Source organism: Lathyrus oleraceus, chromosome 6 (assembly GCF_024323335.1).
Source record: "Lathyrus oleraceus cultivar Zhongwan6 chromosome 6, CAAS_Psat_ZW6_1.0, whole genome shotgun sequence".
Classification (NCBI taxonomy): domain Eukaryota; kingdom Viridiplantae; phylum Streptophyta; class Magnoliopsida; order Fabales; family Fabaceae; genus Lathyrus; species Lathyrus oleraceus.
Window position 1 is genome coordinate 96,990,316 of NC_066584.1, and position 72,089 is coordinate 97,062,404.

At 39.2% G+C, this 72,089-nt stretch overlaps 1 protein-coding gene across 1 annotated transcript; it reads left to right on the forward strand.

The window, feature by feature from the left end:
• The first annotated feature begins 19,699 nt into the window (after positions 1–19,699).
• LOC127094193 (serine/threonine-protein phosphatase 7 long form homolog) lies at positions 19,700–22,813 on the forward strand. The gene is made up of 4 exons (XM_051033053.1): positions 19,700–19,802; positions 19,899–19,989; positions 20,072–20,600; positions 22,779–22,813. The coding sequence occupies exons 1-4, from the start codon at positions 19,747–19,749 to the stop codon at positions 22,811–22,813; spliced, it is 711 nt and encodes a 236-aa protein (XP_050889010.1). The 5' UTR covers positions 19,700–19,746.
• Positions 22,814–72,089: the final 49,276 nt, after the last annotated feature.

Here is a 72,089-nt window from a genome sequence, read left to right on the forward strand (position 1 = left end):
GATTGAAACAAGTATTTCAGCTCCAGCGCGCTCCAGATTCAAGAATCCTCAAACTGCCATGGATGTTCTTGGATGCAACAGTTCCAATTCCTCAATGTTTTTGCCAAGATCTTGCTTAACAGTTCTTCACAAGTGCCTGTAGATGATAGATCATACAAAAACAAGCAAGATAGATGATGAATTTCAATGAAAATGATGGAAAAAGTGTGAAAAAGTTTGAAGAAAATTGAGAGAATTTGATGAGTTTTCTGTTAGATCTGAGATTGTGAATTGTGATTATGCAATTTCTGTTATGATTAATGCTTTATACCATGTGCTAATCAACTTGCTAATCAAGATTAGGCAAGTCCAAGTGAATTAGCAAAGTGCAATTTTCATGTGTTTTGGCCAAAATGTCCTTTTCTAATTCAGCCAATGTAACAGTGCCAATGCAGTTCAAGCAAGTCATATTTGATGTTTGTGATGTGTTGGAAAAGGTTTGAAATGCAAATGCCTTGTATTTTTGAAAATCACTATTTTTCCCACCAATTTTTAAATGGTTCACTTGAAAAATGACCTTTTTATGTGCAGGTTTTTAATGAAATGTGATGATGCATCATGAAAGTTCATGTCAAATGTGGTTTGCTCAAAAAAGAATCACCCAATTTGGCCTTTCCATTCAAAAGTTATGCCACTTTGAAATTCAACTTTTTTGGACAATGATCAATCCATAACTTGCCAACCACACATGAGAAATTCATGTTCTTGGACTTTTTGGAAAGGTGAGAGCAAGATCTACAACTTTCATGTTGAACAAAATTTCATTTGAAACATTTTTGGACACGTAATTTTGAGGAGAACAACTTTCCATTTTTGGCAATTTTCAATTACAAGTCACTTTCTATTTTTGGAAAGTTTCCATCTGACTTTATTTTCTTCATTCTTGATGTTTGAAATGCCAAATGAAACTTGTCTAGACATGAATGAAGTGTCTCTAACTCTCTCCCACCTCCAAGTCCATCAATTCAGGCACAGTTGACCACAGTTGACTTTTCTGACTGATAGATGAATTTCAGCTTGATTGATCAAATTGAGCCTCAAACTCCTGATGAAATGGCTCAATGATGAAACCCTAGCTTCCATAAGCTCAATATAACCATATGATGATCCCCATATCCATTGAAAACCTCATCTCCTTGCTAAGTCCTGATTGGCCCAATACAATTGATTAGGGTTGACCAGAGGTCAAAACCCTAATCTCAAGGTATCTGATCAATCTCTTGGTGATGACAAGACCATGATGATGGTGATGTACCATTTCAACCAAGATGATGCTCAATCTCCTTGAGAATAAAAAAAACCCTAATTTGAATCACACACCCTCAGATGGATAGTGATCAATTCAATGAAACCCTAGCTTGCATCTCAACCTCTTTATCTTCTGATCAAGACCTAGGAGGATGACTTGCTCAATGTAGCCACATGATAAGCAATTATGCAATGCCTAATGACCTACAAAATGATATGCAATGCTCAAGCTAGTCCCAAGAGAGGAGGGCAAATTTTGAGGTGTTACAGCTGCCCCTATTCAATCCACTGTGAACCTGTCGATATGAATAGCCTCGGCTTTCAGATGATCAGGATGAAGAGTGATTGAATACCAAGAACAGACGAACAATTTGCACTCTGATGAGAAAATAATTAACAATGCCTGTCAGAATCGGCAAAGAAACAATCTTGAAGAAAAATCCGTCTGGTACGGAGAAAGTCGGCCGGAATACCGAAACAGAAATGTCGACCTATATACCAAAATAAATGGTAACGCAGGGATAACCATGGCCTGAACACCACATATCCGCTGGGCATTATTATCTCTCTTTTTTTTTAATGCTTTTCTTGAACCCCAAAAATTTTCTCTTTTTCGTTTTCTTGAACCCCGAAATTCTCTTTCGCGCAAATGATCCCAGATCACTGCATTTGAACCCCGACATCTTGTTTGCCAAAATAATGAACCCCGTTCTCCATTTGAACCCCAGTCGCCTGACGATAACTTGTGATCGCCATTGTGAACCCCGTTCTCCAGAAAATACCGCAACATTTCCCTTTCTCCATTTGAACCCCGCTCTCCAGAAAATGCCTCAACATTTCCCTTTCTCCATTTGAACCCCGTTCTCCGCTTTCTTGTGGTAATTCCGCTGGCAACATCGGAAATAACACCAAACACCACTCTGAGGGCGACATATCAGAGGGTACACCTTCACAAAAGGAAGGTAACATGTGCATCTCTTCCTCAGAAGACACCCATAACGACCTCTGTTGGCCTCAGCCAAAGTCTAAGGTGACACATGAACAGAAGATAATCCTGCGGACCTCATCCCGGATATAATATCTTCAACTCCAATCTCCATTTGGACCCCGTTCTCCAGAAAATGCCTCAACACTTCCTTTTCTCCAATTGAACCCCGATCTCCAGAAAATGCCTCAACATTTCCCTTTCTCCAATTGAACCCCGATCTCCAGAAAATGCCTCAACATTTCCCTTTCTCCATTTGAACCCCGATTGTCGCGCTGATCGCGTAACGTCCTTTGATTTTATTCCCATCTCCGTCCGACGGAAAAATTTCCTCCAGTATCGCACTACTGGGGAACATTGCTGATCTGACGTCATGATGCTAAACTCCTCAGAGTAACATCTTCACCATCCGACAAAACCAAATCTTCAAGTGATAACCACGGCTTGAATCGCGCTGATCGCGTAACATTTCCATTCTGTCCGACGAAAAAGTCTCCTCCAGTATCGCACCACCGGGGAACATTGCTGATCTGACATCATGATGCTAAACTCCTCAGAGTAACACCTTCAACCAGACACTGACTGATGACTGGGAAGAAACTCGACGTTTACTGGACATCGAACAATGATGTTTACTTGACACCAAAGAAAACTCGACCAAACATTGACTGATGACTGGGAGGGAACTCGACGTTTACTGGACATTGAACAATGATGTTTACTTGACACCAAAGAAAACTCGACCAGACATTAACTGATGACTGGGAGGAAACTCGACGTTTACTGGACATCGAACAATGATGTTTACTTGACACCAAAGAAAACTCGACCAGACATTGACTGATGACTGGGAGGAAACTCGACGTTTACTGGACATCGAACAATGATGTTTACTTGACACCAAAGAAAGCTCGACCAGACATTAACTGATGATTGGGAGGAAACTCGATGTTTACTGGACATCGAACAATGATGTTTACTTGACACCAAAGAAAACTCGACCAGACACTTACCGATGACTGGGAGGAAACTCGACGTTTACTGGACATCGAACAATGATGTTTACTTGACACCAAAGAAAACTCGACCAGACATTAACCAATGACCGGGAGGAAACTCGACGTTTACTGGACATCGAACAATGATGTTTACTTGACACCAAAGAAAGGATATTACAGGGATCGACATGACACTTACTGGTGTCGCAGGGATGACATCCACATTTGTCAAAACCAGGCAGACGCTTGCCGGGGACTAACTGGGAAATACTGTTGCCCCAAAATCACAATGCTGAACTCCTTAGAGTAACACATTCCAACTTCCGGCAAAACCAAATCTCAAGCGGTAACCACGGCTTGAATCGCGCTGATCGCGTAAGATTTCCCATCTCTGTCCGACGGAAAAGTCTCCTCCAGTATCGCACTACTGGGGAACATTGCTGACCTGACGTCATGATGCCAAACTCCTCAGAGTAACACCTCCAAATTTCTATCTCGCACGACAGAAATCTCCTCCAGTATCGCACTACTGGGGAATATCGTTGACCTGACGTCACGATGCCAAACTCCTCAGAGTAACACCTCCAAATTTTTATCTCGCACGACAGAAATCTCCTCCATTATCGCACTACTGGGGAATACCGTTGACCTGACGTCACGATGCCAAACTCCTCAGAGTAACACCTCCAAATTTCTATCTCGCACGACAGAAATCTCCTCCATTATCGCACTACTGGGGAATACCGTTGACCTGACGTCACGATGCCAAACTCCTCAGAGTATCAACTTCACTGACCGGCAAAACCCATTCTTGGATGGTAACCACGACTTGGGGTTAACTTATGCTTGCAATGCTGATGTTGATCTTCATTTCCATCTCTGTCCGACGGAAAAGTTTCCTCCAGTATCGCACTACTGGGGAACACTGCTGACCTGACGTCATGATGCTAAACTCCTCAGAGTAACATCTTCACGTTTGGACAAAACCACCTCTCAAACGATAACCACAGCTTGAGACTGGCTTATGCTTGCAATATGATGCATGATTGATTTTTCTGCGTAATGCTCCATAATTATAGAAATGTTACGCGATTTATTATGCAATATGCTATGCTTATTCTACATGATGAATGTATAAAAAGTATCCCCCTCAAGGGACTCTTCTTGGGGAGCTCGAGGCACTCTGCTGAGGAACTCGCCAACACTCCAATTTCCACCCTGCTGGGGAACAGCACTGCCGCTGGGAAAAGGCAACCCTTGCTGGGGATAATATCTCCTTTGCACCCGGTCCGCTTGGGGAATTGCTGGGGAAGGAACCACCAACGCATTCTGTGGGAATACAACAGTCTTTGACTTGTTGGGGATATAACACTCCAGACTCTGCTTGGTACACCACCGCTCACAGATACCTCTGCTGGGGAAATTGCCACCTTCAGTCCTGGCGACTGGGGAAGCATCAATCTAAAACCTGCTGGGGATAACCATCCTGACCCTGTTAGGGAATCCACAGACCTTAAATCTGCTGGGGAATTAGTCGTTCCGACTCTGCTTGAGGAGGTGAGGAAAGTCCGGTACCGAACACTCGTCGACTCGTCGAACCATGGTATTCATATCCAACTCCCATGTCAGCTTTCCAATTTTGAGAACTCCCAAACTCGTCTGGACTTTTCTGATTCATCACCTTGTATTCCCGACTGCTCCGCGCTCGACGGAGAGCGAACTCCTGGGATTTATACAGACTTTTCAATTTTCAGACTTTGAAGAGTCTTCTTGGTTAATTCTCAAGGATCGTCGTACGTCCTTCGCCGTCCCTTTTCACCATTTTTCCATCCATTCGTCCCTGACTGGACTCCGTGGGGATTGCTTCGTCAAAAGCTTCCACATCACAACCTGCAAGTGAGGGAAAATACCTAACAGTACCTGCAGAAGAGATCGTTAGATAAAACCGTGCCCCAGGCGTGTCAAGATTTCAACACTTGGGTCACTCAACCTTCCGAATAAGATTTCAAGCTTCAATCTTATAAACATGCATTGGAAGGGACCTGTATGTCTTAAAATGCAAGATTCTTTATCAAAATAATTGGATGTTTTTGCAATCAAAGCGGTAATGGAAAACAAAAACAAAACTATTTGACTGAATATGCATTTTATTGATTGAAAAAAGTGTGGCTCAAATTGAGCAATACAAAGGAAGCAATTCCTGAAAAGAGGTAATCGCGCACAAAAGGAAAAATCTATCCTAATGGCAATGTGAAACCCGTGATCTCATCGAGTTCCAACTCAGTTACACCCCATATGTCCTCAGACTCTCCGTGCTTTCTGCCTTCTGAACAAGACGATTCTGATTGATCCCTACCGGGTATTATCCATGATGCTTTAACCAAAGCGCAAACGATCATGCCAGACGCAGTTGTTCGTTTCAATCCCTCTTTTGCCTAGACCACCTTTTCAGGTTTTCAGTCCACCGGGATACCCTTTCTTGCCCAAGTCGCCTTTTCAGGTTTTCGACTTGCCGGGTGTACATTTTTCATTTTTATCCCTAATTTTTGCCCGAACCTTTTCTTTCTGTTTTTTGGTTCGCCGGGATGCCCTTTCTTGCCTGGACTATTTTATTCTTTTCGTCCAACGGGTCTCTTTATACGAAGTATTTTTTAACTGCGTCCGCATTCACAGGGGATGGAAAATCCTCGCCATCCATGGTCATCAACAACAAGGCTCCTCTAGAGAAAACCTTCTTGACCACGAATGGACCTTCATAATTGGGTGTCCATTTGCCCCTACGATCGTTTGAGGAGGAAGGATCCTTTTCAGCACCATATCACCTACGTGATACACCCGAGGTCGTACCTTTCTGTCAAAAGCACGCTTCATCCGCTGCTGGTATAACTGCCCATGACAGATGGCTGCTAACCTCTTCTCTTCTATTAGGCTCAACTCTTCGTACCGGGTCCTTACCCATTTCGCCTCTTGCAACTTCACGTCCATCAGGACTCTCAAAGAGGGAATTTGAACCTCAACCGGTAATACTGCTGCCATCCCATATACCGCTGGAAAGACGTTGCCCTAGTAGGCGCACCGAGGTTCGATACCCAGTATACAAGCTTCGTACTTGCCACATTGTCGGCGCATTTGGTAAACTCCGCTTCCATTCCTGTCAATGGCCCCATCAGACATCAGAATTCGTTCGGATTTGGGGTCAGGCCCCTCCTCCGGGATCGGTTACTCCCAATCTTTCGATTTGAGCACCTCGAGATGTCCTCATCAGGGAACTCAAACTTCCTTGGTTGATAATCCTCAATGGGTTGCTGGGCGAGGTAATCCGACAATACACTCCCCTTTATTGCTTTCAGCGAGGTATACTGAATATCGTATTCAATCAAAATCATTGGCCCTTTCGCAACCCGTCCGGTCATTGCTGGCTCTTCAAAAATCTACCTGATCAGATCCATCTCGAAATCCACAAAGTGGTATGAATCAGCATATACTGTCTCAGTCGGCGAGCAGCCTATGCCAAAGTACAACAAGTTTTCTCGAGCAGTGAATGTATTGTTTCACAGTCGGTAAACTTTTTGCTAAGGTAAATTGCATGCTCTTTTCGACCAGACTCGTCATGCTGCCCCAATACACACCCCGTAGACCCCTCGAGGACCGTCAAGTACAGATTAACAGTCTCTTTCTATAGGGAGGCAACAGAATCGGAGGTTCCTGCAACTTATTCTTTTACCATTCAATGCCCCTTGGCAATCATTATTTCACCTGACCGTTTGATTTTTTCTTTTCTTTCCTTTTTTTCAACTTGAATGGGTTCCCACGTGGCTGTTAGATGAGATGTGAACCATGAAATGTGGTTCAATCTACCTAAGAGACCACGAACCTCTTTTTCTTTTCTCGGTTCAGGCATTTTTTTTAGCAGGATCAACCTTGATTCCTCTCTTACAATGAACCCCAACATCTTACCGGACCGCACTCTGATAGTGCACTTATCTGAATTCAACCTCAGTTTGAATTATCTCAACCAATCTACTCAGCTTGGCCAGATCTACCAGATGCCCCTCTTCTGTTTGGGACTTTGCTATCATGTCATCAACATAGCATTTGATTCCATGATGAATCATATCATGACACAAAGTCATTCTAATACGTGGCATCGGCGTTCCGCTTCTCTAGAGGACAGTCTCTTTCCATGGTAGCTTGTGCACAACGACATCGGTATCCGACCCTGGCATATCCTGACACAACCAGGCGAGGGTATCCACATGCTCTTTCAACAAGGCTACCATTCTGCTCTCGACTTGCCTCTGAAGCGGCTCCCAATTTTCACTTCCTTTCTGACCTCGGCGGTATACGGGTTAACAAGCTCAATCGCTCCTCATGCGGCCGAATCACCTTCTCCTCTTATTTCAACAACCTGGCTAATCCCAGCAGATCACAATCTTCTTCGCCTTCTTCTTCGGCATGATAGATCGGATTGTCGAAGTCATACAGAGGTGTAACCGATTTGTTATCAACGAGATCCGGAGGATTATTGTTCGAAGTCGGAACGAGACAAATCAAAAAAAAGGGGAAAAGTGAAAACAAACATTGCCATTTTTATTATTTTTTTAAACTGCAAAAATAAATGAAAAACAGGGAACACCGCTTTTAATTTGAAAAACATCCGTTTATTTATGATGCAAAATGTTGCAAAATGAAACATGAGGTGGCCCTTACAATGAACCATTACGTGTCGGGCAACACGCAAGGCTTTCATGTAGATAAAATCAAAAACAGAAAAATTACTCTTCCAGTAGAATGACAGTGATGATCTTTTTTTAGGCCTTCTAGTTCCGGACTTCCATCCCTGGTACGCATGGTTTTATCCAACCCTCAAACTCGCAGTCACTGTCAGTTTCTTCACCTACCGCACAGGCGTGACCTGGATCTAGCATTCCAGCACTGACAAATGTGAACGGTGGACGGCGTCCTCTGTTTCGTCTAGACGATTCTTGATCTGGCTGATAGCCAACCCCGAACATATCCGCCTTCACCACAATGCCTATGGTCTTCCCCCAGCCTGGGATCCCTCCATTTCTCACCACTTCCACAACCTGTTTATAAGAAGAAATGGACGGCTTTTTCTCTTTCTCAACCCCAATGGCATTTTCCACCCTGACGGTTTCAGCTGCCAGGCTGGGTGCTTTACACCTCACATCGTCCATTTCTACTTCAATTATTCTCTGGATTGCTTCCCCAATCACTACACACTCCTTTGTGGCGACAGCCGCACAACAGTTATCGACACCAGGGAAAGCCCCACTCTTCATCGGACGCTTCTGAACCACAGACATTGGAATTTTCAACTGATCCTCGTTTATCAGCCCAATCGTCCTCCTATCCTCAGCAATTGCACTCATCCCCATCTGACCAATCGCGGGCATGTGATTAGCATTAACATTTAGAGATTGTGCAAAATTAATGGCCTTGGAATCCACTAGGTCCTGGACAATATGCTTAAAAGCTTTACAATTCTCCACATTGTGTCCAGGGGCACCAGAGTGAAATCCACATTTGGCATTCTCATCATACCCGGCAGGCCTCTGATTAGGTTTCAACAGAGTCAACATCCTTGGCCGCACCAATCCAAGATCCTTCAACCTCTTCAACAGAAGAGCATACGCCATGGGTGGCCTATCAAATTGACGATCAACCCCCTTTCTTCTCACTTGGTTCCCAGCTCTCTGTGCTCTCTGTTGAGGTGGCTGATGTCGCTGTGGTGCAGGTGAATTACCAACAGGAATGGTTACAGTGGCAGCATAAGGGTGGTAACGATCCTTACCGTGTTCTCTTTTTGCTTGCACACCACCTGGTTCAATCTCCTTCTTGAGCTGACCATTGTCAGGGGGCTTCCTTACCACGGCGCCGGAGGGGTTGTTTACTTCGGATGACGAAACCTTTCCCTGAACTTTCTCCTTGATCATCCAGCCTTCAATCCTTTCCAATCTCCCCGCCATGGCTTTCTGTCCCAAGGCAAGCCCTTGCACAACACTGAACAACTCCCTCATCATCTCTTTTAGTTTGAGAATGTCGGCGTTGGGTGGATCCATCAATTCGGATTTGCTGAGTCTGAGAGGGTATCTGAACGGAAAAGTTGTGCGCACCAGTTAGATACTGATACCTACAAAACAGCAAACAGGTTAACATGCATGAATGCAACGTCTATCCATATGAGGAAGATTCCGTCCTTTGATTCTGGTTTCATCGAGACGGATAATATTTCATCAATAACATTCTGACATCAGGATGTCTCTCAACCAGATTCTTAATCAGTAATACTCCCCATATGGCTAGGCATAGGTTAGGTGCAGATGAATGCAAAATGGGAATGATGCTGATGAGTGAATGCAATGCATTGTGCCATCCTCCGAGTCATCTGATCATCTGTTGTACTGAGCCCGATCTTTGAACTAATCACAACCATCTGAGGTACTGATTAACCATAAATCCCACTCAAGGGTTCCGAAATAAACGAAACTGAAAGGTACATCACCATCATCATCAAACAATCTCTGAACAGATAACCACAACAATCTCTGAATCGGCCCGGGGAATCCTGAAATAAACGGATCCCCACTGATAAATAACACGGACATCACTTCGGCGTCTCGGCAAGAAATGCCCATAAATCCGGCTTATAAATAGGACTCTGATCAACGGAACCAAAAGTCACCATCAAAGTCACCATCTGTACCTGTAATAAAGATCATTCCCTCCCCACTCACGGGTGTCATCTAGGCCAGGGTAAGGTCGAGAGAAACGCAACATAAATAACCTTTCACAGAATATCATCATGTACACACCCGAAGTATGTAACGATAATATCCCATCAGGGTCTGAACTGCTCGTGATGTCAATGTTCCGCTAAGTGGCACATACCACCCGCTTCCCATGAATCACTCTATTCCTAGGTTTCCTAGATTTCACTCATAGCCTGGGTATTGGGCCTTTTACCTCGAGTAACTCCCACCCCATCAGAGAGACAACACAACACAGCCAGATGAACAGATGAATATGAATGAATGCAAACATAAATGCAAACAATAAATAAATGAATGCAATAAATGAAACAACAAAAGCAACCAAACCCTATCCTAGAGAGCGCTAGGACTGACTCGCTTAGGGAAGATGGACCAGCAAGAGGTCAACATCCCCAGCAGAGTCCCCAGCTGTCGCATCCGCGAAAAACAACCGGCGGGCTGAAACAAAAACAACATAGAGCCGCCGCCGTGTGTTATTTATCCCAAAGAGGGAAAGGAAATGCTCGAAGTAAACCTGGAAAAAGCATGGTCTCGCGACCAAAGAGAATGGGATCGGGAGTCGGTTATGCGAAGGGAAGGTATTAGCACCCCTACGCATCCGTCGTACTCGACGGGATCCACACTCAAAAGATAGGTTAAGGTTGCTAAAACAAAACATCACACACACACACTGAAGGCAACACAGGTGGAGGAAGAAGGGAGAGGGCTCGCTAGGATATCGCATCCTATGCCTACGTATCTCGTCTGGAATGAGAATCAGAGCTGCCGTAGTTCGGCTCACGCACGCCAAACAAAACACACACAAACACAGGCAAACCTGGAACCTGAACGCCAATCGCTGGACTTACATAGGCTTCTGAACCAAACAAACACAATCAGGATACGGACAGCCAATCGCTGGTCTTACATCCATATCCCGACACACAAGAAGAAACAAACAACAACAAGTTACTAAGGAGTCAGGCACTCGAGCCTAGCAACTGTCAAACAAACACACACAAAAAAGAAAAAAAAGTGCCCGGAGAGACCTCGCACGGTCTCCTGCCTACGTACCTCATCTGGTATGAGGATCAGGGCGACGTAGTTCCCCTGAACGGGAAAGAAATTCTCACCTAACCAGATACAAAGGGAGACACACTACTAGGGAGCTGGACTTGAGCCTAGATGTTATCATGCATCATTGCCCTATGTTATGGTTTCTATCCTAACTTGCACAGGCAGCAAGCTAATCCTAAACAGGCAAAACAATCAAAGCAAACAATCACAAATAGCACACACTATATCCAAACAGAGGTGGCTCAAACAAGGGTTAGACTGCCAAACCAAGTCAATTGTATCAGGGTGATGTTAGCTCTTAACCCTGACATTGAGAGTCAGGGTGAAGCCAGATGAAAGGTGAGTGAGGGGTGTGCCTCACAACTCTTATCCCTGGCCTGGGAGAGCTTCAGACAATGAAGTGTGGGTCCAGAAAGTAGGGACCCTTCTACACTTATGACACTGACTCAACTGTACAACTATACATGGATCTTGGGTTAGGATCCACAAGGCATCAACATGTAATGTGAGCCAAGGGACGACTCAACAGATTAGCAGGAGGTGGATTACACACCTCTTGTGTCTGCCAATTGCCTTAACAAAGGTCTTTTCCTGCTTGGGGACAAAAATAAACAAGCACAAACATTGCCTCTTAAGGAGGACTTCAGACAGTTGCCTGGCCAAGTAACGGGCCAGGTCTTCCAGACTACATGGAGAAAAGAAATTCTACCTCAATTGGTTTATACAACCAAGCAGCAGCACAGAGCAAGTTCAAAGATGAAATATTAGCAACTAATGTACCTGAAATCAATCAAATATAATCAGTACACCAATCACAAAGTCAAAACAGACAAGATGAGAACCAACAGTCAACACAATCAGACAATGCACTATGCAAAGCACAATCAACTCAAGTGAGCCAAGCATCCTACAAAATAAACCAAGTTAGTCCATAACAAGCATATAAACCAAACTCAATCAACTTGAATTAATCTCCTTAAAGCATTTGCTTCTTCAACCTGAAAATCACATTCAAACATGAGAAACAAGACCACTAGGACAAGCCTAGGGTCCAAAGAAGATGAAAAATTCAAAACAGCAAGTGAAAATTAACCAAAACCAAGATTAATCACTCCAGAATAAAGTCCAATTGGTCTCACATCAAAACTATGCACCAAATCTATTTTATGAACAAAACATGTCAAACTATGCACTTTGGAATCACATTGGAACAAACAGAATGATCACAATCAAACCAATACCAAAATAGCCCAATAAATTCCCAGAAAATTCAAGCTTAAACAGAACACATTCAATGAGCAACATATCAAATTTCATGCTATTTGGACCAGAGGAAGTATGGAAATTAAATTCACTAAGTCAAGTCATGCTTATACAAGTCCAAACAAGGCCACAAATCATGTATCAACTTTAGGCAAGTGTAAAACAGAAATGGCATAGGATAAATGAACCACACCAAAGCCAAAATGAAATTAAACATGTTAAGAATCAATCCACAAAGTTTCAGCTTCATGTGAAAAGGCATGGGAATTTCACAAGTCATGTAAGTTGAACACTCCACAAAAGTTCAAAAAATGACTAAACAGCAAAGGAAATCCCAATCAAATAGGAAATGAATCAAAAAAATCTACAAAAAATCATGCTCAAACTAGACATACAGAAGTAGTCACATGCAAAAAATTAGAGCAATTGGCATAGCATAAGCATGGAAATTAAAATCAAGAACATGAACAAAGCATAGTGTGACATACATTGTCACACTCATGAAGATCACATCATATCTCCTAATCCAGAAATGCAAAATTAGCAAACCATATACCAAAATCACCAGGAATGAGTGTAGTTTAAGCACAAAACATTTCATGAATTTCTAATGATGCATCATCATTTTATGAGCAAAAGAGTGAGCATGGTGCACAAAGGACACATTCAAACAATCCCTAGCCAAATAATTTTTCCACACGTGCACAATATGATTAAAAATCACCAGAAAATAGAGCACATCACAAGGAGAATGGCACAAAAAATTGCATCAAATTTGGATCATTTTTGAAAGAGTTATGGATTTTTAAAGATGAATGATCAAAATGAAATAAAAATGAAAAGGAAAAATGATGAAATGATTTAAAATGCTGATAATGGCAATTTGGTAAATATGCGGCCACTTAAGTGAAACGCTGCGTTTCACTTAAGGGCGTGGCATCGCGCTAGTGGACAGAAGCCGCGGGAAACACCATTCAAAAACTGAAACCAGGCAAAATGGATCAAACGCTATCTGAAGCGTGTTCTTCATCATGTTCATCAACTCATCATTCCAGAAAATCACCATGAACAAATTCTCACTAAAATGGACAAATCATATATCACTGAACTCGTCTAAACACGTACATCAAGAATATCCACATGATTTAACCTAATTCCTAACATGCTGAACAAATCGATCCAAAGAAACTTTGACATCAAATCTTAAATTCCAGATTTCTCACTCAATTCTTAATGAAATTCAAAACCACAAGTTGTAACGTGCTCTATGATCTAAGACCTACACAAACCATATCATAATTTTGAGAATTAGCTCGGTCGAATTCTAACCTTTTGGATGATGCAGGTCTTGATGCGTGCGTTTCAAGGTCCAAAAGCTGAAAACAGATGATGCTTGATGCTTAGGAAGGTGATTGAAACAAGTATTTCAGCTCCAGCGCGCTCCAGATTCAAGAATCCTCAAACTGCCATGGATGTTCTTGGATGCAACAGTTCCAATTCCTCAATGTTTTTGCCAAGATCTTGCTTAACAGTTCTTCACAAGTGCCTGTAGATGATAGATCATACAAAAACAAGCAAGATAGATGATGAATTTCAATGAAAATGATGGAAAAAGTGTGAAAAAGTTTGAAGGAAATTGAGAGAATTTGATGAGTTTTCTGTTAGATCTGAGATTGTGAATTGTGATTATGCAATTTCTGTTATGATTAATGCTTTATACCATGTGCTAATCAACTTGCTAATCAAGATTAGGCAAGTCCAAGTGAATTAGCAAAGTGCAATTTTCATGTGTTTTGGCCAAAATGTCCTTTTCTAATTCAACCAATGTAACAGTGCTAATGCAGTTCAAGCAAGTCATATTTGATGTTTGTGATGTGTTGGAAAAGGTTTGAAATGCAAATGCCTTGTATTTTTGAAAATCACTATTTTTCCCACCAATTTTTAAATGGTTCACTTGAAAAATGACCTTTTTATGTGCAGGTTTTTAATGAAATGTGATGATGCATCATGAAAGTTCATGTCAAATGTGGTTTGCTCAAAAAAGAATCACCCAATTTGGCCTTTCCATTCAAAAGTTATGCCACTTTGAAATTCAACTTTTTTGGACAATGATCAATCCATAACTTGCCAACCACACATGAGAAATTCATGTTCTTGGACTTTTTGGAAAGGTGAGAGCAAGATCTACAACTTTCATGTTGAACAAAATTTCATTTGAAACATTTTTGGACACGTAATTTTGAGGAGAACAACTTTCCATTTTTGGCAATTTTCAATTACAAGTCACTTTCTATTTTTGGAAAATTTCCATCTGACTTTATTTTCTTCATTCTTGATGTTTAAAATGCCAAATGAAACTTGTCTAGACATGAATGAAATGTCTCTAACTCTCTCCCACCTCCAAGTCCATCAATTCAGGCACAGTTGACCATAGTTGACTTTTCTAACTGATAGATGAATTTCAGCTTGATTGATCAAATTGAGCCTCAAACTCCTGATGAAATGGCTCAATGATGAAACCCTAGCTTCCATAAGCTCAATATAACCATATGATGATCCCCATATCCATTGAAAACCTCATCTCCTTGCTAAGTCCTGATTGGCCCAATACAATTGATTAGGGTTGACCAGAGGTTAAAACCCTAATCTCAAGGTATCTGATCAATCTCTTGGTGATGACAAGACCATGATGATGATGATGTACCATTTCAACCAAGATGATGCTCAATCTCCTTGAGAATCAAAAAACCCTAATTTGAATCACACACCCTCAGATGGCTAGTGATCAATTCAATGAAACCCTAGCTTGCATCTCAACCTCTTTATCTTCTGATCAAGACCTAGAAGGATGACTTGCTCAATGTAGCCACATGATATGCAATTATGCAATGCCTAATGACCTACAAAATGATATGCAATGCTCAAGCTAGTCCCAAGAGAGGAGGGCAAATTTTGAGGTGTTACAGGTTAGAGGGAGAAATTGGAGAGGGTGAACGGATTAGAAGAATACAATGGCTTGTGTCCACGTTCAACCAAAATGGAGAAGTGCGTGAATGGGTGGATATTAAGACCGACCAAGACGCTCGTAGGATGATGCAGTACATGTTCAAAATTGTTTTGATGGTTGTAATCGCATAGTTTTTGTATTCTAGTTGTTTTAATTGTTTGTGTTATTTTTTATGAACAACTGTCTTTTCGTCACAGCCGTCTACTATGAAGTAAAATTAATTTTCCATATATTGCAACCGAGGTACTTTGAAATAAATTTAAGTTTCCATATATAGCAAAAGAGGTACATCTGAATTTATCTGGTTGTGCTCATTCCAACACTAGGACAGTTATTACGATTGTGACCTGGTTGACGGCATGAACTACATATTCTAACCATTTTGTTCGCCGTATCCATTTCGGTTCGAATTCGGGTGCTGTTAGGGCGACCCTTTTTCTTCCTTCGCATAACTTCGTTGTGCCAGACGATGTCCCCTTGATATTCTGGCCAATAATCCTCTTTTGCCACTACTGAAAAACTAATTTTATAAATATTTGAAAGGCTGACGACTTTGTAAAGTTCAGATAGCAAGTAGGATGGATCTCTTCGAACCTTTGAGCACGCCGCTATGACATGGGAGCAGGGGGTACGGAAGGCTTGGAACCTTCCGCAGTCGCACCAACCTCTATCTAATTCAACTCTGTACTGTCCCATTGGCATGCCCTCATTGTGATCCATGGACTCGGCAACACTAAACCAACCTTTTGTTCGATCAAATACCGTAACCACGTGTGTGTTTGCTTTGGCAGCTTCATGTCTGATGAATTTCGTTGAAGCATCACTGAACAACTGTCCAGATTGCAGCACGAAACTCCATTTTGAGCGTCTGGTTTCAAACAACGCCCCTAGCCTGAAATATGTAGCTTGCCCCAAAGCGGTTATTGGTAGGTTACGAATTCCTTTGAAGACAGAGTTCATTGATTCCACAAGATTTGTTGTCATGTGGCCCCAACGTTGTCCGCCGTCGTATGCCCTAGTCCACTTCTCCAACGGAATACTATCGATCCACTGAACCGCATCTTCGTTCGACAATCTTATTTCCTCGCGGTAGTGTTTGAAAGAAGGTTCTGTCAATGCGTAACCTGCATTGACAACCTTCTTACGCAACGTCTTATCTTTGATTTCTCGTATGAAATTCTGAGCAATATGTCTAATACAAAACACATGCGTCGAATGAAGATTTTGTCAGCCATTGTCAATGTTATTATATGCACTGATGATTGAGGGGTGTCTATCAGAGATCAAACACAAGTTAGGTTGAGGTGCTACGTGCAATCGGAGATTTCTTAGGAAAAAACTCCATCCCTCAGCAGTCTCCCCTTCAACTAAGGCAAAGGCGATCGGAAAAATATTTCTGTTCCCATCTTGTGCTACTGCCATCAGTAACGTTCCTTTGTATTTTCCATACAACCATGTACCATCAATTTGTATAATTGGTTTACAGAAAGAAAAACCTGTGATACACGGTTGATACGCCCAAAATAGACGGTGAAATATTCTATTTCCAACAGCACACGTACCATTTGGTGTATATGCGGGCAATGTTTCCATCTTGAAAATTGTACTGGGAGCATAGTGTTTTAGAGCGAACATGTATTTTGGAAGTTGTTTGTAAGATTCCTCCCAATTGCCAAACACTTTTTCAATAGCTTTTATTCTAGCTATCCATGCATTCCTATATGATGGTGTGTAGTTGTACTCTGCCCTAATATGCGAGATTATTATACTCACCTTTAAAGACGGATTATCGCCAATGACAGACAATATTTCATCGCATATTAGTTGGGAGCTTAATTTACGATGATCCTGCATTGGGTTGGTCAGGATGCATGTGTGATCTGGACCCATTGATCCAATCTCCCAAGACTCCTTCCTCTTCCTGTACGAAGCTGACAACTTAAAAAGGCAGTGCTCATTCGGACAATAAACTTTATACCTCAATGCGTCAGTTCTGTCAACTCTGAAATCTGCTGATAGTTCCATGTGGAATTTTTTGATAGCTTTTACACATTCCTCTTTTGTGCGAAATGTGTCTCCTTGTTTCAGAGATCCTTGCATTTGCACGTAAGGATTGTACCATACATCTCCCGAAGGTTCATCTAAACCCAAATTTAACCTTGTCATGTGTTGGGGTGGGCAATATACATGACCTGCTGGTATTGGCTCCTCTTCCTCTTCAGCGTTCACCATCGAATCAACGATGATCTCAGGTTCCTCTTCTTCGTCGTCTGGAACATTCACCTCAGCTTGTTCGTCATCAGTCTCACAAAACACTTGTGACTGATCAATGTATTGGGACTCCTGTTGTTGATGTGGTAATATATACAACTCTATATCGTTGTAACCGGATTGTTCGTGACTGCCAAACATATGTTGAACATCATCATCATCTCGAATCTTCTTCTGATAAAATTTTACCTGGTTTTCTGCAAAACAAACTGGATTTTTATAGATGATCTGACCGACATTATTGCACTGCAACTTCTTTTCTATTCTTTGTTTTAGGTGTGAAAAATTTGATCGCCGATTTATTGTAAAACGAGTCACCTGTGTGTCTCGAAAACAAAAACCGAACAGCTGATGATCAAATATTTCACCATCAACATGTGCACTGATCATATATTGTTGTGTGGAAGACATTGTGTTGAATGGAATTGAAACTGAATGATTTGTAAATCTTGTTCAACCACACAACATAAATAGTTGGCCAATGCATTAATAAATTCATAATAGTCTGTACAGACTTGACTATACTTGCACGCAGAGAAAAGTGTGAAAAGAATACACAGAGGGAAAAGTGAAAAGAATACACAGAGAGGGAAGAGTGAAAAGAATACTCAATGCCCAGGGAATCAAAGAATCTCCGATTTCTCTGTGCCCTAATGTGCCCTAAGATTAAACATAAAGTAAACATAGGCGCCCATTCCCTTGGCACCATAAAGTAACATAGGCGCCAAAGGGTTGGGCGCCTCTTCACAAAATTTAACATAGGCGCCACTAGGGATGGCGCCCCTTCCTAATGCCTTATACTAAGGCGCCAAGAGGAAGGGCGCCTCTTCCTTGCATGTGAAAAGTCACATGTAGGCGCCAAAGGTAATGGCTCCTCTTCCTCTTGCATGTGATTTCTTCACATGCGCCTACTAGATTCCTTCCATGCTACTTTTGTCATTCACTTTTTTGTCATTCATTTGTCTTTGTCTTTTATCATTCACTTGTCTCTTCTTTTGTCTCTTCTTGCCTTTGCATGCAACCAATCACATTCTTTATGGTTTCTAAACCTACTCACTTATTCATCTATAAATACTCTCCCATATCAACATTATCAAACCATCTTCATCACACTCTTTCCTTCTACCACATTTCTTTCATCTAACAAACTTAAGCTTTGCAAAATCGAATCATGTCTTTGTTAACTATGGGCGATGAACACAAAGGCACAATCGAGAATATCTCGGCATTTGTATGTTATCTCTCTCTTTTAGTTACTATTTCTGGATTACTTGTAAAAAAAAACTCTTTGTGTTATATCTTTGAAATCTCTTTCTTTTTAGTTTCTATTTCTGGATTACATCTAATACATATTTCTTGAGAATGTATTTCTTATTCTAATTGTATTTTCGTTTTTTTTGTTATTAGGATCCTAAGCGGTTTAGATGTCGTGTACATGAATATGTACCCCACGATCCTTTAATAGAACCATATATTAGAGGATGTGGATTTGGAAATCTCCTAAACATTGTTTCGTACTCGGTGGACTACAAGTTCATTCTGGCTTTGTTGGAGAGGTGGAGACCCGAGACCCACACATTTCACCTTCCGATTGGTGAGTGTACCGTCACACTTGAGGACGTGTACATGCTGTTGGGTCTTCGTATAGATGGAAAGGCAGTGAATGGGAAAGTTAACCAAGACAACAATATATGCAATGAATTACTGGGTGCCCCTTTGTTAGACGACGAAACTGAGGGAGACACATCCAGTCAAGCAAGGGGGCAAGGTATAAATTTAAAATACCTTAAACAATATTATGCCAGTATAGTACTGTCCGAAGATTCAACCGAGTATGAGAAAATAATAAAAGCTCGGTGTTATATTATGATTTTATTTGGTAACTTTTTGTTTCCAGAAAGTACAGGTGATTTTGTGAATATAATGTATTTACCTTTATTACGCAACATCAATAAGGTAAACACTTATAGTTGGGGTTCAGCTATGTTGGCCCATCTATATAGTGCATTGTGTAGAACTGTAAAAAAGGATACCTGTACTTTTTTTTCATGTGCTTATTTGCTTCAAGCTTGGGGGTGGTCTAGGATGTCGTCGCTCGCCCCAGAAAATGAGCGTCCAATCGTGTTCCCCTTTGCAACCAAGTAAGTCTAGCACTTTACCATTCACCATTTGGTTAATTATATCTATTATTTAAATTAACAGTCAATAATATTTTTCACTTCTTTTTATTATCTTAGGTGGTCAGTAAGGGGAATGAACTACAATAGGTGTCCGAAACACGCTATTGTAGTCTATCGAAATCTATTGGATCACATTGGACATGATGATGTAATACTCCTACCAAACTATAGTTAATCTAAAAATACTTCTCAAATTTTTTTCCATCTAACGATTTGGTATTTTTTTCCAGTTTGTTTGGAGGCCATATCTGGGTCTGGATCATGATGTGAACCATGACGATGCTGCAGTTTGGACAGCGAAGACACCGATTATCCGATTCACTACAGTTGAAATGCACCAAAGTGACCGGGTCAAACTGCAGTTCGGAATGCTACAACATATTCCAGAATCTCCCACGTGTTTGGGGAATTGGCATCAAAAAAGGGTCGATGCACAGTGGGATTATTCTGACTGGAGAGACTTTGCAAAAGACATGTGTCGTCAATGGAGGAATCGACGACAACACATCCTGAACGAACCAGTCATCCAAGGTGCAAGACCGACTCAACAATATATGGCATGGTTTAGGTCTGTAACAACTCAACAATTCGTATCTGAGCCGCGGTATTTGATGGATCCGCGCCAACTTCCTTCGTCATCGTATGTCCCATATAAATTCACCACCCAACACCAATGTGAACCCACCCTAACCCAACAACCAACCACACAACATCAACCGACCACATACACAAAACAACCACACACCCAAATCGCAACCCGTTCATGCCAACCACCCAACAACGAACCATCCAACGTCGCAATCCATTCATACCACCCACCCAAACACAAAACCAAGAACCAAACCCCGCAACCACAACCGTCTATAGCACAGATGATTCATATGGGTCACGTCATCGTAGCCCCCCACCATTTAACACCCAACCACTGTTTAACTATAGTACGCCCGAAGAACCATTGCTTCGTTTTCAAAACGACTCAATGACCCAATTTGGGCAACTATACCGTCCCCAATTCACCCAACCCCAACGCCCTAACTACGATGACATGGGCACCGAACTCCATTACGGAAGCGTCGTTGGCCACAACCCCTCTGGATATTGGGAGTAAATGATGACACATCTGTCAAATACCGCCGGAACCTCTGTCGGACCATCCAACCAGCCATCGCTCGATCAGTTCAGCATCCAAAGACCACAAACACCTCAAGAAAATCGTGGGAGACCTCGGAGACAACCTAACGCACCGGGATGTGGAACCGGGGAACGTTATAATCGGGCGGGTCATTAGGGTTTTGGTCTTTCTAATGTAATCAATTATTATATATTTAATGAAGTCATTTTATTTTTTATTTATTTATTATGTATTGAATAATAAATTTTAAATATTAAAAACAAAAAATATTATAAAAATTATAATTAAAAAAATGAAAAAATAAATAAATAAATAACAGGGGCCTAAGGCGCCATGCCTATTGGCGCCTCCCTTAGGAGGGAGACTAAGGCGCCATGCCTATTGGCGCCTCCCTTAGGAGGGATACTAGGGCGCCACTCCCCTTGGCGCCTCCTTTAGGAGGCCCAAGCAGACGCCAATTACATTGGCTCCTCCTTTAGGAGCCCAATGCATTGGCGCCAATACGTCTAGCGCCTGCCCTAAAATTTTAAGGGATGCGCCAACTCCCCCGGCGCATCCTCTCCCAAACATGGTTATTTTGGAAATTTTTCTGAAAACTTGGTTATTTTCGTATTTAATTTGAAAAAGATGGTTATTTTAAAAAAAATCTCAAACTTACCTATAAAATTTTTGATAGACAATTTAACTAGAATAAAAAATTTCGGTAGTATATTTAAAATTTTTGATATATCAGAATTTTATAAAATTCTATTATGGATGCAATTTTATCGGTATTTTTAAAATTTATTATATTTTATCGAAAATACTAATCAAAGTGAAATTTCTGGTAATTTAATTTTATAAGATTTCAAACGGTTAGGATTTTGCCGACAGTTTTGAACGGGTGTGATTACACTGACTGTTTTTTGTGGTCTATAATAAACTCAAAGTTGTATAAATAGATGTCACTTATTATTGAGAAAAATATCTCAAAATGCGATTTTTTTTAAAATAACCAGTTTTTTCAAATTAAATCCCAAAATAACCAATTTTTCAAACAAAAATACCAAAATATCCATTTTTTCCTACTTATGCGTCAGTTGAACTGACGCATTCAACTAACCTTCAAAGGAGGCGCCCAGAGCATTGGCTCGCATGCTTGCAAAGCCAATGCATTGGCACATGCATACACTACATAGTGTATGCGCCAATGCATGTGGCACATACTCATTTCATATATTTTTTTAGCGCATACACTATATAGTGTATGCATGCGCCAATGCATGTGGCATCAAGGCATGCATGCGCCAATGCATGTGGCGCTCACATGCATTGACTTTGCAAGCATGCGACAAGGCTCTGGGCGCCTCCTTTGAAGGTTAGTTGGACGAGCCAGTTCGACTAACGCATAAGTAGGGAAAAGTGGTTATTTTGGTTGTTTTTTTTTTTGAAAAATTGGTTATTTTGGGATTTAATTTGAAAAATCTGTTTATTTAAAAAAATCTCGAAATGCCTCTTCCACAATTTTTTATTAAGTCATAAGTGTACTTCAACGGAGTTACACCTCTTGTAGAGTTACGGCTATCAGATGGCACCATATTTCTCGCGCCTTGACATCCAAGTTGAATTAATTGTTATCTGATACCGAAAACAGAAATGTGAGAAAATCGAGTTTCGTGAAGATTGGATAATACAAGGGTGTGATAGGTACCACTCTAGGTAACCATCCTCACACTGCGAGTCATGATGAACCCTCATTGCGATATCTCTAATGGTACGACTAGAGTTGATGATGTTGCTCTAAAACCACATGTTAATGCCCGCAGATGGAATATCCGGAACTGGTCATGGGATGCCCTAGACATAACCATACTATCGCAGACACCTCTCAAGCAAGTGTCTAGCGACTAAGGTGTCCCGCCACATATAACCATAATATAAAGAATACTCATCAAACTCACGGTGGAATTTGTGACATGTGTATGGTGTCCAAATGACATAATCTACAATCAGCGCATCAAGCCTCCTCTTGTACTCCGTAACACCACCAGGATGTGCCTACCTGGCCTTCCATTTCCTCGCATGTGGGGCGCCCACAGGGGAATGTTGCACCATCCTATCATAGATGGTGGGGAAATGATTGTATATCTATCATTGATAAAATAATAAAAACACAACAAATAATAATTAAGAAATGTTATTCGTAACAATTAAGTAAGAACTAAAATATAAATAATAATTTCAAGTATACCTAGAATATACTCAAATAACCAACAAGTTGTATGGTCTAAAAGGTAGTCGCAAATCCAAGTATTGTATATAGGATGGTCAACGCAACTCATCCCTAAGCCCAACTGGTATTGTCAAGGCTACTGAACTTCCACATGTATCGGACGTCAATATAAACATGAGACTTATTCGCAAAGAGAATATATACTACTAGATGTAGTATGTACACCCTAGCGGTGATCTCATACATTTGTGCCCCAACAAGCCCGTCGTACCTATCCCGAAGAAAAGATATATGAAGGTGAGTTCCCCTTTTAAACTCAAACTCCTCTAGCACGACCTCTTCAGTAAATCCTAAATCTTGTACAACCACCATACATGCAAGTTACTGGTTAATAATAGGAGTCGTGAAGAGTTTACCAGAGTTGGGGAGATGGAATAATGAGGAGACATCATACAGGGTGATAGTCATCTCAATAAGTGGAAGATGAAAGGAAAATGTCTCCTTGTTCCATCTCTCGACAAAAGCGGTAAGAAGTGGAGCATCAAGCATGGTGAGGGGGTAGTCAGTAAATCAAAGGAGACCAAAATCATGTAATATTTGCCTGACTTTCTCAGGCATCAGAGTCTTAGGGAAGTTTTTTATGTTTGACCCGTGGGATGTCACCTTCCATAGGAGAGGGTCCTGTAATAGCCAAATTTAAAAAAATTAAGTTAGATTTTGTTATTTGGGATTTTCGACAAGGGCAAAAATCTCAGCACAGTTAGAAGACTTGGAGCAAGTTAAGATCATCTAGAAGTTCGTCGAGATGTTATGATATAAAGGTCGAAGCTTCAAGAAGAGAGATGCAAATAGGACTTGGGATTTTTTTTAAGAAAAAGGAACATGTTTCTAAACATTTCAACAACTTGAAGATTTGGGTTATCGACTGTGTCGAATAGCAGTTATTTGGATGCGAAGAAGCGTTTCATTCAAATAAATAACTACTTCTCAGTCTTATCCAAGAAACACGTGGAAAATATTTAAAAGAAAGACGCATGCAAGGATCTAAGTGGCGAAGGCTGAAGAAAAGAGCTTTATGGGTAGTTATTTTACACTTGTATAAATAGGGATTCTATTGTTAGAATTAAATGTGTTCACTCAATTTCAATACAAAATATCAAAAATACTTAAAGTACCAGCCTTAGAGAGAAACGAGACTGAGAAATGTATGAATCTTGAAACACCATTTTCATTTAAATGCAAAGTATTTCATTTCAGTTTATGATTTTTGTCAATTTACCTTTATTTTCTTTTTAATTGTATTGTTACTGGACTTTTCACTTTACAAACTTTTTCCTTTCTTCTGCATTATCGCGATCACTACTTTTCTTAACTATTTCGACCACGTCGAAATCTTTCATAAGATTTACACAAACTAAAACAAAAGGTTTTAGCACTAGGTCCTAGGATTCCCTAGTTTATCCTGTAAATAACCTTTAATAAGAGACTAGCACTTGTTTACCAAATTTCCCAGTAAACAAATCGACACAGCCAGTGGGATATGTGTTAAACTCTTGTCTTTTACAAATACCCATAAGTTTTCTCTTATAAACTTGTTTTGCATTCATGAATTGTTTTGGTTAGTTTGTATGTGTTTAAGAAGTGGAAAGTCTTTACTAAAAATGACACGTCATCCTATAGATAACACTAGTGCATAGAACAATCCCAATAATGTAGTTGAACAACTAGTCGGAACGACGGTTTTAGAGGCAGTTATTTCAACACCCGTTAGGATAATTTCCCCGGTAGTATCGTAAATGCCAATTGCACTGGTACCATCACACAGGGGGTAACACCCCCACCACAACCAGGAAATACCATATTTAAACTTACGATCGCAAGGCCTTTGCTTGGGTTCTCAATGCCAATGAACAATAGGGTGTACACTTATTGCATGCCAACATAGATGATGGTTGAACTTCATAGTAATATGTTAAACTTTAGTGATAATGCAATGGACACTGGGCTATCGTATAATCCACAAAACGCCTGGACTTCGACCATTAACAATATGGTTCGAGGGATAGGCTACATCTCTTGGATAACACCATCGTGGAATACCACTTCCGTGATGGCTATGAGGTAACAAATGGATGAGAGTAACTTAGAGTTGGTTAACACTCTCACCCAAAAAATGGGGACCATTTTCAATCCCTTGATTACAAACACAAACCAAACCTATGAATTGTTGGAGAACCAAATGGGGAGAATAGCTGATTTTTTTGGCACGCCTCAAGTGTTAGACGATATACAATAATCTATAAGGGGATGAATAAATACCAAGTTAAAAACTTGAACAAAAATTGTTTTGAAAATTTTTATGGCGCAGCGGAAGTGACCTGAATCAAATTGTCAAACCGAACCGTTATCGAAAAAGCTAGGATATGCACAATTACAATCAAAGTATGATAATGAACATAAATTTGATCAAACTACTTTCAACCATAACCAATTTAATTCTATGCTAAAAGTAGAGTATATTCCCAATGATAAAATACACAAAAATACTATTGAGACAAATTATTGAACACCTTGTATGCAATCGATTTGGTTTAGAAACTTGTATGGTTTTGTTGATCTTAAAATCCAACCACAATCTAATGGTTTATGATCAACTTAACAAAACCTTTTTCAAATTATTTTCAAAAGGATTAACCAAAGGTGTTGATTGCATAACCGATGAATTCAATAATTTGCAAATGAAACATAAAAGAGATTTTTAAAAGCGCCTACGACTTCTCTATGTTGATTTTTAAAAGTGTATACGGCTTCTCTATTCAATAATTTGCAAATTAAATGTGAAAAGATTCTTTTGTTTGAAGCTAACTTTTTAAAAACGTCCCCGACTTCTCTATGTAGATTTTCAAAAGCTTTTTATAATTGAGAATAAGATAATTCATTAATAGATTCAAGCTTAGAATGACTTACATTTTTCTTCTTATTTTTGTTGGTCATGAAGCAAAGCTTGGCCGATTCGACACTTGAAATTGAGCTTTCGTCGCTTGAAGAATCACTTTCACTCTCTCGAGAAACATAGTTTATTCTAGACTTGCTAGATTTCTTGTGATGGCCTTTCGTTTTGTCTTTCTTCATCAAAGGATGATTTGGTCTATAATGACCGGCTTTTCCATAATTGTAGCATGGACTTCTAAATTTACCCTTATTATTCTCATGTTCCTTTGAGGAGTTAGATATCCTTCTAAATTTGATTAGGTTCTTGTCAGAGTGCTTGACTCCATTTTTCCATATGTATCTATTGTACCTTTTGACGAACATCCCCATATCTTCATCATCGGAATTCTTGTCATCTCTTATTTTGCTCATTAGTCGGAGACTTTGAACTTGAAGCCTTTAGAGCAATAGACTTCTTTTCTACATCATTATTTTTACCTCTCTCCTTCTTTATCTTCTTCTCATGATCTTTTTCATGTTTTTCCAAGCAAGTGAGTTTTTTCTCATGTTCTTCTAGCTTGTCAAATAATGTTGTGAGATCAAGTGTTTTAAGATCATTTGCTTCTTCGATTGCGCTAACCTTGGATTGACATTTCCTATTAAGACACCTCAAAACTTTACTAGTAGCAACATCATCGGAAATAAGCTTACCTAGACATTCAACCGATTTATAAGATGTGTGAACCTCTTTTACATGTCGATAATGGTTTCACCATGCTTTATGCGAAATAGTTCAAACTCTTGATTTAAGGTATTGATCCTAGCTTGTTTGACTTCATTAGTTCCCTCATGGGAAACTTATAATGTTCCCACATAGCCTTGGCGGTTTCACAATGGGAAACACGATAATATTTATCAACACCAAGTGTAGATATGAGAATATTTTGTGCCTTCCAATCATGTGACCATAATTTCTTATCATTATCATTCCATTGTGCTTCCGGTTTTGGTACGATAACACCTTCACCATTGGTCATTGTAATTTGATTAGGACCATTGATGATGACATCCCAAACACCTTTTGTTGGTGTAAGCCCTAGAGGCCAATACTTTTGGTACTTGTATCGAATCATTTATTAATAATAAAAGGCATTTTCTTTATTATGGTTGATTAATAAAGTCCCTAGAATAGATAGTCCGTTTAATGTATTAAGTGTGACTTAATCATGAGAACACATTAAACATAAGGGCACTTTTCTTAAAGTATCCGTAGTCGAGCTTTAATGTGAAGTGGGATAACATTAAAGCATTAAGACTATTATGTTTGTAGACTGATGATCACATCTCATGGATCATGGATAAAGAGTTATCATGTCTTAAACATAGGTATGAATATTAAGAGTAATATTTATACCGGATTGACCCGCTATGAGAATACTATATAGAAAGTTATGCAAAGTGTCATAAGTTATTCTCATGGTGATAATAGTGTATACCACTCTTCGACCTGAAACCACTATGGATCCTAGATGTAGAGTTGAGTGCTTTATTGCTGATCCAACGTTGTCCGTAACTGGATGACCATAAAGACAGTTGATGAGTACTCCATGAAGCATGCTGAGGGACATGAGTGTCCTAGATGGAATTTTCCAATCCTGCGTAACAGGATAAATGTCTATGGGCCCAATATTGAACTGGACAAGGGTGACACAGTCTATACCTTGTGTTCAATATAGACATAAGGGCAAAGGGGTAATTATACACATAATTATTATCACAGGAGGTTTTGTCAGATTACATGACATTTTTGTGACTTGGGTAGCAGTGATGTGTTGCTAGATACCGCTCACTGTTTATTATGTTAAATGCGTGATTTAATATAATTGTCAACGTCGCGAAAACCTATAGGGTCACACACAAAGGATGAATTGATAAGAGATAGAGTAACTAAGGAACACCGTAAGGTACGGTGCACTTAAGTGGGAGACAAAATATGGTAAGGTACCAAATACTTAAGTGATTTTGGGCATATTATAAGATATGGGCCAAAATACACTTAAGTGGGCTTTTTAGCTTGAAGCCTACACTAGTGGTTCTATAAATAGAACCCCTTGGGTAAAAGCATTGTCACTCCAATCCACTCAGACAGAAATTCAAGTAGAGACTTGGAATTTTGTTTCCCTCTTTCTCTCACTCAAAGCCTCCATTCATAACAGCTAGCACTGCGATTGAAGGAATCCGTTCGTGTGGACTGAGTAGAGACGTTGTCATCGTTCAACGTTCGTGATCGCCCCGTGGATCTGTATCAAAGGTTTTGATCATTATCAGAGATCTGCACCAAAGGTTTGAATCGCCACAAGAGGTAACGATTCTATCACTGATCATGCTCATTCGTAAGGATCACTAAATGGAGAAAATTTTTAAATTCCGCTGCGCCTTGGATGGCTATTCTCCTTCAGTGGTATCAGAGCCACTTACGAAACCATGAATCTGATAACTGTTTTTGTTCTGTAATAATATGATTAAAGACAGAATGAATCAAAGGTTAAATTGAGATCGATCAAGTTACATATATGTGATATATGTAATCCTGATGCAAAATACATTATATATGATATAGTGTTCTCGTTTCGTTCATTCAAACCCTCGATGATTATTTTCCTTTGAGCGATAATGGTCGTTTGCTTCTTGATCCGACATTAGTATGGTGAAGCAATGACGTGTTGATCAATCATACTGAATTAACAATCGAGATGTGTTTGACGGTCTGAAATTGGTGCATCAGGGTTAGTGACGGCACAAGGGTTGTGTTGTTAGAGAGTTATGTGATTGGGGTTTGACTGCACAAGAGTTGTGCTTTCTAAACACTTTTTGGAACAGTGTTAACCGGTTAACGCAATGCGATTTTTTTTTTTTTTTTAGTTTTTAACAGTGTTAACCGGTTAACGCATTTGGTTAACCGGTTAACGCAAGGCAAAAACATTTTTTTTAGACTTCAAACAGTGTTAACCGGTTAATGCATATGGTTAACCGGTTAACGCAAGGAAATTTTCACCCATTCGGCTAACTCAGTGCTTTAAAAGTGTCAAGTGTTGATACGAAAAGCGACATCGATTTTAAATGAATTGTTCATTAAAATGTGATGATCGGTCGTCGAAATTTAATTTGATTTTAATTAATTAAAGGAATTAATAATAATAATAATAAAGTGTTTATTATTGTCTTGTGGTGATCGGTTATGGCCTTAGTTTTCCTTTATTCTGCTTTGGATTTTTAAAATACGACCTGCGTGTCATGCCTCTCTCTTAATCTCCCAAATGTAACTTCTTTTCTCATCTTACTCCCTCGTATGTAAAACGAGTTTCTTTTATGTAATGTAATGATATGAAGAAAGCAAAGAAGTCAGTGCCAAAGGAGGACAACCTTGAAGATCTTGCTTGGAGAAGCTTAGATCGTTGTAGGTTAGCTTAGGTTCTCTCATTGGCTTGGGAGAACAATTGCGCTAGGGGCCATAACTGTTTCATTTTGTTTGTATGTATGTTGATGCATGTGAATGTATGTTGATGCATGTGAGAGACAGTTTATATGATAAACAAGCCGGTGAGATCAGAAAAATTGCAATTCCCTCAAATTAAATATTAAGTTTATGCTTTCCAAGTTTTAACACTCATCAAGACTAGTAATGGATAATGTAGGTTTCGCCTACGCGAGGTGCATAATCTATATATTAGTAAGGTGCGATGGGATAATTGTAATATCCAACTGTTAAAACAATGGGTCAAACTTAACTAAAAAAATTATAATAAGATTATATATATGTTTAGAAGCAAGAGTTGGGAATAATCCATATGATGGATTAAAATAAGGAGTTATTCACCCAACTGAAATTTTCGAGAGTTGTATGAGATACAATTGGAAGGAGTTCCTACCTAAAATAACCTAGTTTTGTGTAATCCGCCTACGTGGACTTAGAACGAAGTGAAATATGGATCTCGACCCACTAGAAAATCTTCCAACAGGATTTTCTGAATCAAATGATGAGGGTCATTTGTTTTGAATAAAATAGTGGGAGCATGTTTAATTAAAGGCCAAATTAAATATGTCAATGATACTTATATTTTCATTAATCCTTGTGTAGATTACCATGACAACAAACACCTCTAACAACATATTGCGATCAAACCTTGACAAGGAAAAATTGTCTAGGACAAATTTTCTGGATTGGTACCGAGACATGAGGATTGTCCTCAAACATGATAAAGGGAAAGGCAAGGAAGTTGCCAAACCCAAACCCACTAGTGCTGCTTTGAAGCCTAGTGGAAGCATAGAAAAGGAAGACACCTGCTTCCATTGCGGTAAGACCGCACACTGGAAGAGGAACTGCCCAAAGTACCTGGAAGATAGGAAGAATGGAGTAGAGACTCCAACTTCAGGTATTTTTGTTATTGAAATTAATTTATCTACTTCTGCATCATGGGTATTAGATACTGGATGCGGTTCTCACATTTGTACAAATGTTTAAGAACTAAAAAGGAGTAGAAAATTGGCAAAAGGTGAAGTCGACCTACGAGTTGGTAATGGAGCAAAGGTTGCTGCCTTAGCCGTAGGAACTTACGGATTGACTTTACCTAGTGGTTTAATGATTCAGTTAGAGAACTGTTATTATGTACCAGCAATTAGCAGGAATATTATTTCCGTTTCTTGTTTGGACAAGTTCGGTTTTTCATTCATAATAAAGAACAATTGTTGTTCAATTTATTTGAATGATATATTCTATGCAACTGCACAAATGAACAATGGACTATATGTCATTGATCTTGAAATGCCTATTTATAACATTAATACTAAAAGGATGAAACCTAATGAGTTAAATCCAACTTACCTTTGGCATTGTCGATTAGGCCACATAAATGAGAAACGCATTTCCAAACTCCATAAAGATGGACTGTTGGACTTTTGATTATGAATCATATGAGACATGCAGATCTTGTTTAATTGGAAAGATGACAAAGTCTCCATTCATAGGAAAAGGTGAAAGAGCTAATGATCTTTTGGCCCTCATACATACTGATGTATGTGGTCCACTGAACATATCAGCTAGAGGAGGTTTTCAGTACTTCATCACATTCAATGATGATTTCAGTAGATATGGTTATGTGTATTTAATGAAACACAAATCAGAGTCCTTTGAAAAGTTCAAAGAATTCAAGAATGAAGTACAAAACCAACTAGGTAAGAATATTAAATCTCTTCGATCAGATCGAGGTGGTGAATATTTAAGCCTAGAGTTTGATGACCATCTGAAAGAGTGTGGGATCCTATCCCAACTCACTCCTCCTGGAACACCCCAATGGAATGGTGTGTCTGAGAGAAGAAATCGAACCCTGTTGGACATGGTCCGATCCATGATGAGTCAAGCCGATCTTCCAAACTCCTTTTGGGGACATGCGCTGTTGACCGCAGCTTACACACTTACCGTGTTCCATCCAAAAAGGTTGATAAGACACCATATGAGATATGGAGTGGTAAGAGACCACATATGTCTTACATGAAGATTTGGGGTTGCGAAGTTTATGTGAAACGACAAATTTCAACTAAGCTTGAGCCCAAATCTGACCAATGCTTATTTGTGGGGTATCCTAAAGAAACAAGAGGATATTACTTCTACAATCCTTCTGAGGGCAAAGTGTTTGTCGCTCGAACTGGAGTTTTCCTAGAAAAGGATTTTATTTCCAAAGGAACCAGTGGGAGGAAAGTAGAGCTTGAAGAAATTCAAGAATCATAAAGCATCGATACACCTATGGAGGAATTAGAGCAGGAAACACAAATGGTTGTGGAAGAGCAACCTGCTCAAGTAGAACAAGACCAGCGTAGGTCAGGCAGGATACGTCACCTACCTGAGAGATATGGATATCTCATAACAGATCAAGGTGATGTATTACTCATGGATCAAGATGAGCCTGTGACCTACCAAGAGGCCATAACTGGTCCCGAGTCTGAGAAGTGGCTAGAGGCCATGAAATCCGAAATAGATTCCATGTACACTAACCAAGTTTGGAACTTGGTAGAGCCTCCTGTAGGAGTTAATCCTATAGGATGCAAGTGGGTCTTCAAAAAGAAGACTGACATGGATGGTAAGGTACATACCTATAAAGCAAGACTGGTTGCAAAAGGATATAAACAAATTCATGGGGTTGACTATGATGAAACCTTTTCACCAATTGCAATGCTTAAATCTGTTCGGATTTTACTTGCTATTGCTGCATATCATGATTATGAAATATGGCAGATGGATGTCAAAACTTCTTTCCTTAACGGGAATCTTCTTGAGGATGTGTACATGACACAGCCTGAAGGATTTGACATGCCAGAAGAAGCCCATAAGATATGTAAGCTACAAAGATCAATCTATGGATTGAAGCAAGCTTCCAGAAGCTGGAATCTTCGTTTTGATGAAATAGTAAAACAATATGGATTCATCAAGAACGAAGATGAGCCTTGTGTCTACAAGAAGGTTAGTAGGAGCATGATCGTGTTCTTGGTGTTATATGTAGATGACATATTACTCATTGGAAACGATATCCCTACCCTGCAACAAGTAAAGACTTGGTTAGGGAATTGCTTTTCTATGAAGGACCTAGGTGAAGCAGCCTATATATTAGGAATCAGAATCTATAGAGATAGATCACAAAAACTGCTTGGCCTAAGTCAGAGTACATACATAGACAAAGTGCTAAGACGCTTTAATATGCATGATTCCAAGAAAGGATTCATACCTATGCAACATGGCCTGTGTCTGTCAAAAACACAATCCTCTTCAACTAAGGAAGAAAGGGAACGCATGAATAAGACTCCATATGCATCTGCAATAGGATCTATCATGTATGCCATGTTATGTACTCGACCAGATGTCTCGTATGCTTTAAGTGCAACGAGTACGTACCAATCTGATCCTGGTGATGCCCATTGGGTAGCTGTTAAGAATATCCTTAAGTACTTGAGAAGGACTAAGGAATCATTCTTGATATATGGAGGTCAGGAAGAGTTGGCTGTAATTGGTTACACTGATGCTAGCTTCCAGACAGATAAGGATGACTTTAGATCGCAATCTGGTTATGTGTTTTGCTTGAACGGTGGCGCTGTGAGCTGGAAAAGTTCAAAGCAAGATACAATTGCTGATTCTACGACCGAGGCCGAGTATATTGCTGCCTCAAGTGCAGCAAAGGAAGCTGTTTGGATCAGGAAGTTCATTAGTGAACTTGGCATAGTCCCTAGCATTGTGGATCCCATTGGTCTCTATTGTGATAACAATGGTGCTATCGCACAAGCAAAGGAGCCCAGATCTCACCAACGATCCAAACACATACTTAGGTGTTATCATCTCATTCGAGAGATAATAGATAGAGGAGATGTGAAAATATGTAAAGTACCTACACTAGACAATATAGCTGACCCACTGACAAAGCCTCTTGCGCAGCAGAAGCATGATGGCCATACTAGATCAATGGGCATACGGGGTATGTCTGATTGGCTCTAGTGCTAGTGGGAGATTGTTGGTGTAAGCCCTAGAGGCCAATACTTTTGGTACTTGTATCGAATCATTTATTAATAATAAAAGGCATTTTCTTTATTATGGTTGATTAATAAAGTCCCTAGAATAGATAGTCCGTTTAATGTATTAAGTGTGACTTAATCATGAGAACACATTAAACATAAGGGCACTGTTCTTAAAGTATCCGTAGTCGAGCTTTAATGTGAAGTGGGATAACATTAAAGCATTAAGACTATTATGTTTGTAGACTGATGATCACATCTCATGGATCATGGATAAAGAGTTATCAAGTCTTAAACATAGGTATGAATATTAGGAGTAATATTTATACCAGATTGACCCGCTATGAGAATACTATATAGAAAGTTATACAAAGTGTCATAAGTTATTCTCATGGTGATAATAGTGTATACCACTTTTCGACCTGAAACCACTATGGATCCTAGATGTAGAGTTGAGTGTTTTATTGCTGATCCAACGTTGTCCGTAACTGGATGACCATAAAGACAGTTGATGAGTACTCCACGAAGCATGCTGAGGGACATGAGTGTCCTAGATGGAATTTGCCAATCCCGCGTAACAAGATAAATGTCTATGGGCCCAATATTGAACTGGACAAGGGTGACACGGTCTATACCTTGTGTTCAATATAGACATAAGGGCAAAGGGGTAATTATACACATAATTATTATCACAGGAGGTTTTGTCAGATCACATGACATTTTCGTGACTTGGGTAGCAGTGATGTGTTGCTAGATACCGCTCACTGTTTATTATGTTAAATGCGTGATTTAATATAATTGCCAACGTCGCGAAAACCTATAGGGTCACACACAAAGGACGGATTGATAAGAGATAGAGTAACTAAGGAACACCGTAAGGTACGGTGCACTTAAGTGGGAGACGAAATATGGTAAGGTACCAAATACTTAAGTGATTTTGGGCATATTATAAGATATGGGCCAAAATACACTTAAGTGGGCTTTTTAGCTTGAAGCCCACACAAGTGGTTCTATAAATAGAACCCCTTGGGTAGAAGCATTATCACTCCAATCCACTCAGACAGAAATTCAAGTAGAGACTTGGAATTTTGTTTCCCTCTTTCTCTCACTCAAAGCCTTCATTCATAACAGCTAGCACTGCGATTGAAGGAATTCATTCGTGTGGACTGAGTAGAGACGTTGTCATCGTTCAACGTTCGTGATCGCCCCGTGGATCTGTATCAAAGGTTTTGATCATTATCAGAGATCTGCACCAAAGGTTTGAATCGCCACAAGAGGTAACGATTCTATCACTGATCATGCTCATTCGTAAGGATCACTAAATGGAGAAATTTTTAAATTCCGCTGCGCCTTGGATGGCTATTCTCCTTCACCTTTATCAACCCATTTGATATCTATACGCATACAAGTTTTCCAATAACCATAATTTTCATCGATAAAAATGAGCGCTTTATAGTATGCCCCTTTAGGTCGTAGTCATTTTCTAATAAGCGAGTATTAAAGCAATAAATCAACTGGAGCTTGTGATACGACTTGTTAGACTATATATATGCAACGATCTAGAGGGGAGATGAATAGATCCCAAGTTAAAAGCTTGAACAAAAATTGTTTTAAAAACTTTTATGGCACATCGGGAGTGACCCGGACCGAATCGTCTAACCGAACCGCTATCGAAAAACTCAGATATGTGTAATTATAATCAAAGTATGATAATGAAAAAAAATCTATCAAACTACTTTTAACCCCAACCAATTGAATGATATGCTAAAAGTTGAGTCTATTCCCAATGATAAAATACACAAAAATACTATGGAGACAAATTATCGAAAACCTTGTGTGCAATCAATTTTGTTTAGAAATTTGTATGGTTTTGTTGATCTTCAAATCCAACCATAGTCTAATGGATTGTGATCAACTCAAAAAAACCTTTTTCAAATGATTCTCAAAAGGAATAACCAAATATATTGATTGCATAATCGAGGAATTCAATAATTTGCAAATGAAACATAAAAGAGATAGAGAGAGTACACAAGGATTTATTTAGGCAGTTCCCCAATCGGTCTCGCTATGGGTATGTGTGCCCTCAATTCGAACTCGAATTGAGATAATGAATTTAAACTTACTTTAAAAAAGTAGTATACAAGAGAAATTTATAAATCCAACCCTACAAGCCATAAGTTTGATGTTGGTTCTAACACTTTCTCTTCCCTTGATATGAGCTTGATCAAGTCACCCAACAATTCCAATTTGATTCACCGTCTGACGCTACTTCTTTACAAGAACCTTTTGATCTTCAAAGCCTTCACTCGATCGAATCCAAATTATGAATTATTGTAACCTAAGATTTACCAATATGATCCACCGTCTCACGCTGCTCCTTTGCAAGAACCTTCCGTTCTTTAAAGCCTTCACTCGATCGGATCCAAATTGTATAATCTTGTACAAAACATTCAAATCCCCAATTGATATTAAAGGAAAACCCCATCTAAATTTTTCTTATTTGAAACCCTGAAAGATCTCAACCTTATTTACAATTCAATAACCTAAATTGGACGTTATCAACACTGATTCTTGATGCACCCAAACAAAGAATGATTATGTGTAGTTTATTTATGTGTATGCATGATAAGGGCAAAATTTTGTTGATTATTTGTATAATTTAGTGGAACTTATTAGCTTAATTCATTGGATTTGCAAGTCAATCCCTCAACTTTTGTGTAAATATAGCGTTATAGTTTCATCATGTAAAGTTTATGAAGTTTAATCATTTTTGCAACTCATTTTCTAGTTTTGTTGCATTGGAGGAGCTTTTGAAGTTAAAAGGTCAAAGAATGACTTCAACATGCAATTTTAGATCAAAAGCATGCATGCAGGTGGGGATAAGCGCGGTCATAGCGCAACCCAATTTTTTTGGACAGGAGCTACCGCGCTAAGCGCGGTCTAGTGACGCTAAGCGCCAAATAAGACAGTTTGATACTTTTGTCCTCTAGCCGCATTAAGTGCGGTCTGATGGGGCTTAGCACGACCTGCATTTTTGTGTTTGTATAAAAGCTCTCTCACTTCATATTGTTAGGGTTAGACACCAAGTTTGGGAACCAAATACACCAAAAACTCAGAGAAACTTAGAAATCAGAGAATCGAAGCTGGATAAGAATCAATACTCGGGAAATCATTATTGATGCTCATTCATCTTTTTTCTTTTCTTGTGAATCAAGTTACCATGATGATGTGTAGCTAAATCCTTTGTCCGAATTATATGTAATTAACCATACTCGTATGTATTTCTTTTGATCCTTGTTATATGAACTAGTTATGAATCTACATGGATGTATCTTTGTTTACATGTTTTTCTTTTACGGTTTGAATTATTATTGAGAAATATCTTTCAAACCTTGACCTAAGATCATCATCTATCAAAGACCAAAGTATAGATATAGATTTGGGGTTTGATATTCACTAGTATCAAATCTTAATGTTATTGTACTGCTTAATCGCTTGAGAGATTGTCGATTAAATAATACGGTAAATTGCACAACATCGGTTAGACATAAGTGGTGTTGAAGAGTGGTATGTGATTATAGTGACTGATAACGATGTTCATATACTAGATCGGTTGAAAACATATGAAAAAGGTTAATGAAATCTTATCCTGACATGTTTCTTTAACTGTTAATTTCTGAATCATTTATCGTTGTTACATTTTATAGCAATTGTTTCTTTTCACAAATCAAAACCCTTTTAAACCTATCCTTATAACAATATTAATTGTGGAATGGCAGTGATATCGCACTAATCCCTGTGGAGACGATAAAAAAATACTTACCATATCTAAAGAATTTTCAACAATGCATAGAATGTAGGTTGAAGTTGATGAAACTCTTTGAAATTCTGGTTTCGTGTAGGTTTACTCTAGAACCTTACTAAAAATGATGTATGCATGAAGTATATATATGTGTGTGCAAGTATGAAGCGAAAGGAATTCAAAAGGAATAGAAAAGAATGCAAATTTTCAAGATTTCTAATGCATGTGCCAACTTATGTAAGTTATGTGTCGACTTGTTTGATGCATGTGTCGACTTGTTTGGTGCATGTGTCGACTTGTATAGGTCACGTGTCGACCTGTATAGGTCATGTGTCGACACATACAATCGGCACATCAAACAGAAGCTACATGCTTTAAAAATGAGGTACATGTATTGACCTGTAACTCGTATGCGTCGACACATATGAAACTTTTTCTTCTATGTGTCGACCTATAGCATGTATGTGTCGACACATAAACTGTTTTTCCCATAAAAACTTATTTTTAATGCATGAAACCTTTTCTAACTCATTTCAAAATATTTTTATGCTTCATAATGCTAAGATGCACATTAAGACTCAGAGGATACCATCCAATATACATAAACGCTAAAGTATCATAGTTTTTACATCATACAAAATACATCTAATCTAAAGTTTCACTCACATCAAGTTCCGTCTCGACCGACCCTTCAGATATCAAACGTTGGTCAGGTCGAAAATCCTGAAAACGGGATAGTCCAAGTAAATGTAGGTCAAGATCAAGGATTTTGACCAGAACCCATCCCAAATAGGGAAGAAGAAGAGTACATATGTCAGCACAATCACATACCTTTGATGGTTTAAAGGAACCAAGATGTTGATCAGGTTCTTCGACATGTTTAACAAAATAATTTTGGAGGACATAACAACATAACCAATGTGGTTAAACATATTTTGGCCCAACATGGCCTCAATGTGGGACTCCACAATTATAACTTTATATATCCTTTGTCAGAATACATTCGATAAATAGAATTGCCCAGGGGTTGGAAAGTCCCCAGATTCACTAAGTTCGTTGGTGATACTAGTGAGTTGACAATCAAACATGTCACCAGATATCAAATCGAAGATAGTGACATTACGAACAATGAGAATTTGAAAATGAAGTATTTTCCAAATTCTTACAAAATATGTCTTCACTTGGTTCACCACACTCCCCCCATACTTTGTTCAAACATGGAGTCAGTTAGAGAGATTGTTCCATGAATAATTTTACATGGGTTAGTTGAAAATAAGTTTGAAGGAGTTGGCTAGTGTTAGGCAAAAAGTTTGTGAGTCGATTGATGGTTGTCTAAACAGGTTCAAACTTCTTAAAGCAATACGCTTTACACAAGTCTCTGAACACGAGCTAGTCGAAATAACTGCAGGTGGCCTGGATTATTCCATTAGGAAGAAATTAGCTACTCAGTACCATAGGGACATGGTACAATTGGCAGACAGGGTTCTCCAAACGCTTGAAGGCTGAAAAAGCCAGAGCGAATTAGTATCATAAAAAAGAAAAAGTTGTATACATAGAGGTAGGCGAATACCTCTTAGACCTAAGAGACGATTATTTCGAAGAGAATAAGGTCAACATGACTTAACTTAAGTTGGGACCTCCTTATGTATGTAAATTATAGAAACGGCCGAACGAGACAAATCCTATCAAACCCAACACGAATGATAAATTCGTCACAAAAACCCACTCTTTTGATATAATCAAGTGTGATGAGATTTTTTATTTGTTAGTCACTGATGGACAAATAATAGGGCCTCCGTGCCTAAAAACTCCTCCTTTAGAATAGAGGAAAAAGAGATGTTTTTATAAGTACTGTAACATTTTGGGTCATAAAATATCTCAATGTGTGCTTTTCAGGGATTTGGTGCAAAAGGCTTTGAAGGAAGGCGGACTGCAATCTGGTGAGAAGCCAAAGACATCAATTTATGTGGATGTTGACCCATTATAAACTAAGGATGCTTACTACACGGAGCCCATTGAGATCTTAATGGTCAAAGCTACTGAGGGCTTTGACATGGAGGTTGGGAAAGGTGAGAATTTCCTGATGTAAAGATGTAGATAGTCTACCCTCAAGCTAAAGAGGGTTTGATCGACTTCCTGAAGCGCTACAAGTTGAGTGATTCCAAGACAATGATATGCCCAAGTTATAGCATTGTCTTCAACAAGGAGGCAGCTAAGAAACTAGAAAATACTAGGGTGTAGGATCTCATGAGAAGAAGATGGGGGAACCAAGCTGCAAGGTTCACTTTAGACAAAAGAGGTGGCCCTCACAGAAATGAAGAATACAAGAGGCAGTTCCTACAACCTCATTAAAGAAGTTATCATCCCCCAACAAATGTACCCAAAGGAAAATGGGTCAAGCCTCTGAATCAGTGGGGGGGAATCAACCAAAGTGGAAGGTGGTCGATCCCAAAATAAGGTTGCCAGACCAGAAGAATCAGAAGGTGTCAAAGGGGCAGTCACACATCCCTCATAACTACCAGGGAAACAACCCCATGTCAAGGACGCAGTGGAGGCGTCACCAAAGGAAGAAGAAGGCTGAAAGAGAAGCCTTTGCAACTAAGCGTGAAACCCCTATGGCAAAGTGCGAAATGGTTGTATCGAAAACTCAGAATAAACCTTACACAAGGAAGCTGAGTGACGAAGATAAAAAGATAGCTAACCAAAGACTATCCATGAGGGAAGCACATATGCACAAAGATGGTTCTAGGGCAATGGCAATGACACCTGAATACACCCTTCAACCAGAGGAGGAAGTCCCTAAATACACTTCTCAACCCGAGGACAAGACTCCGAAATACAGTTCTTAGTCAGATGACGAGATGGTCGAAGATAACTTCGACATGAAATGTGAAGATGACCTTTAAATCAACTATGACATAGTTTATATGTTGCCCGTAGAGTATAATAGAGTGTCAGAGGTGTCGAAAACTAAGGAGCACTACATTCTATATGAGGCTGCAAATAAAAAGCTTTTGTGCTATAAACGTTATGAACAATGGCGTCATCAAGGAGAAACATGCCATTTTTGAGAGGCTAGACCTTGGAATGGTGTATCATCTCAAAACTTTGTTCATTAGGGCGAAGGTAGATAACTTAGCCTTCAACAAAGTTTTTGTTGACGAGGGAGCGAATATCAATTTGATTCCGCATTCAATGTTTAAAAAGATGGGGAAGACAAATGCTGATCTTCGACCCCCATAATACGGTCTTGCCGAATTACGAGGGTAAAACGTCACATCATGGGAGTTATCCAGGTTGAACTCTCAGTTGGCTCCACCACTAGGCCAAAATTATTCATGGTAATCACATCTAATGCTAATTATAATATGTTACTTGGGCGTGAGTGGATTCATGGAATATGTGCAGTTCCTTTGACTTTGCACCAAAGGGTTGCCATCTGGCGTGAAGATCGCATAATGGAAAACATTGAAGCCTACCAGAGCTATTACATGGTTGAAGTCAGTAAAGTTGGCAAGAAGAAATTTGACAGAAACTTGACGAAGATTCCGCCATGTTACGCAGCGGGGGGAGTTTATAATCCTAAAAAGGATGCTACATGTTTCATGAACCTTCATCCTAATCACAGGTTCGTTTGGGATAAAGAACATGTAGAGAATCAACATGTCAAAGACGAAACCATGATGATAAGTTATGAGTTAGTTGGAAAATGCACGTTTTTAAGGTGACCGTTGATGGAAAGGTCATGATGTCCATGATGTTAGTCCACTAGTTAAAATAGTGTTTGAGAAAGTAAAAACCGCCCTTATCTCTTGTTCGTCGAAAGAGGGCTTTTTGGGGGGAATTTGTTAGCTAGGACTTTTGACAACGGCAAAAATCTCAGCCCAGTTATAAGACTTAGAGCAAGTTAAGGTTATCTTGAAGTTTGTCGAAATATTATGATACAAAGGTTGAAGCTTTAAGAAGAGAGGTGAAAATGGGACTTAGGTTTTTTTTTCCAGGAAAAAGGAACATGTTTCTAAACATTTCGACAACTTGAAGATTTGGGTTTTCGATTGTGTCAAATAAACGTTATTTGGGCGCGAAGAAGAGTTCTATTCAAATAATATCTACTTCTCAATCTTATCCAAGAAACACATGGATAACATTTAGAAGCAAGACGCATGCAAGGAAACAAGTTCATTGAGAAATATCACAAATACTCAAAGTACCAGCGTTAGATGGAAACAAGTTCATTAAGAAATATATGAATCTTGAAACACCATTTCATTCAAATGCAAAGTTTTCATTTCAGTTTATGATCTTTGCCAATTTACCACTTATTTCCTTTTTAACTACATTGTTATTACACTTTTCACTTTACAAACATTTTCCTTTCTTTTACATTGTCAAAATCACTAATTTCCTTAACTATTTCGACCACGTCGAAATCTTTCACAAGATTTACACAAACTATAAACAAAAGGTTTTAGCACTAGATCCTAGGATTCCCTAGTTTATCTTGCAAGTAACCTTTAATAAGAGACTAGCGGTTGTTTACCAAGTTTCTCAGTAAACAAATTTCAACACATCATGGAACAATAACAAATAGATTAAAGTTAAACATAAAATATATATACCTCTCCCTGGCATAGTCGGTATGCCATATGGCCAGCATAATCGGTAAGCACCAATCAGTCAATGGGTCCTCCTGAGAACTCTTCATCAGTGTGCACAGGCGGCTCTGCCGAAGTAGGAGTCGTAACCTCTTTATTAGCAGTAATAGATGTAACACCCCATTTTCAATTTAGTCACTTAATTAATTTATCCGTGAATTAATTGTGAATTTGTGTATTTTAATTGATTATAATATGTTGGGTGCAAAGGTTAGTTGGAATAAGTTAGAATTATTTATATTTATCTTGGTAATTAAATAATAGAAGTTTATTTAATTAATTGAGTAAATAATATTGGAATAATAAAATAATGAGAAAAAAGGGGAGTGTGTAGAGATTTTGAGGACAAGGTGGTAATTATAAGGTTAAGTTGAGGGTAGTATAGGGAAAACATAATTAGGAGGAATATGGTTATTAGAAATATGAGATAAGTGGAGAAAAAGTCAGTTTGCAATATTACGTGAAAAACTTGGAAAAGAGAAAAAAAGGGTAGGGCAAGAGGAATGAGAAGAAGGGCTTACGAGAAAAAGTTCAGGGATTCTTTCATCTTTGCAGAAATAATCAGGTAAGGGGGGGGGGGATTATTCATATATGGGTGCTAAATCATGAAAGGGTATAGAGGTTTCCTTAACCTCCAATAGAGTTTGCTCTTAAATTGATGTTTTGATGAATTTTTATGAACCTTGATGGATATTGTTGAATATTGATTGATTATTGATGAATTGCATGATAATAATTCTATTTTCACATGATTGAATTGAATTGCAATGAGGTGTGTTGTTACATTGGCGTATTCTTGAGTTTTAATGAAAACTTGGTGTTTTAAGGTATAACTTTGGGTGATGGAATCATGAGGAAAAATTGTAGTTATGTCAATTTAATTATGTTTGATCCATTGGTGATGTTAGAATGTGATTTTGAGAGTTTTTGATGGATTAATTTGGGATTGGTATGAGATTTGAAGGGTTGGAACTGGTTCTGCAATCATAACATAGAAAACTATTTTTTTTAGGAAATCCTTCATCTGCAGTCGGTTGCACCCTGATTGCAATAGATTGCACTAGTGCAATTTTTGGAAAATCCTTTAGGGCAATCGATTGCATATTGTAAAGTTTTGGAAAATCTTTCAGTGACAATCGATTACGCATTAGCTGCAATCGATTGCATAATATAATTTTGAGAAAAATATGTGTTCAAATTAGTTGACATATCCCGACGATTTTGATCATAACTTTCATTCTGTAAGTCCGATTTAGATGTCATTCAAAGTGTTGAAAAGCTGACACGCTGAACTACACAGTGATAGAGAGAGTTGGAATGATTAAATTAGGACTGTATGTGTATTGTTGTTGTGGTTTTCATGATGATGTGATGAACCGTTTAGCGAAACATTTAGTTCTCGTTGTTGATAATTTGATATGGTACATTGCTAATATAATTGTAGGTTGTTTGATTGTTGTGTTTTTATTATATATGGGTTATGATGTATAGTTTCAATATGAAACTATCTTGTTGATGTTGAGCAATTATTCATTTGATATGATACCGTTTGTGTTGTTGCAATTGTTGTGACAATGTTGATGTGACGATGAGATGAATTGTTATAATTATAATGATAACACGTTAAGTTGAGATATGTAGTTTCAGTATGGAAACTACGATGTGGTTATTGTATAGGAATTGTATGTTTCGATGTGATACCGTTGATTGTTGTTGAAATATGGTGATGACGCATTCATTCATTCATGCATATGATGTTGTTGCTGCTGGAGAAAGAGGTGGGATAAGGGTCTCAGTAAGGGGAATTATGATTGTCTCATGCTCGGTGTGGGGATCATGGATTCAGTAGATGAGACATTGTTAATAGTTGGAACCATTAATGAGATCGGTACCGCATACGTATGAGTCCATAATGTTGTTGAGAGTCACGTTGCATATTGATTATATGTTGTTGTGAAGTGGGTGAAACTTGAATACATGTGTTGTATTGTATAGTGAATTATGTTTGAAATGTATTATATTTAATCTACTCTGATTGTTTACGCACCATTTACTATTTGAATGTATTTCTTACCCATTTGCTTGAATGTTGTCCTCCATGAACATCTTGCAGATACTCAAGAGTAATTGCTGTAGTAAGTGAATTTAGCTCAAGGAGTTACTTCTTTAGTTTTGTGTTTTAGAAGTCTTGCTCTGATTTTGTAACATCGGGGTCGGGAAAATTTTATTTGATTATTCTTTTGAAGTTTAATATTACATTAGCTTATGTTGAAGTGTTTAAGAGTTGAGTTAATAACTCTAGTTGTTGGAGATGTTTTATTTAAATGAGTTTTAAAGACTAAATATTGAGTTTATGCTTATTTATCCGATTAGGATTGATAGCACCGCAATGATACCCTAAGTGAAGGTGAACATTCGATGACATATGTTGTATGATGTTAGTGTACTCCACTGCATGTTTACTAATCGTTGAATGATTTTAGAGGTTTGTCGTTGGCGACATCTTAAATTGCTGCATAATTGTTTACATAAGTTTAGGTGTTTAGGGTGTTACATAGTGGTATTAGAGTAGGTCAGTTCGTCCGACCAGGTTTTTTAATGTTGCTTGTTCCCTATTACACGACATGTGTGTGAAACACTGTTAGTGCTTGTTTATTTTTCTAACTGCTTGTCTGCAGGATCAGGATTGAAACAAGTGACAAAGAAAATTCTGCTTCTCTAAGACGTTTCAGGTGTGGGAGATTAATTTGGCATGCTGCTGATTGCAATAGTGCATATTATTGGATGAATCGATATTGTTTACTGAGTTATTGAGAAGGAAGATTCTAAGTTCATATCAACGAGTTTGATAAATCAGTGTCATTTTTAGAGTTGGTTGCCAGTGATGAGTGGTTTGTGTATGTTAAGCAAATGAATGAGCTCGTAAAGGATGATGTTATAGTATTTATGATATTAGCTTCTATGAAGGTTGAAGGTAAGACTGTGATTGGTGAGTTACCAGTGGTATATGATTTTCCAGAAGACTTTCCTGATGATATCAATGATTTGCTGTCGGAGTGTGAAGTTGAGTGCTATAAACTTAGTACCTGGTACTAGTACGATGTTCGAAGGCTCCTTATAGAATGTTTGTTTCAGAGTTGAGTGAATTGAAGAAGCAACTGGAAAATCTGCTCGAGAATAGGTCTGTTCATCCCAGTGTTTCTTTGTGGGGTGCGCCGATATTGCTAGTTAAGAAGAAAAATGGTGGCATGAGGTTGTGTGTCGATTATAGACAGCTGAATAGAGTGACGACCAAGAACACGTATCCACTTCCAAGGATTAATGATTTGATGGATCAGTTGGTAGGTGCTTGTGTGTTTAGCAAGATAGATTTATGTTTGGGTTATCATCAGATCCGTGTGAAGACGGGAGATATTCCGAAGACTGTTTTTAGAGCAAGATATGGTCACTACGAGTATTTAGTAATTCCGTTTGGTGTGTCTAATCTTCCTGGAGTGTTCATGGAGTACATGAATAGAATCTTTCATCCATATTTAGACCAGTTTATGGTTGTGTTTATAAATGACATCCTGATATGCCCGTAATCTGATGAAGAGCATGTGAGACATTTGAGAATAGTATTGAATACATTGAAAGAGAGCCAGTTGTACGTAAAGTTGTCCAAGTGCGAGTTCTAGTTAAGAGAAGTGAGTTTCCTTGGTTATGAGATTTTTAGTGGTGGTATAATTTTGGATCCATCGAAGATAGATGATGTGTTGCAATGAGAGGCTCTAAAGTCTGTCACTGAGAGTAGAAGTTTTCTTGGACTGACTGGTTACTACAGAGAGTCCATTGAAGGTTTTTCGAAGTTAGAATTTTTGTTGACTCGAAAGGGTCAAGCCTATGTTTGGGATATGAATTGTGAATGAAGTTTCTAAGAACTCAAGGAGAAGTTGACGTCTGCTCCAGTTTTAATTTTTGTTGAATCCAAGTGAGCCATTTGTTGTAAATTATGATGCTTCAAAGATGAGTCTGGGAGATATGTTGATGCATAATGGTCAGGTGGTAGCTTACACTTCTAGACAATTGAGAGTTCATGAGAAGAATGATCCCACACATGATCTCTAGTTAGTAGCAGTAGTATTCGTGCTGAAGATTTGGAGGCACTACATGTTTTGGCTACATATTTGAGGTGTTTAGTGATCACGAGACTTTGAAATATCTGTTTGATCAGAAGGAATTAAATGTGAGGCAGAGGAGATGGCTCGAGTTCTTGGAAGATTATGATTTTGGTCTAAATTACCATATGGGTAAAGCAAATATGGTAGTTGATGCATTGAGCAGGAAATCCTTGCATATGTCGGTGCTTATGGATCAAGAACTAGTTGCTGGAACAATTCCGAGATATGAGTTTAGTATGCGAAGAAACTCATGTCAGTGTGAAGTTAGGTATATTGAAGCTGAGTAGTAGTATTCTTGAAGAAATCAGAAAGGGTCAGAAGATTGACTTAGTATTGATGGACCGATGGGTGTTGATCAATCAAGGAGAAGGTGGATAACTCAGGATTGATGATAACGGTGTCATGAGATTCAGAGATAAAGTTTATGTTCCAGGTGCGCCAAAACTTAAGAAGAGTATTCTTGAAGAAGGACATCGAAATGGTCTTAGTATTCATGCCGGCGCTACAAAGATGTATCAAGACTTGAAGAAGTTGTTCTGGTGGCCCAATATGAAGAAAGAAGCCTTTAAGTTTGTTTATGTTGGTTTTACTTACCATAAGTCAAAGATTGAACGTCAGAATTCGTTGGGTCTGATGCAACCGTTGAGTATTCCAGAATGGAGATGAGACAACATTTCTATGGATTTTGTGTTAGATTTTCCAAAGACTACTAAGGGCAATGATTCAATTTGGGTGATAGTGGATAGATTAACTAAATCGACTAAGTTCCTACCGATGAAGATTAATCATTCCTTGCAGAGGTTATTCGAGTTGTATATTGAATATATTGTAAGATTACATGGTATACCTTTGAGTATTGTGTCAGATAGAGATTTGAGGTTTACATCAAGGTTCTGGGAGAGTTTGTAGAAGGTTTTGGGTACAAATTTAAAATTGAGTTCTGCTTATCATCCACAAGCGGACGTCAAACATAAAGGATTATCTAAACTTTGGAGGATCTGTTGAGGGCTTGTGTTCTTGAATGAGGTGGTGCTTGGGATAACCACTTGTCATTGATTGAGTTTACCTACAATAACATTTTCCATTCTAGCATTGGAATGGTATCGTATGAGGCATTGTATGGTAGTAGGTGTATGATTCATTTGTGTTGGCATGAGTCAGGCGAGAGCACTGTGCTCACACCTGAAATTATTCAGCAGACGACTGAGAGGATCAAGATGATCCAAAAGAAGATGAAAGCATCGTAGAGTCGTCACAAAATTTATCATGACAAGAGGAGGAAAAGACTTGAGTTCCATGTGGACGATCATGTGTTTTTTAGGGTTACTCCGGTAATTGGTGTTGGCAGAGCTCTGAAGTCTCGTAAGCTCACCCCATATTTCATTAGTTCATACCAGATTTTGTAGGGGATATGAGGAGTGGCCTATCGGATTGCTTTACTTTCGCCGCTCACTAATCTTCATGATGTGTTTCATGTTTCTCAGTTGAGAAGATACATTCCATATCCGCATCATGTGGTCCAAGTGGATGATGTGCATATGAGAAATAACCTGAGTATTGGAATATCACCTATACGGATAGAGGATCGAGAAGTAAAACAGTCGTGTGGTAAATAGATTGCCTTGGTGAAAGTAGCGCGGGGAGGACCAACTGGTGGGAACATGACTTGGGAGCATGAGGGGAAGATGAGAGAGTCGTATTCGACTCTATTTTCCTCAGGTAATTTTCGAGGGAGAAAATTCTTTAAGTGGGGGAGAGTTGTAACATCCCATTTTCAATTTAGTCATTTAATCGATTTACCCATGAATTAATTATGAATTAATGAATTTTATTTGATTATAATATATGGAGTGTAGAGGTTAGTTGGAATAAGTTAGAATTATTTATGCTTATCTTGATAATTAAATAATATGAGTTTTTTTAATTAATTATGTAAATAATATTAAAATAATAAAATAATGAGAAAAAAAGGGGAGTGTGTAGAGATTTTGAGAGCAGGGTGGTAATTACAAGGTTAAGTTGAGGTTAGTATAGGAAAAACATAATTAGGAGGAATAAGTTTATTAGAAATAGGAGATAAGTGGAGAAAAAGTCAGTTTGCAATATTACGTGAAAAACTTGGAAAAGAGAAAAAAAGGGTAGGGCAAGAGGAATGAGAAGAAGGGCTTACGAGAAAAAGTTCAGGGATTCTTTCATCTTTGCAGAAATAATCAGGTAAGGGGGGGGGGGGATTATTCATATATGGGTGCTAAATCATGAAAGGGTATAGAGGTTTCCTTAACCTCCAATAGAGTTTGCTCTTAAATTGATGTTTTGATGAATTTTTATGAACCTTGATGGATATTGTTGAATATTGATTGATTTGCATTGTCATGAGCTCACCCCGTCCAGGGTGTAGCACCTCAAATTTGCACCTATCATTATACATACCATTTCATTTTAGGTCATAGCATATCATAGTCTATTGCATAACATTTGCATTGTCTTCAGTTGCCTCAAGAGCAAGCAAGCAAGAATTAGGTCAAACTGAATCGGAGATCAGTCAACCAATCAAGCAAGGTTGTTCCTCAAGGAATCAAAGCCCCAGGGTTTGTCCAACAAGTTCACATGACTTGGAGGTCCATTTGAAGTGTTCAAGTCAAGGGTTGAAGGCTCAGAGGTCATCAGTCAATGCACAGCCAGGCAAAAACCCTAGAAAGCCAACAATCAGTCAAAGCAGTGGATGGTGGCCATTCTTGTGGAATTTGGGCACCATGATCAACAATCAAGAGTCCATACAACTTGGGACATCATTTGAAGTCAAGTTCTCAAGGAATTAGGGTTTGGAATTCATCAGAAGTGCACAGTCAGTCTAAAACCCTAGAAAAGTCAAAGTTGGTCAACTGTGTTTTGATTCTATGGTTTTGATGGATGGAAATGGTTTGAGAGAGCTTATTCATGTCCTAATAGGCCTCATATGTCATGGCAATCAACCTCATTGAAGAATTTGAAGCCAATCAGAGAATTTCCCAAAATAGAAAGTGGACCTATAATTTCAACTGCCAAAAATGGAAACTTCTTGATCCTCAACTTGCATCATGATACAAGCTTCAAATGAATTTTTGCCCAACATGAAAGTTGAAGATCTTGTTCTCCCATTTTCAAAAAGTTCAAGAACTCTCAAATCCCATGTGTGGTTGTCAAGATATGATCAATTCATTTTCATCAATTTTTGAACTTCAAATGGGCATATCTCTCAAACCATAAGGCCAAATTTGGTGGGGTTTTTTCCTACAAACCACATTTTTCATCCTCTTTCCAAAAATATAAACTTCATGACCTAAAACCTTGCCAATCAAAATGGCATTTTTTGACCTATTCCATTAAAAATCAAAGTTTGACCAAACTTTGACTTTTTGATTCTTTGATATTTTCTCCATTTGGCCAATTGGGAAATGTTTCATACATCATTTGTGATTTGTCTAAAGCTTAAACTCATGTCCATACCATTACCATACCATAATCTTGGCAAAGTTGCATAACTTGTTAAATGTGCAAAATGGTTTCATTAAGTACAAGTTTGGCTAGCATTTCACAAGCAGACCACAAACAGCATAAGTAGTGAGCATTTGCAACCTTTCCAAGCCCAATTCGACCCAAGCTTTACACCCTCCATTTCACTTGTGCACATAATTAGCAATTGGCATTTTGATTCATAAAATTAAACTTGGATTAGCATGTGATAATGTGAGCTTAAACAGATGAATATAAGTGCATTTTTCTGCCATTGGCCAACCCTAGTAGCAGCTGCAACACAGAAAAACTCCTCACTCCTTCCAACTGCATTTTGGGCTCGAGCAACATTTTCTCTAAAAAACCCTCAAAACACCACAAGCTTCCATCATCATTCCTTCACCTGAGCAACATTTGGAAGATTATTCAACCACCATTTATCACCTGTAAAGTCCCTTTCTCATTCTGTTTTCGTCAAGCTCCAACAATGGCATTTGGTAGTTCGAATACTTGCAAGCTTTGCTGAGCTAAAGGGCCTTAAGGATTCATCAACATCAAACAAGAGCTTCACCTGTTTTTGCTTACAACACCAAAATAGCCACTGCATCATCAGCTTGCTTCATTATTGGTATTTTTTCGAATTCTTTCATTTTGCCAAACCATCACATGTGTAATGTAGGTCTTAACATGCTGAAGCTTATGCACTTTGTCTCACATGAATTGGTTGTTTAATTTGTAAGAAATCTGTGATTTAAGTTTCATGCACATATGTTCTTTTGCTCGAATCTCATTCCATGATGTTTTATACTGAAAACTATGCTTGGTTTTGTCATCACCATGCTTGAATGAAGCTTTTGGTTTACTTGATTTTGATTTCTGGGCTCATTGAATTTTCGAGCTCATGTTGTTGATGAATTTATGCTGCCCTGTTCATAAACATAACCCTGCCCAGATTTTCCCTCGGTTATGTGAGTTTTGCTGTTGATTAATATTGCATGATGATGATGCTTCCTGGCCACGCTTATTGGTTGATGCTATTGTTCATGTTTTGGATGATTTAAGGATGAATGATGATGAATGAATGTTGCTGTTAGTGAAACCCTAATATTGCATGACATTCCCAGAAACATTGAAGTTGGATTGGTTGATTTTCATGCGCGCACTGTTCCCTTGGCTGAGAGCCAATGGGAACATTTCGTTTCCCTTGCCCATGCTGTGTCGTTTTACTAAGTGAAGCGCTATATTACCATAATGCCACTGTGTTGACTAATGTTGACCATCTTACCATGCTTTTGCTCATGCTTGTACCAATTAATCACTCAACTTCAAAAATTAATTTCTCTCTCAATTTTTATCCAAAAATCATGCAATTTTTTCCATCATGTTCATGAATGTGTCCTCTATTTTATTGTGAATTTTAATTAATTTTCCATTGGCTGGATTTTTAATGATAATTGATTTCCCAACATGTATGCCAAAATGATACCTTGTGCCATTCCTATTGTGAAATTGTCATGATGCATCCAATGCCCTTGAAACTTTTTGTGGTGAAACTAGACAAATTGACCTTTGTTTCCATGTAGAGTTTATACATTTCTCATTTGTGGTTTGCTAGTTGTGAATTTTTGAAGTAGGGTGTGACAATTTGTGTCACACCAATGATATGCAAATGTATGATTTTTGTTCACATGTCTCCTGGCCTCCAAATCACTTGAAATTTTGCATGAATCATCTATCACTTGTCTAGTTTGTGTATGAATTTTCTGGGAATTAATCATGCTGTTTTCCATTTATTTGAGAATTTTCTTCCATGCTTAGTCATTTGTTGACTTTATGTGATACATGTTGCCAAATCCTTTGTGAAATTCTCAAATCTTATTGTATGACCATGAAATTTCATATGTGATAACTAGACATCTCAAGCTTTGCATTGGTGTTAATCTCATTCATTTCTCTTCTGTTTTCAAATTGATATGATTTTTTGAAGTTGACCCATGCTTGTTGACTTTCATTATGCTTACTTGAATTTGGTTTGACTTCATGATTTTACTTGACTGCCTTCCTCTCATCCAAATGCCATGAAATTTTACATGTCTACCATGCTAGATGTTAGGATTGAGTGTGATTTATTTGATGATTTTTGAGTTTGTTTGAGTTGACTTTTGAAAGAGGTCTTGCTGTTGACCTATTTGTGCCCTTTCTTGCCATGCTTTGCATTCTTTTGCATATGAAATGACAATGATGCATGATTTGATTGTGGATCCAATTGTGATTGCTTCCTAATTGTTTGACCTTGACTTTGGTTGACTTTTCTTTGCTGTTTTGACTTTTTCTTTCATCCTTGACCCTAGGCTAGTCCTAGTGGTCTTTTGAACTTACAATTGAGCTCCTGTTTCAGGTTAAGCACCAATGCCTCAAAGATCATTCAAACTTGTTTGGACTTGATTGTTTTATCATATGCTAACCTTTGTTTTGTAGGTTTGACTCATGTGTTTGAGTCTTATGCCTTGCACAGTTGACCATCTGTGTTGATTGTTTACCAATTCCTTTTGATTTAAACTTTTGAACTGTTTGCTGATTGTTTTGACTTTTTCAGGTACTTTAGTTGCTTAAGTTCTCTGAACTTGCTTTGCTTTGCTTTTTAGCAACTTGCTTGAGGTATAATCTCTTTTACTTCATGTAGTCTGGAGACCCGGTCTGTTACTTGACCGGGCAAACTGTCTGAAGTCCTCCTTAAGAGGCCATGCTTGTGTGTGTTTAAAATTGTCCCAAGCAGGAAAAGTCCTCATTTGAGGCAATTGGTGGAAGGTAGGGATATGCAATCTATCCCCCACTACTCTTGTTGTGTCATCCCTCTGCTCACACTGCCGTGTGTTGATGCATTGGGATACAAACCCAAGATCTTGTACAAAGTGTACAGTGTCAGAGTCTTCGAGTATAGAAGGGTTCCCCCTTTCTGGACCCATGCTCATTTGTCTATTAGCTCTCCCTGGCCAGGGATAAGAGCTGTGAGGTCTCATCCTCACTTCATCCTTTCATCTGCTTCACCTTAGCCTCTCAATGGCAAGGTTAAGAGCACACTTACCCTATTCCAGTTGGCCCTAGTGCCTAACCTTTTGCTTGAGCCTCTTGTATGCATATAGAGTGTGCTTCTTGTGATTGTGATTGCCTGTTTGCTTTGCCTCTTTAGGTTTAGCTTAGACTTGCCCTTGTGCAAGGTAGGTTGTGCTTGACTTGCTTCCTGTGCAAGTCAAGTCTGTGTGGCTTACTCCCTGTGTGAGCCATGCTTAGAGTTGTTTGGCCGAACTACGGCAACTCTGATTCTCATGTCCAGATGAGATACGTAGGCACGAGACGCGATGTCTTGCCGAGTTTGACTAACAACTAACACTAACTCTTTTCTCTCACCCCTGTGTGATTGAGATCTCTCCTTTCTCTCGCCCTCGTTGCGATCGAGACCTCCCCTTTCTCTCGCCCTCGTTGCGATCGAGACTTTCCTTTTCTCTTGCCACTAGTTGCAATCGAGACCCTTGCTTCCTGTGCAAGTCTTGTCTAGGATAGGTTGGCCCTTGTGCCATTTAGCTAGAAACCTTAACTTAGGGTTGACTTTGCATGACAACATCTAGGCTCGAGTCGTAGTCTCCCTAGTGTTGTGTCTCCCTCTGTTATCTGGTTAGGCTAGATCCTTGTCCCTGCGTAGGGGAACTACATCGCCCTGATCTTCATACCAGATGAAGTATGTAGGCAGAAGACTGAGCTGATCTCTCCGGGCGCCTTTTCTTTCTTTTGTGTGTGTTGTCTGACCTTTGCTAGGCTCGAGTCCGTGACTCCTTAGCATTTGCTGTCTGTCTGTTCGTGTGTGTTTGACAGTTATAGGCTGAGTCCCCGACTCCCTATCTATCTGTTGTGTTGTTTTGGTTCGGATGTCGACATAAGTCCAGCGATTGGCAGTCGGGCTCCACGTTTGCCTTTGTCTGTGTTCGTTTGTGTGCGTGTCAGCCGAGCTACGAATGCTCTGATTCTTCTCTCGTCCGAGAAGATACGTATGCATAGGATGCGATATCCTAGCGAGCATGTGTCGTTTCCCCAGTCCGAACTACTTCGACTCTGATGTCTATGCCTGATAGACTAAGTAGGCCCAGGATGCGATATCCTGCCGAGTCAGTTTCAGTCAGTCTCTTTCGTTTCTTTCAGCCAGTGTGTGTGTGTTTGAGCAGTGTTTAGCAACCATTTTTCCTTCCTTTTGTGCGTGGATCCCGTAGAGTACTACGGATGCGTAGGGTGCCTAACACCTTCCCTTCGCATAACCGACTCCCGAACCCATCCTCTTTGGTCGCGAGACCATGTTCTTTCCTAGGTTTACTTCGAGCGTTTCCTTTCCCTCTTCTGGGATAAATAACGCACGGTGGCGGCTCTGTTGTTTCTTTCTTTTCCCGCCGGTTTTTCGCGCGATGCGACACAGGGTTAAGAGCTATGAGGTCATATCCTCATTACCCTTTTGATCTGCTCACCCTGACATTCAATGTCAGCGGTTAAGAGCCCGTTTGATTACCCTTCCATGGCTTGTTCGTCGAGGTTGATATGACCCCTCTTGACTAAAGCCCTACCCATATCTGTCTGAGCCCCCTGCCGACAAGTTTACTTTTTGCATGTCAATTAAGGTAGCGCGATTCCTTCGTCTAGGACTGCCTTTTTGCATAAGCATCCCAAGATACCACAAACTCATTGATTTTTCTTCTCCTAAGAACACGTTACTCCTTCTACTACAGGCGAGTAACTCTCCAAAGGTCGAGCATCCGGTAGATTGCGTAGTAACGTCGTTCGCCCAAAACCAACCCTGTAGGTAGCCGAACTACGTTTTGCTCTGATTCTCATTCCTGATGAGATGCGTAGGAATAAGACACGATGTCTTACCAAGCACACTTCCCCTTAACCCATAGGTAGCCGAGCTACGAAGACTCTGATTCTCATATTCAGATGAGATACGTATGCAGTAGATGCGACATCCGTGCGAGTCATTTTCTTTTGACCCTCTTTTAGTAAATAACACATTAGATAACCCACACCCTTTAGACAAGAACAACAAGAGTGGATCACGTAGAGTACTACGGATGCATAGGGGTGCTAATACCTTCCCTTCGCATAACCGACTCCCGAACCCAAGATTTGGTTGCGAGACCTTGTCTTTTCCTTTTCCTTTCTCCAGGTTTACTTCGAGCGTTTCCTTTCCCTCCTTTAGGATAAAGAACGCACGGTGGCGACTCTCATGTCTTTACCTTCTTCGCCGGTTGTTTTTTTCCGCAGGTTGCGACAGCTGGCGACTCTGCTGGGGATACGGTTTCCCTAAGCGAGTCCCTCCTAGCTTTTGTAGGTTTCTTGTTTGTGGGGTGTTTATTCTTTTGCACAGTTATTTATTTTTCAGCATTTACCTGCTTTATCTTATTACATTGTGTACATTTGATTGTCGTATCTGCTGGTTCTGTTTGTTGGGATGGGATGTTCTATGAGAGATAAGCCCATTACCCAGGCTTGAGTGTACACACAGGTTTTAGAGTGGATAGTCATGAGGCTTGCGTGGCATGTTGTTACGTTAAGTCGTTCATGAAGACCCACACCCAGACGAGGTTTCTTTTGGATATATTATGTCCTATGGGTGTTCCATAATGACAGGATGTTCCTCTAGAAATTGTCGACTCTGGTGACCATTTCCCGAGAACTCAGTCGAGGCCTCTCCTCCGAGACGTGATTATGTTAGCTCTGGTGGGCGCATTCTCGCTGCTCAATCCAAGGACCCCGAGGTTGGGAAGTTGCTTTAGGATATCCTGTTGAGGGGAGTCAGTGGAGGTCTTTTATCCCGTAATAATGCCAAACCTTCAGTGGTAAACGTATTATTCTCGACTGAAGGGCTGAAGCGGACGAACTTATGTTCTTAGAACCTACCAGTGAGGGGCAGGCTAAATTCAGGAAACCTTAACCTCCAACCAACCCGGTTTTCTAGAGCAGAGTTCTGATTTCGTATTATATTCCTCAGTGGGTTTCTCTTCAGACAGTGCAACCTGACAGATGTTCAAGCAGATACTGCAATCCTGATTGACATGCCTTTGCATTGCATAACATCATCTGCATATTGGCATCCAACATCTCATGCTTATTCATTTGCAGGGTATTCCCTTTCAAAAGAGGGGTGCCTTAAAAATGAATAAGCAGCGCATCGCATACCATGCATATTAACCCTTGTTTGTTTTGCAGGTGTCACCGCAGTGTCTAAAGTTTGTTCCCCGTTTCAGGCATTATTGGTCCCAAGCGAGTCCACAGGTACCCGACCAAGGAAAATCGTCCGCAACTAGCGATGGACCAGGTACAAAAAGAGCTGGCTGATATGCGTGAAAGGATGGATCAGTTCATGACATTGATGACTGGTATGGCAGAAGGCCAGGAAAATCTGAGGGAATTGGTTGAGCACCCGAGGCCCGATCCAGAGGTAGAGATACCAAATGCTGAGGGAAACCCTGGTAACCCTGGGAATGCTGATAACCCTGTGAACACTGGTAACGCGGGTAACACAAATGCTGATGGAAACCCGGGTAATGTTGGTAACACGGGGAATGTTGGAAATGGTATTGGCGGAAGGTACAATGTGAATCAAGGAATTCGGATTAACGGGCGCCCCGTTACCGAGGATTATCAGTATGATCAATTCTCTTTGCACGACGAAGCTCATGAGACCACTCGCCGTATGGATGAGCTTGCTGAGAAGCTCAAATCTTTGGAGTCTCAAAATTCCTTAGGTTTTGATGTCACAAATCTTGGTCTGGTTCAGGGAGTGAGGATTCCTCACAAGTTCAAACCCCCTACTTTTGAGAAATACAACGGGGCTTCTTGCCCATGCACTCATCTCCAATCTTATCTGGGAAGGTTGGGAGCTCACACGGAAGATGAAAAGCTGTGGATGTACTATTTTGAAGACAGTCTAACTGGAGCTTCTCGTGAATGGTATTCTCATTTGTCTCGTACTACCATCAAGAGATGGAAAGACTTGGCGGAGGCTTTTGTCAAACAATATCAATACAACTTGGACCTGGCTCCAAATCGGACCTTGTTGCAAGGAATGTCTCAGACTGCCAAGGAGACCTTTAGAGAATATGCTCAGCGTTGGAGACAAATTGCCGCGTCCGTCCAATCCCCTATGTCTGAAAGGGAGATGGCGGATATGTTCATGAACACTCTTCAAGGCAATTATATTGAGAGATTGGCTGCTTGCCCGTCAATCAGCTTTGCAGAGATAGTAATTGCTGGAGAAAGAATCGAGAGTCTGTTGAAGATGGGCCGAATTCAAGACAATAGTGCTTCCAGCTCATCAGGTCCCAAGAGACCGTTTGCTGGTAACGGTCAGCGAAGAAGAGAAGGCGAGACAAGCGTTGTGTATGCCGACAGAGGCAGGGGAAAAGGACGCCCTAATTATTATCAAGATCAAGTGTCCACAGTCACTATTCCAACACCTGCTCCTCAACAGCAACAACAATCGCAGTATCATCCGCAACAGCAGCCCAGGTACAACAATCAACAACAAAGAGGTAATCCGAGTCAGCAGAGACACTATTAACAACGTCCAAGGCAGACGGACCGGGTCATTGAGCTAATCCCAATGCCTTATTCTGTGTTACTTCCCAGGATGATTGACCTGAATCTGGTTACGTTAAGAACTCTGGCCCCACCAATTGATCTAAATAATTTACCTAGAGGTTATGACGTCAACGCCAGATGTGCTTTTCACTCCAACGCACCTGGCCATACTATAGATAATTGCAAGGCTCTCCAACTAAAGGTACAAGATTTGAGAGATGCCCAGGCTATCAATTTTTCTCTGGTGCCTAATGTTATCCAAAACCCGATGCCAGCCCACGGCGGATAGAGGATTAATGCTGTTGATAATGGGGAAACTTTGAATTTGGTTTCTGATGTGACTAAAGTGAAGACGTCGCTATCGGTGGTTAAAGACCGACTTTTGAAAGGACAGATTTTCCTGGGCTGTGGGGAAGAGTGCAGAGATTGTCAAGCTGCCGAGAACGGATGTGACAGTTTGAGAAGGGGTATTGAACAACTGATAGATGAAGGTTATCTTCAGTTCGATCAGACCTGTCCAGTGAAGAATGATGTGTCGACAGTGACGATTTATTTCACTCCTGAAGAAATATATATTCCCGAGAGACCCTCTCCAACAACAATATATTTCCCAGAAAGTACAGCACCAACAACGGTGAACATCGAAAGTCCATCACCAGTTACAATTTACTCTGACAGCCCTCAACCGGCTTTGGTTAGTCTGGTCACCATCACGGTACCAGGACCTGTTCCGTATGAAAAAGACAGTGCTATCCCGTGGCACTATGGGGCTGATATCTACTCCCAGGGGAAGAAAGTTAACAGGGAAGACATTGACATTGGTAGCTCCGCTGTAGACAATGTTGGAGGGGTTGGTGGCTTCACTCGCATTGGACGCCTATTTGCACCATCAACATTGCGCACGAATACTGAAGCTGAGGCAGCTGCCAAGGCTAAAGGAAAGCAGGTAGCCACCGAAGAGGTTACTACTGAGGAAGCTCCTCCTAAGACCACATTCGAGAAGGAAGTGGATGAGTTTTTGAGGATTATCAAGAAAAGTGACTACAAGGTAGTCGACCAGCTAAATCATACACCCTCAAAGATCTCCATCCTCTCACTATTGATGTGCTCCGAGGCGCACAAAGCAGCCTTGTTGAAAGTACTGAATATGGCCTATGTTCCACTAGAGATAACCGTTAACCAGCTGGAGTCGGTAGTTTCAAATGTAAACGCTAGCCATGGGCTAGGTTTCACCGACTTTGACCTGACATCTGAGGGCAGGAATCACAACAAGGCTTTACATATCACAATGGAATGCAAAGGGGCAGTGCTTTCCCATGTTCTGTTTGATACAGGTTCTTCTCTGAATGTTCTTCCAAAGAAAGCCTTAATGAAGTTGGATTGCGATGGCATCATCCTGAGGCCAAGTAATTTAGTTGTGAGGGCTTTTGATGGCTCTAGGAGATCTGTCTTTGGAGAAGTTGAGTTGCCAGTTAAGATTGGACCGCAGGTGTTCAAGAGCAACTTTTGTGTGATGGATATCCAACCCACCTATAGTTGTCTGCTAGGTCGGCCCTGGATTCATGTTGTCGGTGCTGTTACTTCTACCCTCCACCAGAAGCTCAAATATGAACTAGAAGGTCAGATCGTCACTGTCTGTGGTGAAGATGATATTTTTGTTAGTCACCTGTCTACATTTAAATATATGGAGATGGATGGTGAGATGTATGAGATGCTGTGTCAGGGCTTCGAAGCCATAAATATCAGTGAGGTCGCGCCCGAAGCTGTCTTTTCACCTGAGTCTGAGAAGGTCGGGACTTCTATCTCTTCATATAAGCAAGCTGTTGAAGTGGTTAAAGCTGGAAATGCCCAAGGCTGGGGAAAATTTGTGGAGCCAGTCATCAAAGAAGACAAGTTTGGATTGAGGTTTACTCTGGGGTCTCAGAAGAATGAAGTCGGTACTTTCTCCAACGGGGGTTTGGTTTCTCCCCACATCATCAATGCCGCAGATGAAGACAAGGCTGACAGTGACTGTGACTTAGATAGCTGGATTAACCCGTGTGTCCCGGGAGAAAAGCTCAACAATTGGTCGTCTGAAAAAGTCGTCCGGGTCACTCTACTGAAAGAGTAATTTTTATTGTTTTCCTTTTATTACATGCATAATAAAGTCTTACACTTTGCCCAAGGTGTAATGACTCATCTGTAGGGCCATCCATTTAGTTACATTTCGCAATTATTTTTATCATCAATAAAGGACAACTTTTGCAAACAATTTTGTGTTCCCTTTCTTTCAATTATTTTTCTTTTACAAAAAAAAAATGGAAATGTTTCTTTTTTGTTTTTCCTTCCAAAAAAATCTCTCGTTCTAAGGTAAAGCATGATCCTCCATCATGCAGAGATGATCACCCGGATCTCACTGCTAACGACACTGCTATGGCCAAGTATGACTTCGACAATCCTATCTATCAAGCCGAAGAAGGGGTTGAGGAAGATTGTGAATTGCCTGAAGAGTTAGCCAGGTTGTTGAAACAGGAGGACCGATCTATTACACCTTATCAGGAGGTGATTGAAACGTTCAACATTAGTACCAAAGACGACAAGAAAGAGATCAAGATCGGGGCCAGTCTACAGGCTGAGGAGAAAGAACAGTTGATCAGTTTGCTTCGTGAGTACGTCGACATTTTTGCTTGGTCCTATCAAGAAATGCCTGCACCTAAAACAGAAAGAGAGGTTCGTGGCTTCCTGGGCAGATTGAACTACATTTCAAGGTTCATATCTAATCTTACAGCCACATGCGAGCCATTGTTCAAGATGCTGAGTAAAGAGTAAGAGGTCAGGTGGAATGATGATTGTCAGAAAGCCTTTGAAAGAATAAAAGAGTATTTGCAGGAGCCCCCGATTCTAATGCCTCCAGTAGAGGGAAGACCGTTGATCATGTACTTGACTGTGTTAGAAAGGTCAATGGGTTGTGTGCTCGGTCAGCATGACGAGTCAGGTTGAAAAGAGCATGCAATATACTACCTTAGCAAATATTTTACCGACTGTGAACAAAGATACTCACTGCTCGAGAAAACTTGCTGCGCTTTGGCATGGGCTTCTCGCCGACTAAGACAGTATATGTTGACTCACACGACTCTATTGATATCAAAGATGGATCTGGTCAAGTATATTTTTGAAAAGCCAGTGCTTACCGGAAGGGTTGCTAGGTGGCAAATGATACTGACAGAGTATGACATCCAATACACTTCACAAAAATCCATCAAAGGAAGTGTCTTGTCAGACTATCTTGCAGAGCAACCGATCGATGATTACCAACCTATGAGGTTCGACTTTCCTGATGAGGACATCATGTTTCTCAAATCGAAAGATTGCGAGGAACCACTCCCGGAGGAGGGGCCTGACCCTGAATCCAAATGGATTATGATGTTTGATGGGGCGGTCAACATCAATGGTCGCGGAGTTGGTGCAATATTGATCACGCCGAAGGGGGTTCATATGCCATTTTGTGCCAGAATAACTTTTCCCTGCACCAACAATGAAGCCGAATACGAAGCTTGTATCCTAGGACTTGAGGAAGCCATCAACCTACGGATTAAAACCCTGGATGTATATGGGGATTCAACTTTGGTCATCAATCAAACCAACGGGAAATAGTATACACATCAGCCTCATTTGGTTCCTTACAGAGACTACACGAGAAGATTGTTGACTTTCTTTACGACGGTGAAGCTGCATTACGTTCCTCGTGAAGAAAACCAATTTGCTGATGCTTGGTACTCAAAAGAATTCTTCCCCTGTCAACACAGATCACAGGGGCAAATGGACACCAAACTTTGAGGGTCCATATGTGGTTAAAAGAGTTTTCTCTGGCGGAGCTTTGATGCTGACGGCCATGGATGGCGAAGACTTCCTATCCCCTGTCAACTCAGACGCAGTTAAAAAATACTTCGCATAAAACTGACCCGCTGGACAAAAAAAAGAGAGTTCAGGCAAAAAAGGGCATCCCGACAAACCAAAAAAAATGATAAAGAGGTTCGGGCAAAAATTAGGGATATAAAAATAAAAATGTACACCCGGTGAGTCGAAAACCCGAAAGGGCGGCTCAGGCAAAAAAGGGCATCCCGGTGGATTGAAAACCCAAAAGGGCGGTCCATGCAAAAGAGGGAATAAGCAAATGACTGCGATCTGAGTTCATCCGTGTTATATCACCGTTTCATTCAATCCGGCAATCTTCGAAGGTTAAAGATCGACTAATCATCCACTTCAGAAAGCAAGATGAACATAGCGTCTTGAGGTCATACGAGCCATAGCAGAGTCAAAACTCAGTGGGACCCCGTTTCCACATTGCCATTAGGATAGTTTTCTTTTGTTCCATTTATAGCGATCGCCTCTTTTCAGGGATCAGCTTCCTGATGTACTCGCCTATTCCTGGCACAAATTTTTCAACCAATAAAAGTCGAATAATTCAGTTAAAAAGCCTTTTTATTTTTTCATCTAGCAGTTTGTTTGCAAAAATGTTCGAATTTTTGATAAAACATATTGCATCTGAACATAATGGCGGCTTTTACAAATGATTTGCACAGGAAAACATTTAAAATTTATTTGAATGTGCCTAACCCCGGACGGTGAATTCAAACCGAGTAATCCCCCCGGAACATACGTGTGTGATTGCAGGTCACAGGAACCGGGTGCCAAGTCATGAATCCTCATCCCCAAGCGGTTGACAAAGTCTCTCCTCAGCAGAGCATGTCCCCCAGTAGAGTTGCGGCTTGTATCCCCAGCAACAGCGGAGTAGTTGCATACCCAACAAACAAGAGGGTGGTGTCCCCGGTAGTCATTTCATTCCCCAGCAGAATATTTTTAATAGATTTATTCTGGTCCTCAGCCCGAGGACGATTAGCAAGTTCATATCCCCAGCAAAGGTCGATTCCTACGACATTTCCCTAGGAAGTGCTTTCCCCGCAGACTCTCCTCACAGAGCCTCGTCAAACAAAATTCTCATAGTTGACCCTCCCCCAACAAGGTCAACTTTCCAAAAAGGGAAAGCCGATTTATTTTCGGTGCCCCCCCAGTCCCGGCAGACGGATCATTCCCCACAGAGCATTTAAGGATCGATACCGCGATCTGCTCCCTGCCATAATTTGCTTCCCCAAGCAGATTTACTTTTTGCACCATGCATAACATTTGCATGCATATCATATCAAGCATATACATAAGCATACAGGTTCTTTAAAGCAGACTGAAGAATTACTTTACAACCAAAGTCATGAGATCCAGCCAGAGGATCAAGTGTGTGTGATCCAGCACGAGGGTCATCTCGAAGATTCAGCCTGAGAATCATTTTCCAATGAGCCAGCCTAAGGTTCAATTTGAAGATTCAGCAAGAGAGCCGCCTACAAGTGTTAGCTCCCCAGCAAGCCAGCTAGAGGAGTAGATTGACAGCTCAACAGAAAATCAACCTACAAGAGGATCCAGCCTGCGGATCGCAATTTACAAACAAAATTGAAGAGTCGTTACAACATGTTCTAGCCTGAAGAATATGTACGAAGCCCAAAAAAGTGGAATATTATCGAAGCTGCATATCTAACATGAAGATTGGATGTAGCTTTCGAAAGAGGGTCAACCAGCGCATGCCTCAGATGCGAGATCCTGATGATGGGAATTTACCATCAAAACAAAGTAGATCTAGCCAGAAGATCAAAGTCAGGTCTAGCCCGAAGACCGAAAATAGATTCAGCCAGAGAATAAAAAAAAGAATAGATTCAGCCAGAGAATCGAAGCAGATCTAGCCAGAAGATCGAACTAGATCTAGCCAGAAGATCAAAGTCAGGTCTAGCCCGAAGACCGAAAATAGATTCAGCCAGAGAATAAAAAAAAAGAATAGATTCAGCCAAAGAATCGAAACAAAGAAAGTAGATCTAGCCAGAAGATCGAAGTAGATCTAGCCAGAAGATCGAAGTAGATCTAGCCAGAAGATCGAAGTCAGGTCTAGCCCGAAGACCGGAAATAGATTCAGCCAGAGAATAAAAAAAAAGAATAGATTCAGCCAGAGAATCAAAATAAAGAAAGTAGATCTAGCCAGAAGATCGAAGTAGATCTAGCCAGAAGATCGAAGTAGATCTAGCCAGAAGATCGAAGTCAGGTCTAGCCCGAAGACTGGAAATAGATTCAGCCAGAGAATCGAAACAAAGAAGATCTAGCCAGAAGATCGAAGTCATGTCTAGCCCGAAGACCCAAAATAGATTCAGCCAGAGAATCAAAATCGTATCCATCCCGAGGATCAAAATTAATATCCAACCAGAGGACTAAATTGAGTATAGATTCAGCCAGAGGATCGAAACTCCAGATTAAGTCAGAAGACTGATTCGGATTCAGCCAGAGGATCGGAAGAAAAATAAACAGCGCGGTGTATTTCAGCATTTTTGTGGTGTTCTCAGAGCGCAAATTTTCGGTCTATCTTTGCTATTCAACCACAACTCACCCTGTTTGTCTGATAAGCTGTTCGCTTTCATCCTGCTCGGGTTAGCTGATGATTAAATAGGGGCAGCTGTAACACCCCAAAATTTGCCCTCCTCATTCATGCATTCATTTTTAGGTCATTTAACATTTCATATTGCATTTCATCATGTCCATCGGAATTAGATCCAAGAAGCTTGAATATCATCCAAGACACTTTGTGGGTCCTATCTGGGTGATCAGTCAACACAATGGAATGGCTTGAGATACTTCCAAAATGTTCAAATGAGGTTTATTCATCAGTCAAAACGTTAATCTCGAAGGAGCAAAAGTTTGTTCATTAGCTGTCATGCTCGCCAGGCGAGCAGAATGGGTCGCCTAGCGAGTCCCAAGAAAAGCCACCAGAATCACCTACGCTCAGAGGAATTTCTTGAACTGTCATGCTCGCTAGGCAAAGCCCACGCGTTTTGAAAAAAAAGAAAAAGAAAAAACGAAAAAAAAAAACGAAAAAAAAACGAAAATAAATAAATAAATAAATAAATAAAATATAACAGAAAAAATCTTGGGCTTGAGTTGCCTTCATTTGAGCCCACAAAGCCACGAAATTAGGCTATATATTCTAGACTTCCATCTCCCAAAAAAACCCTGACCTAACCTGGGAAAAAGATAGTGAGAGAAGAGCTAACAGAGTTTAGAGCAACCTCTAGAGACTGAAGGGAACTCATCTGCAAAGAGCCAATTCCATCCCATATAAACCCTCAGATTGCTTTGCAAACCCAACCGGACAATTCAATTTCATTCGATCTCTCCAATCAGGTTTGCCCTATTTCCACTACTTTATACTTTCAACCTGAAATTTTTGATACCCTTTTAATGCATTTGTTTGACAAGAGGTTTAGGCCTCCTACCCTTGGTTGCTTTTTGTGAGCTTTTTGTGAACTTTAATGGCATGATTCATGTGACTCTATTATTTGGTGCAACCCTTGATTGCACCCCATCTTGTTTCTCTAACTTGTTTGTTGAGTTTTTGTGAGGGCTCACATGACTCTTGCAGGGATGGCTTGCCTGGTATTCCACTTTATTTGTGGGATACCACCTGGAGGTTTATTCCGATTACATGTACTGACTCACTTTCTTTGATGGTGCCAGCTTAAGAGATCTCCGGGTTTCTTATTTCATTAGTTGATATTACTTCGGATCTTTATCCGTATGGTAGATCTCTTGATCCCTTTATTTTTCCCGCATTTTACCGTTTTCTTAGCTGGAAGACCTCGATAGGAGGCAATGTTTTGTGTGTTTATTTTTGTGCCTAAAGACCTCCACGAAGAGGCAATTGACGGATAAAAGGGATTAGTAGTCAATCCCCCGTTATTCAGTGCGTCGTTCTTTAAGATCACACTACGTGTCGATGCTTCAGAACAAAAGTTCAAGATCTTTTGTCCGGTCAGTCAGTGGAGAGGGTTCCCTCTTTCTGAACCCCTACGCCTTGTCATGAGCTCACCCCGTCCAGGGTTAAGAGCTATGAGGTCCTATCCTCATTACCCTTTTGATCTGCTCACCCTGACATTCAATGTCAGCGGTTAAGAGCCCGTTTGATTACCCTTCCATGGCTTGTTTGTCGAGGTTGATATGACCCCTCTTGACTAAAGCCCTACCCATGTCTGTCTGAGCCCCCTGTCGGGAAGTTTACTTTTTGCATGTCAATTAAGGTAGCGCGATTCCTTCGTCTAGGACTGCCTTTTTGCATAAGCATCCCCAAACACCACAAACTCATTGATTTTTCTTCTCCTAAGAACATGTTACTCCTTCTACTACAGGCGAGTAAGTCTCCAAAGGTCGAGCATCCGGTAGATTGCGTAGTAACGTCGTTCGCCCAAAACCAACCCCGTAGGTAGCCGAACTACGTTTTGCTCTGATTCTCATTCCCGATGAGATGCGTAGGCATAAGACGCGATGTCTTACCGAGCACACTTCCCCTTAACCCATAGGTAGTCGAGTCACGAAGACTCTGATTCTCATATTCAGATGAGATACGTATGCAGTGGATGCGACATCCGTGCGAGTCATTTTCTTTTGACCCTCTTTTAGTAAATAACACATTAGATAACCCACACCCTTTAGACAACAACAACAAGAGTGGATCCCGTAGAGTACTACGGATGCGTAGGGGTGCTAATACCTTCCCTTCGCATAACCGACTCCCGAACCCAAGATTTGGTTGCGAGACCTTGTCTTTTCCTTTTCCTTTCTCCAGGTTTACTTCGAGCGTTTCCTTTCCCTCATTTGGGATAAATAACGCACGGTGGCGACTCTACTGTCTTTTCCTTCTTCGCCGGTTGTTTTTTTTCCGCAGGTTGCGACATTACCCATGTTATTTTTCCTAATGCAGCCAAGAATCAGAACAACAATGTTTATTCTTTAAATATTTAATAAATGCCTGGTTAGTATATATAACTATGATTGAGCCAATCAGATATGATCTAAGTTTTTCCAAGGCAGATACTATTGCTAGGAACTCTTTTCCAGTCATTGCATAGTTGACTTGCGTGCCATTTAAAAGTTTTTTTGCATAGTGTATTGCATGGAAAACTTTACATTTTCTTTGACTTAGTGTTTCACCTAGTGCATAATCTCTAGAATCACACATTAATTCAAAGTCAAGTTTCCGGTCAGCTATAATGAATATTGGTGCAACTATTAATCATTCTTTTGCATGATTGAAAGTAATTAGAGATGATTCATAAAACAAAAAAGACTTATCTTTTTAATCAGGTTGCTTAATGAATTTGCGATTTTTGAGATATCCTAGATCGATCCTCTATAAAATGTTGTGTTTCGAAATAACTCCCGATACGTTTAACATTTGATGGAAGTAGTAATTTATTGATCACTTGTATATTTGATTTATCCATTTTGATTCTTCTGGAAAATATTTTGTGTTCGAGTACAACCGTACCTTGTTTTACCATAAAAGGGCATTTTCCCCATTCAAAGTTTATTAGTCTCGACACATCTTTTTAACACAACATCAAGATTATGAAGATATGTAACGAATGAATGTCCAAATATAGAGAAGTCATCCATGAAGACCTTTATGCACTTCTCAATCATATAAGATAAAATAGACTGCATCCATCATTGAAAGGTCGCAGGAGCATTACGTTGTCGGAAAGGCATTCTTCTATAAGAAAATACTTCAAACGGACATGTGGATAATTTTTTTTGATGAACCTTAAAATTCATAGTTATTTGGTTATACCTAGATTATCCATATAAACAATGGTAAAAGGATTGACCAACTAATCTTTCCAACATCTAAAATGTAGTAAAATGATATTTCGAGTGGCTTTGTTAAGCCTTATGTAGTCTATACACATTCTCATTGAATGACTGTTCGAGTTGGGAATAACTCATTTTTCTCATTTGAAATCACTTACCAATGTGCTATCGACAATAGGGTATATCACTTGTAGAAGACTTACCAATGTGCTATCGAAAATAGGGTATATCATTGATGCCTTAAGTAACTAGACTATATTGGGGTTCAAATGTCTTTGAGGTTGAGCTATATGTTTGAAATTTTCTTATATCATGATTTTATGCATACAATATGATGGGATAATTCATTTTAAATCAGCTAATTCCAAACCGAATTATTCTTTGTTTCTTTTGATAATCTAAACTAATTTACTTTCTTATTCTTAAAAGGAAAACCTATGCCAAAGAGTCCTCTATAAATACTCCTCCCCCCAAGGGAGGAAGGAAGATTTTAACTCATACTGATCACCCTTACACAGTTATTCTTAAAAATAATACTTATAAGCTGAGCGTCTCTCCTCACGTGAGCATGACTCCTAAAACCAGCGTAAAATACCATTATACAAAGGCCTCTGAGTCTCGATGCTCTTGCAGGGAGGACACATACATGTACTTTTTGACAAGTATAGTTTCGTTCACCGTGGGGCCCCGATAAAACTAACATGGGTCACACCTTCACTCTAACCCTTTCTATCTTACATCTGTTTTTATTTAAAATAAGGTGTAATATATCTTCTTTTTACACCCATTTTAAAACGGGTGTAAATTCTTCATACATTTCTCACCTGATGAATTTTCACCCAATCATAACAGATGTAATATGTCTAAAAAACGGGTGTAGAATCATGTTTGTATAGGGAATTATTCTTATATATGAATGTCTTTTAGTTACAGATAAATAAATAAATAAATAAAGTATGAGTTGTATAATTAATATTAAAATGATATAAAAATGAATAAAACATTAAAATTTCACCCCTACACCTACGTCTAAAGGGCCTTCAACCGAAGAAAGGTAATCCATTCTCAATATTATTAGTACAAATAGTCATATATAAACAAACCTTGTTCAACGCATCTCTTCCTAATATTACTTGTGTCTTTATATTTAGGACCCCTAGAACGACTTCACTCCCAATAGTCAGAAGGACAAATGGGCTTACTCTGAACTGCCACAATTCAAATCCACTTTGCTAATACTACCCGTGAAGACTCATTTAGAATCCCCTTATATATTAGAACCCTCTCACTTTCGCTCAAACATTATCCTTGTGTCTGGACAATTAAAATATGATTGATAAGATGGAACAATTAAACTCAACAAATACTTTGTTCTCAAGCTTATAGAATTAGTATATTATAACTAAGTATTACAACAAAAACGCAAAGACAAGACTCAACAAAAACTCTCATATAGAGTATATTTTTCTCTTAAGTTTTGAGTCTTCACAAAGTAGACGAATTCCTTATACAACCACAAAAGTCCAGCTCCAAAAGCCCATAAGTATTTAGGTCATGAATTCAGTTGGACTTCTAAAAAGCATATGAGATCAATCTTCAATAGTGATGATTACCAATCTTGATTTATCTCTTTTAATAAATATAAATCTCTTGATTATTCTTTATGTTTTGATTTAGATTACATCCTCCAAATCTTTATTTGATACAAATCAATCTAAGTAAGATGTGTTATAGATCGCTTCAGCATTTGGCTCCACCACATGACTGGATTCTAAATCTTGAACAAATCAAATAAAATATTTACTTGATATATATCATAATTTCCACTTTTTAAGTAAATCATTCATAATAACTCTCTTACAAAAAATAAAATACACTTTAAATCAGGGATTGAAGATCTTCTCCTTAAGTGCACATCCATATCTTGTATTTTAAAACAAATCAAATCAAAACTCTTCATGAAATATTTGTTTAATTAAATCTTCAACTCAATCTTGGATTAAATAAAACTGAACTAAATCTTCCTTCAAAGAATATCCAATTAAATCTTTACTTCAACGCAAATCTAATTAAGCAAAAACACAGTCTTTTTAATTAAACAATATCTAATTAAATCTTCATCAACCTTTATGGATTATGATTTAATAAATTATTTTTCCAAACTGATTTGGATTTCTTGGAATCAAACAGATTCGCACTCATATTTACTCATTAAATCTTACTAAAAACCTAAGACCAGATGATGCACAAATGTTGGATGGAACATCTTGTCCCACATGTTACCTCGTCATAAATTACATATTGTATTACCCATGTTATTTTGCCTAATGTAGCCAAGAATCAGAACAACAATGTTTATTCTTTAAATATTTAATAAATGCCTGGTTAGTATAGATAACTATGATTGAACCAATCAGATATGATCTAAGTTTTTCCAATGCAGATACTATTGCTAGGAACTCTTTTCCAGTCATTGCATAGTTGACTTGCGTGCCATTTAAAAGTTTTTTTGCATAGTGTATTGCATGGAAAACTTTATATTTTCTTTGACTTAGTGTTTCACCTATTGCATAATCTCTAGAATCACACATTAATTCAAAGTCAAGTTTCCTGTCAGCTATAATGAATATTGGTGCAGCTATTAATCATTCTTTTGTATGAATGAAAGTATCTAGAGATGATTCATAAAACAAAAAGACTTATCTTTTTAATCAGATTCCTTAATGGATTTGCGATTTTTGAGATATCCTAGATCGATCCTCTATAAAATCTTGTGTGTTCGAGATAGCTCCCAATACGTTTAACATTTGATGGAAGTAGTAATTTATTGATCACTTGTATATTTGATTTATCCACTTTGATTCTTCTGGAAAATATTTTGTGTTCGAGTACAACCGTACCTTATTTTACCATAAAAGGGCATTTTCCCCATTCAAACTTTATTAGTCACGACACATTTTTTTAACACAACATCAAGATTATGAAGATATGTAACGAATGAATGTCCAAATATAGAGAAGTCATCCATGAAGACTTTTATGCATTTCTCAATCATATAAGATAAAATAGACTGCATCCTACATTGAGAGGTCACAGGAGCATTACGTAGTCTGAAAGGCGTTCTTCTGTAAATAAATACTTCAAAAGGACATGTGAACAATTTTTTTTGATGAACCTTAAGATTCATTGTTATTTGGTTATACCTAGATTATTCATCTAAATAGTAGTAAAAGGATTGACCAACTAATCTTTCCAACATATAAAATGTAGTAAAATGATCTTTTCGAGTGGCTTTGTTAAGCCTTATGTAATCTATACACATTCTCCATTGAATGACTGTTCGAGTTGGGAATAAGTCATTTTTCTCATTTGAAATCACTTACCAATGTGTTATCGACAATAGAGTATATCACTTGTAGAAGACTTACCAATGTGCTATCGAAAATAGGGTATATCATTGATGCCTTAAGTAACTAGACTATATTGGGGTTCAAATGTCTTTGAGGTTGAGTTATATGTTTGAAATTTTCTTCTATCATGATTTTATGCATACAATAAGATGGGATGATTCATTTTAAATCAGCTAATTCCAAACCGAATTATTCTTTGTTTCATTTGAGAATCTAAACTAATTTACTTTCTTATTCTTAAAAGGAAAACCTATGCCAAAGAGTCCTCTATAAATACTCCTCCCCCCAAGGGAGGAAGGAAGATTTTAACTCATACTGATCACCCTCAAATAGTTATTCTTAAAAATAATACTTACAAGCTGAGCGTCTCTCCTCACGTGAGCATGACTCCTAAAACAAGCGTAAAATACCATTATACAAAGGCCTCTGAGTCTCCACGCTCTTGCAGGGAGGACACATACATGTACTTTTTGACAAGTATAATATCGTTCACCGTGGGCCCCCGATAAACCTAACATGGGTCACACCTCACTCTAACCCTTTCTATCTTACATCTATTTTTATTTAAGATAAGGTGTAATATATCCTCCTTTTATACCCATTTTAAAACGGGTGTAAATTCTTCATACATTTCTCACCTGATGAATTTCCACCCGATCATAACAGATGTAATATGTCTAAAAAACAGGTGTAGAATCCTGTTTGTATAGGGAATTATTCTTATATATGAATGTCTTTTAGTTACAGATAAATAAATAAATAAATAAAGTATGAGTTGTATAATTAATATTAAAATTATATAAAAATGAATAAAACATTAAATTTAATGTATTTTTATTTATGTCTTTCCGTCTTTCTTTTAGAAAGATTTTGAATATGAAGTAATTTGTTTTCTCGACTTGAAATATGTCTAATTTGTTAACCATTTTAAGGGAAATATAAAAGCATGTTTATTTTGGCATACAATTGAAAAGATTTAGTAAAAAAGTAATGGTCTTTTATTTGCAAGTCTTTTAAGACCTCTTTAGATGATGTTTGATTGAATAGTAGTTGAGAGCATTTCATGAAAGTTGAAGTTTGGTATCATCAATTAATTAAAATTTATACTATTCATACATTAAATTAATATGTAGTTAGGTAGCCCCATTTATATGAAAGTTACGATTCACACACAGCATCAGATAACATAGATTATAATTACAAAATATCAAATATATGTACATGTTAAAAATGATAGCATATCAATGATTAGACTTTAATAAAAATTGACATTGATTAATATTATTAATAAGTTAATATACATAACAAGACTAATTAATAGAATAAATGATATATGAATTGTGTTTGAAAATGTAAGAAATGCTGTAAAAAGAAAAGGCATTATATTAATTCACAACTGTAACTCTTATGAGTTAATTATATAACAAACTCTTCATGTAATTACGGTAAAGATGTTAGGTTAAGATGCAGTTAGGTAGGCCAAACTCTTATTCTACTTTTCTTTTTAGCTATGCAATTATTGATCAAGGACAATTGATTGTATCACTTTTATTTGAAAAAGCT

Coding starts and splice junctions, on each gene's coding strand:
- LOC127094193 (XM_051033053.1), top strand. CDS start 19,747: ATGTCGTCGCTCGCCCCAGAAAATGAGCGTCCAATCGTGTTCCCCTTT. Junction 19,803..19,898: donor GTGTTCCCCTTTGCAACCAA/GTAAGTCTAGCA, acceptor TTATTATCTTAG/GTGGTCAGTAAGGGGAATGA. Junction 19,990..20,071: donor ATCACATTGGACATGATGAT/GTAATACTCCTA, acceptor ATTTTTTTCCAG/TTTGTTTGGAGGCCATATCT.